Source organism: Nymphalis io, chromosome 12, assembly GCF_905147045.1.
Source record: "Nymphalis io chromosome 12, ilAglIoxx1.1, whole genome shotgun sequence".
Lineage (NCBI taxonomy): Eukaryota > Metazoa > Arthropoda > Insecta > Lepidoptera > Nymphalidae > Nymphalis > Nymphalis io.
The window spans coordinates 8,281,806-8,353,894 of NC_065899.1; the positions used below are offsets into that span (position 1 = coordinate 8,281,806).

The 72,089-nt window shown below is 30.5% G+C and overlaps 2 protein-coding genes across 2 annotated transcripts in view; both read left to right on the plus strand.

Annotated features, from left to right (window-relative positions):
* Positions 1-1,751: 1,751 nt before the first annotated feature.
* Positions 1,752-55,126, plus strand: LOC126772362 (spondin-2). Its single transcript, XM_050492706.1, has 8 exons — positions 1,752-1,951; positions 31,431-31,698; positions 47,506-47,705; positions 50,351-50,455; positions 51,492-51,671; positions 51,986-52,203; positions 52,389-52,573; positions 52,924-55,126. Exons 2-8 carry the CDS (start codon positions 31,512-31,514, stop codon positions 53,133-53,135), a joined length of 1,287 nt encoding a protein of 428 aa, XP_050348663.1. The 5' UTR covers positions 1,752-1,951; positions 31,431-31,511; the 3' UTR covers positions 53,136-55,126.
* A 13,986-nt stretch (positions 55,127-69,112) lies between these two features.
* The window catches only part of LOC126772379 (trans-1,2-dihydrobenzene-1,2-diol dehydrogenase-like), a 4,453-nt gene continuing 1,476 nt past the window's right edge, over positions 69,113-72,089 (plus strand). The window contains exons 1-4 of the mRNA XM_050492732.1: positions 69,113-69,265; positions 70,215-70,419; positions 70,753-71,044; positions 71,132-71,378. Of these exons, the coding sequence (XP_050348689.1) occupies positions 70,215-70,419; positions 70,753-71,044; positions 71,132-71,378 (744 nt within the window). The 5' untranslated portion in view covers positions 69,113-69,265. The remainder of the gene's footprint in view (positions 69,266-70,214; positions 70,420-70,752; positions 71,045-71,131; positions 71,379-72,089) is intronic.

The window sequence follows — 72,089 nt, forward strand, 5'->3', positions numbered from 1 at the left end:
AGATCAACAATTCCACTCGTATTAGCAATATGAATTTAAGAAATACAACTAAATTATATAAGCGTTTATTGAAAACTCTTTTATTATATCATGACCTCCTTTGTTATTTATTTACGAGGAGTTAATTGCACGTAAAGGGTAAAAAGGAGGCATTATCAAAGCAAGATACATAAAAATTCTTAATAATTGAGAAATATCGAATGCTTCTCGAAATATTGACGATTGGAAAACTCATCGATCATTACGTACGACTAATATGTAATAATATACCCGTATATTGTGTCCTCAAAATACGTCACTAAATATGCAAACCCTATCCTGGTCTATTTACTTTATGCATTCCACACGAATGATTTTCGCTCCAAGTTAATTTACTGTCCATTATATTAATGCTGGGCTCGGATGGATTCCAATGGTATCTTTTGTTTTAAAATTAAAATTATTTTATTGAATTTGTCAACTCTTACCCGAATAATCCGTAAATTACTTTTAAATTCGGAAGGCGCTTAGAAGTATTTCGTTCTTAATTTTTTTAAGATTATTTTTTTTAAGAGAATAAGAATTTCTGTACTTTTTTTAAAGTAAAAAAGTAAGTAAGAAAAAAACAAAGGTAAAGGTAAGTAAAGGATTCGAATCTAAGTTTACTTGGTGAAAGGGCTTTGTGCAAACTCGTCTGGGTAGGTACCAACTACTCATCAGATATTCTACCGCATAATAGCAGTACTTAGTATTATTGTGTTTCAGTTTGAAGACATTTGTAACTATAGGCATAAGGCACATAACATTGCTAATGTAAGCGATGGTTAATATTTCTTACAATGTCAGTGTCTAACAATAAGGAAACCAAATTAACATATACCGATTGATATCTATTAAAGTGATGGTTATTCTAAAACATAATCGTAATAGCCTTTAAATGTCCCACTGCTGGGCTTTCCTCTCATTTTTGAGATAAAGGTTAGGAGCTTATTCCACAATACTGCTCCAATGCGGGTTTGTGGAATACATATGTGGCAGGTTTGCATCCGACACATGCAAGTTTCCTCACGATGATTACCTTCACTGCCGAACAAGAGGTGAATTATAAACACAAATTAAGCACTAGAAAGTATTGCGATGTGTACCTGAATTTGAATCCACAATATCCGTACAAGATTTACCTTTTCTAGACACTGGGCAATCTCGGTTATTATATATACAGAAATCTATTGAGATAGAAATATCAAACCTATCTGGTTTTTCATTGGAAATTTGAATATTCTAGAAATGTTGAAATAAAGCTTTTTGTTTTCAAAAATATAATAATGATAAAGCATACATATTAAAATGATGACATACAAAGATTTTTACGACCAGCGAAATAAAATAGGCCGCAGATTTTTTTTTCAACAAAACGAGAAATAGAACTAAATGTGGCTTTCGTATCCATACATAATTAATTAATAACTGCTTAAACAGGACAGCGAGATAAACAAACAAAAGATAATATCTGTATGTAAACGAGCTATTGTACTAGGATAATATCAAGTGGAAGAGCTAACAAAAACAAGAGATTGACACTCGAAACTACTAAAAAGCTCTCACACACAGCTTCTGTTATCCTATTACACGTAGCCCACAATAAACATCTAATTCTTTTCTGCGCACCTCTGCACCCGTTTCCGTCCTTTTCTAACGTATATTTTCCTCCTTTTCTAATAGAGTTCGGATTCGGAGCACTGTGAGCTCCCTTCCCAGTTTTGCCCGTGAGCTCGTGACGAGCGGACGTGGGGCCTGCGCACGGTGTTACCGATAACACGTATCGGGCGTGTTTTTGCCGGGCAACCTAATGAAAAATTGATGAAAAAGCGGTCCTAACGATCCCTCCTCGGTCCTGGGGTGTATGTAGACTGTGTTCTAATTAAACATTGTGAGAAGGATATTGGTAATGTTATCGGCTGCGATATGAATGGTGAGTGTTACGTTACGGTGCCAATTACAGGTGTATGTAGTATTTTTATCCGGGATATCGTAAAATATACGCACTTTATGTTATAGTAGCCATGCAATATTTTATATTTAAATTTTATAACATGAAAAAATGGTTGAACTTTTTACCCGTAGTGGTATTGCTTTATATTTAAATATTGTTATATATTTTTAATAAATAACAACTTAAAAAACTTTTCTCGTAACGCATTTGTCAGTAATTTTTATTAATTATTAATTAAGCTTAATGCAATTTGCATTGATGTAATTTATCAGTATTAACACAGCAAAATTGTAACAATAAATTTATAGTTCATTAGTATTACAGTTCTTGTATCAAAGTAATTTTCAAAACTGTATAATATTTGCGACTTAATGGCAAGATATTTTAATATATAAAAAATGAACGAAGTTTTGACTGACTTTAGTAAATGAAACAAGCCAAAAATAACTTTGAATAATATGTTTTTGTTTCTTTAAAAAATAATTTATTGTGTAATAATAAAAATAAAAAACAATAATTTTATGTTATTCAAGAAGGAAATATGATAAACATTATAGAAGTAATTGATTCATATAAACGTACTGTATGATATTGCAATCATATTATATTTTTTATCAAATACCAATGTACGTTGAACTACATATATATTAACAACGCTTTCAGCATAATATGTGCACATGTTAATGTAATATTGAAGATATAAGTTTGACGAAACTGAACGTTAATATATTTATTTATTTCATTATTATTATATTATACACAGCACGATTTTAATAATTATTAATGGTTTTAAAAATCGAGATTGATAATTCTATACAGAAAAACTAATGCCAGTATGCGTTGTGATTCGATTTAGATTTTGTAAACAATACTCCGGTACAACTTATGTGCCACTTGTATATTATAGTTTTATAGTTGTGCAAAAAACACGTGTATAATATACACGATATCCGGATTTATTTTAATAAATAGTTGATGATTTTAAAAATGAAATTGTAGGATGTAAGGATATAAACGATTTTTAATGTAATGTCAAATAATTCTATCATAAAGTCATACTCACTAGAAAGCGTTCTGTTATGATATTTATAAAATAAGGAAACGCAAAGAACAATTTTCGATGATATATGTATACAAATAATTATCATATTTAAACCGAAACAGAAATATTAATATATACTCAGAAATCGTACACTCGTCCCTTAGTAACTCGTCCGCAGTAACCATTGCTCTAATCATATTAATAGTTTAAGAATATTTTATTTATTCGTAATTTGAAATTTAATTCATATTTAAAAAAATACATTTTTTATATTAAAGAGTATTTCACCATAAAGTGTATATTTTTCAAGTTCTTAATAATTATCTTAAAGTACATATGTAACAGTTTCGTTTGTATTATTGCTTTCTAAGGTGTGCGACAATTAGGTTAATTACTCACGATCTACAGTACGTCTTATATGTACATAACGATTACTCGTTAAAATAAAACATAGTAAAATGAATGACGATATCTTATCTTGAGATTGGGAATAAAAAAGGTATATTCCTCAATACAAGATTAAATAGAAGATAAAAACCATGAACTTAGTAATCTGTTGACTTTCAAGCTCTATATTTTTGTAAATATTTTTGTAAGTTAGTTAATTTTTTATTTATTTTTTTCTACGACATAAATTAACTTAAACTCTGTGCTACTTTTGTCATTTCTTTTTTATCTTCTTATTTTTACTCATGTGGTGTGATCCAAATAAAGACTTTATTTGGATCACACCACATCTATCTATCTATATGAATGTTTATATAACTAACTATCTATCTATATGAATGTTTTAAGCCTATTACAATAATAATATATTTAAAAAGGCCTTTAATATATACAAATAAAAAAAAGCTATACAAATCATGACCGCGTGGAATGGTGGCAAGAATGCTAGTAGCATTTTTCCTTTGAATCGCAATGCCGATCCTCTCTATGTTATTTTATTTAATTAACATACCTATTCGTATGTTATTTCATTATTGGCCCTACAAATTTAGTTGACTGCCTTATTAGTTTAGTGCCTAGCTGATTAGGCTGCAGACCTCGAGGTTCTAGGTTCAAAACTTGCTTCGAGTCAATAAAGAATTATTGGGTTTTTATGTCGAGAAATTCTTAGTATCTATCTGGAGTCTGGAAATAGCTAGTGTTTAAATCAGGTACCTTGGAAAGTATGTGTCTCGATATCACTGTCCCATCGAATTGAGAACGAGGAAATAGAGTGTAGTTGTGCTTGCGCACATACTTGTGTACTATAATATGTCCTGTGCAGGCTAGTTCCATTTAAAAATAACACCGTAACAGCCACGCCACCGTAACAGAAATCGGTCAGGTTAACTTCTTCATCCTTTCGTTTAATCGGTGGGAAAGAGTAAACTACAGCAACAATCTTTAAAAGTCCAGTCGCTGGGAAAAGCTTATTCCATCACTATGCAATGCAGATTGGTGGAACTTACTTGGGTTTGAATCAGAAATCTTCGGCTTATATTCACGTGTTCTAGTCTCTATGCCATTTTGCCTAACAACAGTATAACAATTTGCACTTTTTATAATTTTGCAATACTTAATATGTTTTATTCGTTTTGGCACCAATATTACGTAAAAATGACGTTATCTGTAAAATATCAATAAAAATGTAATTATTTACTGAGACAAAAATATTGATATATATCATCATAATTAGGCAGAGGAAGAAAATCGCAACTTAAGCCTTTTGTTTAAATAATACTAAGCTTAATGTATTTTCTATCTTTTAGGTGATATACAGAAACCTCAAGAAAAAAATATGTTTTGTCATATTTTGACAGATATTTTGGCGATATCTCCCTTAGTAACTAGGGTTAATTTCTTAATACGAATTTCTTTTTAACATCCGGTTTGGAGTACTTTGGCTGAAGTTATTTATTTCCATTTTGTATTTTTTTATCTCATATTATATTCCTAATATGAAATAAAAACTACACTAGACATTCATAAGTTAAAATAAATAATCGGATACAATTCTGATACATGTTTTCATCAAACCATTTCATTTACTGGTGGTAGGGCTTTGTGTACTGGTGGTAGGGCTTTGTGCAAGCTCGCCTGGGTAGGTACCACCCACTCATCAGATATTCTACCGCAAAACAGCAATACTTAGCAGAATTATAATAGTGCGTGTGTGATAAAATTATATATATTACTACTATAGAAGTTGAGAATTTAATCCAAACTTAACACTGCGCACAGCTGGCTAAATCGTTAAGGATTGTAGAATGTAATAATGATACGTTTATAATAATTATAAAAATGTAACCAAAAGAAGCCAATTGAAAAAAATTGGGTAATATTTTATATATTATTATGAACTAGTTTTCATCTGCGGCCTTGCATACGTGTGAGAGTGGAGGGAGGGGGGACAGGTATGTCATGATGATCATTATGATTGGTTAAGTAGTTAAACGTGAAGGCGTAAAAAATAAACTCACTTTTATAGTATTAGTTAGGATTCGGAACCAATGCTAGTTTCTTCTGTAATTAATAAAAAGAATAATTTATTTTTGGCGTTTGAAAAGACTTGTAAAGCCTATTTTAAATATATATTTTATTGCAATTTTGTATCTATTCTATAAACAAAATCTGATGATAAGAAAATGAATTTGTCATAATATTTATTATACGCTTGAAGTTCTGAAAATGTCTCGAAAAATAAATGAAACAAAACTATTCCATTTAATAATAAAATAGCTGAGTAAACCCAAGCAACTGGAGCATAAATTTCATCACCCCACCTGTCGTAGCCGCCGGTACCGTAGAATTTGTTCATTCTACGTCGCTACGTCATAGCTACGAGGTTAACGTTCGTTCACAGTGTGAAAAAAAGATGTCGTTTTCTCCGCAGCATTTATTAGACGTTTTATACGCTTTATACCTCCGCTTGTATTAATTGTGTAACAAACAATGCGAGAATGTAAACAATTTGGTACCAACAAGCTGACCTGATAGATGTTACTCACTCAAATAATTAATATTTAATTAATTTAGACTTTAATTGTTATATATATGTATATATAGTATATTGTAACAGTGGTATATATTGCGTTTGTAAGATTTATTTTGCAAATAAAACTTACAATTATATATACATCTATATTATAAAAGTATTACATAGTAAGGCCGCAGCGTTTTAATTGATTAGAACAGAGCCACTTTATCTCAACCTAACTAAGAATTTCCCTAAGTGCATTCATACCAGACGTAGAATGGAGGGGTACAAACAAAAGCATTCCTAAGGAGGATCAGCGTCAAGCCGGCTTCCGATCGTCAATAGCTGTCAAATCCTTTTTCAAACACCTTATAAATTACGCTAAATGATGATAATTATAGACTATATACTATATAGTAATCAATTATTATATATATTTAAAAGAAATATATATATATATATTTAAAAAAAAAAATTTTTTTATAGGATATGAACGCACCTTAATGCTTTCGTAGCATAACTAATTCTATTGAATTTCTTTGCGTGCAATGTATTTATTTCAGTATGAGTCATTTATACATTTTGTATATACATAGGTTTATAAAAAGGTATAATTTTCTTATAAAATTATAATAGACAACGGATATTAATAAACGGTAAAACATGACACCAATACAGTAGCGTATATTTATTATGCATGTTGTTTATTTCGTTTTCTCGTTATTCAATTTAATATGTACAGGTAACATCGTGAGTGTACTTATATACATATATCTTGTTAGTAATTTTGTTGCTTTTGTCGTTTATTTATTTGTTACTATACAAAATGTAATCGAATATAGAAAAATCATATTCATTTGGATTTATGAAGAAGAGTACTGCATCCTTATTCACAAAAATATCCTGACAATAATTATTAATAATTTTAATGGACATATGATGAAGCGATTACACAATCAAAAGACGATATCATTTAGAAGACTATTTAATCTTCTGGAATATTTGAATCACAATGAAACGTTTTAATATATTTTTTTTTAATTTTATATATTTATGTGTATATTTGAATTAATATTGTCATTTAATTGTATTTTTTTTTCTTTGATAAATTGTGGTTATAATTTTAATATCTAACTTTTAATGTTTTATGTTTGGGCTGTTGTTCTTTGACAAATAAAGCTATTATTATTATTTTACGTGCACGCGAGTTTAAGCTAAGACAACTTTCTGACTTCGGACTGCTACTGAGATGTCTTGACAGAAAAACCCGGTATGGGTTTTTATTGATTCTATATCTAGCAAATACATCAACGGGGCAGAAAAACAATACATATACAGTATTCATGTATTGGTTGCTGTTTATGTCTAGATAACGTAACAGCCTGTGAATGTCCCACTGCTGGACTAAAGGCCTCCTCTCCTATTTTTGAGGAGAAGGTTTGGATTTTATTCCACCACGCTGCTCCAATGCGGGTTGGTGGAATACACATGTGTCAGAATTTCAGTGAAATTAGACACATGCAGGTTTCCTCGCGATGTTTTCCTTCACCGTAAAGCACGAGATGAATTATAATTACAAACTAAGCACATGAAAATTCAGTGGTGCTTGCCCAGGTTTGAATCCACGATCATCGGTTAAGTTTCACGCGTTCTTACCACTGGGCCATCTTGGCTTTTCTATGTCTAGATAAAATGAACTTTAATTATTGCATTGGCCACATTTACGTAAGGACGAAGGGACGCCAGACTAAGCGACAGCCAAAGTTCTAAACTAGAGTACCCTAATTAGCAAGAACCCGGAGTTCGCACAACTGTTATACTAAAATAAAAAATGTAGGCATTTTAGTTATTCATCATTCATTATATAAGCCACATTAAATAAACTATTCTGCAATTAATGAGGTCAGCCTTTTATTACTATAACTGCTGTGCTTTCAATTATACACGCTTTAAATTTGATTTATATTATTTGATTTTTTTTATACAATATGCGAATAAAGCCACTTTATGGTAAATGGTCACTACCGCCAATAAACATCGACATCGTAAGAAATATTACCCATGCTTTACATCGCCAATGCACCACCAACCTTGGGAACTAAGGTTCAAAACAAAACACAACAATACTAAGATCTATACAAACTCTCCAGCTTTATTATATAAATTATAGATTAGTGTCGGACGAAAAATATATTTTTGATAATTCCAATTTTAAAACTTAAGTATCAAAAATCACAATGGGATAGCAATATTTTAGTGAAATACTACGAAAGAATTGCATACAATTCAATGCATGAAAATATCACATTAATCTCTAGGGGAACAAAGAGCGAACATTCCGCATCGCGTTTTTGTTCATAAAAATTTACGTCCTTTGAAATATTTTTTTCAATTGAGCGAAAAAATGTTTAAACGCGCCCACTTTCCATTAGCTTCTGCCATGTACAGTGATTTAAGGTTGCCAGCCGTTGAATAATTGTCATCATAATCTTTTTATTTCGCAACGCCATTCGAGAGGAACTTTATTGTTATTTTATTTCGTGAAAACCCGAATGTGAATACTCATAATATTATGTTAATGAATGTTTGGTTCGTTATTAAACAACAGTGACCGATCGTGTTTAGTAACGAGTAATGAACTGGTAAAGTTTAAAAAAACTATAGGTATATAATTTTCTAAGACAATGCTATCACAAATAATAATATTATTTAATATTTAATTAAATGTCTTACAAGGTACTGACCTAAAAAACTGCGTTTATGTTAAATGTCTTTGTGATTGAATTAAATATGAGTTTGAATATTACGATCATTGCCACTTCTCTGACATTGCAGCTTGCAGCCTTGTTATTTGAGACCTAGTTAAATCGGAACTCAGAGATTCGTATTTCAAATTTTTTTGCGTGTTTTTACCAACAAACCATAATTGGCCTGTCAAATTTTGGCTCTATCATCCGAGTTTCAAATTTATACCATCTAGTTCCATCTTACTCAGGACACGAAATGAGTAAAATAATAAACAGCTGTTTATTTTCAATTTTCACATGAAAGATTAATACTAACAGATGAGCGATCATCTCAGCAGAGAGTATAAACGTTTCTATATACAAAACCAATATCAACTCGCCATCAAGCCGTCAATCAATGTCACACTCTACAACCCTTCTGTTTGGCGTTCCACACTAACATCAGTAAATTATCTGTCAGTGATGAACTTCCATTGGCCTGTTTGTATATGGCGGTTATTTTTAACGGGCAAAAGCCACTGCGCAGACGATACTGTACTATACGAGTATCATTAAAAGAAGATGCGCGCTAATCCTCACACTATTTTACAGCAACTCATTACGAACGGAGAGTGAATAGGTACATGACCAACGGTTGACGTACTTTTCGATGTAAAGTAAATCTATAAATTAGAGGTCTGTAGATATATTAATGTACAATTTCTTATATATATATCTTAATATATATATATATATATATATTAAGATTTAAATATACACTTAGATTGAAGTGGAAACATTGTGCAGTTTTAGTTCATATTCAAACCGTTTTGTATCAGGATTACAAATGCAACTTCGCTGTAGACCTACGAAAAAAACCATGCAAGACTTGCAAAAAAAGTACAATAAAAATAACTTAAGTTATTTCACTAATAGGTCTATATTTATGAGAATATAAACAATCATATTTTTAGAAGTGTTAGGACGTGCAAATTCTATAACAGTAACAGCCTGTTAATGTCCCACTGCTGGGCTGGGGTGCTGGCTTTTGAGGAGAAGGTTTTATAGACACGTATATATAAATATGTATATTAGGGAACTGGTTCATGTCTAAAATCACGGATATTATGAAACAATTAATCTAATCAGACACTAAAGTAATCTTATTGTTACCTGTAATAGTCTAGTCATTACATGGGAAAAAAATCCCACAAGATTGAAGAGCGTAAAAATCAGCTAAATTACCTAAACAAATACAAGTTACCCCTTTTTCAATATGGAGAAAATACAGAGCCTTGAATTACACTGGCTCACTCATCGTTCAAACTGAAATACAGTTTTGCATTTCATGGCGGTAGAATAATTAGTAAATGGGTTGTACCCAAGTTCACATAGCCCTAATACCGGTGAAAATATAATTATTAAAAGAGTAATTCATACACAGATTGATATTTTTTCCTATAAAGTTATTATGTGTTTAAAACCCATTCACACTACATAACAGGTAGAGACAGGGAAAAATAAAAAAAAACGCTCATAACAGTTTTACAGTTTCAGTAATACTGAAGGTGGTATTTAACGTCGTGACCTGTAAGGTTGTTGACCTTTAAATATAAAAATTCAAATAACGAATGTAAAAGATGGGCTGAGAAAAAGTTTGCGTTTCGTTATAAATAAAGTACATTCGTATGTTTGTCACGCGCAAAACAAGCAATAAAGCGCTTTCAGCTGAAAATTGAAAGTGACTGGAGCTGTAAAACGTAGGCAAATAAAAAGGCTGCATGAATGCTCTAGACTTTGAAACTTGATAAGTAAATTAAATATTCCGTTGACGTTTCTTTTGAGGATCGATTTTCGTCTTAAATGGGATTTTTGTAATAAAAATACAAAATATATCGACTAATCAAATTCAGTACAAATAAAATTATCATTAAAAATAACTGCTTCATATTTTCATTTGAAGTCTGTACAAATTAAGCAGACATGTGACAGTTAAATCACGGTGCATAATTAAAGTAGAATAACAGTAACAGCCTGTAAATGTCCCACTGCTGGGCTAAGGCCTCTTCTCCATTTTTGATGAGAAGGTTTGGAGCTTATTCCACCACGCTGCTCCAGTGCGGGTTGGTGGAATACACCTCTGGCAGAATTTCGATAAAATTAGACACATGCAGGTTTCCTCACGATGTTTTCCTTCACCGAAAAGCACGAAATGAATTATAAATAGAAGCATAATTAAAGTACATACTTACATAAATATACTCGTATTATTGACTTATTTAAATTAGAAAAACATCAAAATATGAATTATTCGAGTAGGCTTTTAATGGCGCTTTTGAATCATTCATTCAATCATTTAACATTCAGTCATTTTACATGATTATTTTAATTGTAAGCTGATCTCCCTTAAATAAAAAAGTATTATTTTATATCAATCGTCATATATATCATCGTAACAATAATCTTATATTTTAGTCGTGTGAATCGATCGTAACAGATTGTGTCTATGATACACGTTTAAGCCCGCGGCTTCGGCCGCATACAATTGTTAATTTTTAGCTTACAACAGCTACTTTTCCATTTATTTTGTAGAGAGTGTATTTAAAATGCTCTGAACCTTAGCTAGGTTCAGAGCGTCATCACGTTTTACAGATACGGTGTTAAATATCTCAAAAAGGCTGGATATCCAAGAGCTGTTTCTTACCAAGCTCTTAAATGAATTTCGCTGTTTGCAAGATAATTTTTATCTTTAAAGCAAATTATTGGCTATAAAGGTAAAAATAATACTGTTGAAATTTATATATAATTCAATTTTTGACTGTACCCCGTTTTTATCACGAAAGAGTTAGAAAAAGTTATTATAAATTTATCGCTCAAACATCCAATTCCAACTCGGGTCAAAATTATACAATTAGCAGTTTTTATGGCTTGGCACAAGTGTACGATTAAATTGTTTCAGTACCTAATAACTTTGTTAATAAAAGCATATTCTAGTTTGTTTTTTTTTAGTACGTTCTTAACAAAAATATAGTAGCTTAGGTGTAAACTACATTTCGCCATAGTAGACAGCCGCTGAGCCAGGCGATGGATTTTAGCGTAACCATTTTCAAATCCTTAAATATAATAAATTTTGATTTCATACACTATTAATCCTATACTATATATAAACCATATATAAACTACTATATATAAACTTAAAGAAAAACCCTTCTCCTGTTAAAGAGAAACGTATAAAGATTGTTGTCATCATCCATCAAGCTACTCCACTACAACCGATATATGTCACTTGTTTAAAAACAATAGAAACATGTACTGTCAAGATGTTTTCCTTCAACGTCTAGAACAAGAATAAATATATACTTATTATGAACTTATTTATTATTATTTATTATATACTGTTGTTTGTTCGGATATAAACTTGCGACTTTTTATTAAAATCCACCAATTTCATCCACTTTATTTATATTCAAAACTTTTTAAATCATTACCACAATAACCAGAGCGACAAATATTATGATATAATTGGAATAACTTCGAGTCCTCAAAGCTAGAATCACGAAGTGTTCTGAAGTGCTCTGACGATTCTAGATTTTGCCTCTCGACGTTAGAATATTCGGGAAATGTCTAAGTGGGTGTTCTTTAAAACGAACCAAGTTGAATGCTCGCTTCGTTTCTTGCGAAATAAGGAAACTAGATTATAAAACAAAGTTTATTTAAGCAGTTTCTTACAAAGTTTAGTAATTTTAATTAACAATAAAATATGAATTTATTATTCAATCTTACTTTTGAAAGTATAGTTTTATTTTAATAGTGATGCCTTTTAACGTTACAAAACGTCAAAATTAAAGAAAAAACCTCTTATAGCACTATATTAATCACTTATACTAAAAGCGAATCTTTTGCTCTTATACACATAACACAAGCCTTCTTATTACATACATCTTACCCCATGGTTCGCTCTGTACTACTACTCCGCATATACATGCACTCTTACGCGTTTAGCCAAACCTATTTTAATATACTTTTAATCCTAACTCAAATGTTTAATCTATAATTATCATTCATTATTTAGTTATAAATAAATCCATTATATTATTTTAAAATTGCTGTAAATGTTTTATATAAGCGACAATATGATCTTATTATAAATCTCCGAATGTTGTTCCGTAGAAAATAAGGAGTGCGGTGAACAAATGATGTTTTATTTGAATTTTTCCTTTTTTTTCTTTTTAGAACTGATTAGTTACAAATACGATACTTCCGTATCTATAAATTTATCGATTTTCTAAAATTGTTACTTTATGAGCGTTTCGAAATTTACCAAAATATATAATGGAAGATGTGTAAAATAAATGCTGCTCATATTATAAACCTTAACACAATTAAAATACGACTCGAAATTGAAAGAAAATTTACCGTGTTAAATCGTTCATAACAACATATTGAAGCGATACTGACGTACGATGACCTACTTAATTCTATTTCTGAGCTTCACAAATATAGTGGAAAGGTTGCTTGTAATAAAGTTGAAGAGACACATTGGGCAAGATACGTAACTTTTAACGTAACAAACAAAAGTTTTGCGTACATATTCATAAAATATCCCATGTTATATAATAGATGCTTAAAGTTACGCTCAACGCTTGTTAGCATAAGTTACACTTCGATCCTATTCCAAAGCTACTAACATCGTTCTGTAAAAAATGTTTTCTTAAATTAAAAATTTTGCTCGTACACTATTTAATCCTACTAATATTATAAATAAGAAGTTTATACGTTTGTACGTTTGGATGTTCGGCTGACCGGATTTGGATAAAATTTGGCACACAGGTAGTGGATTAAATACACATAGAATGACAGATGGCTTAACTACTGATATCAATTTTCGTTTATTCTTAGTAACATGTGTTCTTAGTACATCTGTATGTTTGGATTTTTGTTACTCAATCACGCACAAACGAAAGGATTTAAATTTAGATAAATATTCATTTCTATTATAAATAATAATAACGAAACGTTAAAATGGCACGCACGATGACAGATTTCAAATGATTTTTATGTCAAACTGACGTTTACGAGGGCGAAGTCAAGACCGCTAATAAAAAAAATGAATAGGAATTGTATAGACTATAAACGCAATGCTTGTTCGAGTCATTATCTGTATTTTTTACCTCCAACTATACATCAAGTTCTCCGATAGGGTTTTGCGATAACGATCAAATATGATTGAAGGCAAACCCGTATATTTATAGACTTCAAAGCTTTTTAAAGTGTATGGGTTGATTCTCGCCGCAAATATATCCTTTGGACGTGTGGATTTATTTCAGCCTTCGATTGGAAAGTCACATATTTCTTCGGAGAATACTTGAAGCCATTATTCATCTCTATCGTCACAAACAAGAAAATATTTTAAATAAAGTTTACAAACCAGATCGATATTGAATTAATTTTGAATAATTTCAAGATAAATGTTAAGTAAAATTGTTGGATTTATTGTTTTTGCAGTAAAACAAACAGATAACAATAACTAACTAAGGGATTATTCCATTCACATAAAGTTATTATCTTTTAAGCGATTTTAAGTTGTACCAATAAAGTAGATTTTTATAGAATATTATAAGACTTAATTTGTTATTTTATAATTTTAATTAAAGTTATAATTGATCTCATGAAAGTAGTTAATTCTCTTTCAATAAAAGAAACGGTTAGTCTCTATAAGTATTATTATAGAAGTATTACGAAACATATTAATTTCAATTCTTCGTGGTGAGAAAAATATCGGAATTATTTTTGTACTTTTATACTTTCGGAAGCTCGAAGTTTAAAGTGCGCTACTGGGGCAGTAGAAAAATAGCGCTCGAGAAAGATTTCAATATAAAACTTTTCTGAATACATACGTCTTTTCTATGCAATGAAATAGACGAATATTTTTCTTAAAACAATTTTTACTCAAATTAACTACTGCAATACGACTTTTCAAGTGAACACATTCGATATTCATTTGTTTTGTAACTACAATACATATTTGGATTCTGTGTAATCATTGTATTTTTTAAGGGGAAGTTGATTACAGTGAGCTATTATTCAAATGAAATTAAAATTCTCTATAATATTATCACTGTTACAAGCTATCGACAAATTTCCGCGAATCGAGTAATTCAGAAATAGCAATTCTAAAAATATTTTTGTGTTAGTGTGTCATTACTGTATTGTAGATTTCTGACAAGGCTGTTTGTTTCTAAATGAATCATAACAAGAAAATAGAATGGTGAATAAGTAATTTAAAAAAAAAAAATTGAACTGAGTATCACAACTTTTATTTCAATAATCATTGTTGTTATACTTTTGTGTTTTATGGTCATTGGTAATTACTATTTAACTGGTAGTAGAGCTATGTGTAGGTCTGCCGGAGACTTCAATAGCCTACATCCCTGTATCGCACATCGAAGGATTTATGAAGTACTGGTGGTAGTAGGGCTTTGTGCACGCTCGTCTGGGTAGGTACCACCCATTCATCGGATATTCTACCGCAAAACATCAGTACTTGGTATTATTGTGTTCCGGTTGGAAAGGTGAATGAGGCAGTGTAATTACAAGCACAAGGGACAAACCATCTTAGTTCCCAAGAGTGGTGGCGCATTGGCGATGTAAGCGACGGTTAACATTCCTTAGAATGCGAATGTCTATGGGCGTTGGTGACCACTTACCATCAGGTGACCCATATGCTCGTCCACCCATCTAAAAAAACTCCTTGAATTTCAATGTAATAACAGGTACTAGGAATGTAATCTCATTTAGATTCTCATATAGGTCATAGAGTATACCATTGGTATGCTAATTTGCTTGAATGCTATTCTCAGACAAATAAAGAAAAAGGACACAGTATTTCACACACAGCTTTTCAAGCAAATATATATCAGTCTTTATATAAATTCGCAAGAGTAAAATAAAAAGAATTTTCATGTGCTTAATTTGTGATTATAATTCATCTCGTGCTTTACGGTGAAGGAAAACATCGTGAGGAAACCTGCATGTGTCTAATTTCACTGAAGTTCTGCCACATGTGAATTCTACCAACCCGCATTGGAGCAGCGTGGTGGAATAAGCTCCAAACCTTCTCCTCAAAAAGAGGAGAGGAGGCCTTTAGCCCAGCAGTGGGACATTCACAGGCTGTTACGGTAAAATAAAAAGGAAAATAAATACTTGATACTAGGAATATTTTAATTAACTACGGTTGAGTTTGACCTAGATAAGCCTTTTAATTGTTATCCTCTGTCTCTATTATTAAATAGTAACCCTTCATACCTTGAGCAGTATAAATTGTCCCTAACATTATCATAAATATTGACTAGTAATCGTAAACTAGATGTAATTGTGCCTTAAGCCTCATACCGTTAGCTACGGTTGAGCCGCTTAAAATAAGGCCCGTACCAAAATAAACCATAAAGGATATTATGGTTTATTTTGGTATCTTTTAAGAAAAATAAATTGTAGCTTTAGTCTTTTAAACAAAATATATATTAAATTAATATATAAATACGTAAATCTTGCTACTCCTGTCACGTAGTGAAGTGTTACTTTCTTCTCCCTCCCACTTGTAAACACGTATTTCTGTGTTTTTTGTTTGAAGGGTGGAATGCAATACAGTTTACCGTTGAATTATCGTTGATTATTTAATATTATATTAATATTTTTAATATGAACTATTCCTACAACACAATGAAAAAAAAATGTTAAATAAAAAAAAAATTAAAGCTCGTGCAATTTACTCATAATGAGAGTGATTTTTTTGTTGAAAAATATTCCAATTAACAATATCGTACTTAACACTCAAATTCGACCTTGAAATGTCAATATCAATGCCCTCAATCAATAGTTTGATTTAAAAAAAAATATTATCTTAATCAAAATTTCATGCACAGCTAATGTAATGGAACCTAGATTAGATTAATAATTTGCTGAAATTGGTAAAGCATCTATATAAAGAGACATTAGTCAGTTTAGAGAATTTCTAGATAGCTTATGTTTCGTCCAATACCAATACAATTTGATAGGATTACTCTGATAGAAATCGTATTCTAGATAAGATAAGCCATCTTCCAAACATAGTTCCCATTAATAAATGAAATTTGACCAGACAAATTGAATATTGATGAAGTCATGTTTTTGGTGTTATTATGCAACAAATTTAGAGTACAATGTTTATAAACAATACATAAAAATATTTATCAACTTAATCACCCAACATTATAGGATTCCTAAGCTATAATTTTTACATCAACAGCATACATTTGCATTATACCTTTAAAGTAAAAAGGATCTATACCTGAATTTTTAAAATTTTCAACATTACCGACACACTAGGAACATGTGATGCATCTATTGCCTGAAATGGAGCCATTTTCCAGCTTTTAGTAACAAGTGAAAATACTGTTGTTTCTGTTACTGTTTTATGATTGGTTTAAGGTTTTATTACTTAGAATTAATATACTTAACGTTATTTATATCTGTAGTACACTTTGAATACTGACTTACCTGATAAATGTCCTGCGCAGTTGGCTAATCTTTCTTGAGATTGGCCGCTGTGGCCGAAATCGGTCTGGAGGACCTTACATTATAAAGTTTATCTGCAACATTTCTTCACAATATTCATTTGAAAAGGGCCAAATATCGTTACTATTTATTTATACGGTATAATAATATATGTAGTCAACACATTTAAATGCTCGTTTATTATGAATTTTCACTTTGTATTCATATTTTGCGTTTGAATGATATACCAGGATCGGTTTCAGAGCCCCCAGCAAAGGTGGTCGTTAAGCTTCAATGACAATGGGACACTTTCTAATACAAGAATAACGTTTACATTACAGTATGAACGAAAACCGACTTTAAATACCATACAGTAAAGTCTGTTTTCCACGTGATAGTGAAAATCAACAGTTGTTTGTAGATGTGTAATTTATTCATAGGAAAACTCACAGTTGGATGAATTGCTCGACGCGTGGAGTATAGTGAAGCAAACCCTGAATTCTTTTCTTTTCAACTCATTTTGTACTCATTCTGTATAGTTTCTTGTTGTTTCATAATCGTTATGTGTTTTACTAAAACTTAAGGTTATGTTTTGTTTCTTTAACTGCAATTATTTTTATGTTAGCCTAAATTGAGCTGCCAATAATAATAATTAATGAAGGGAGGTATGGTTCTTTCAAAATTTAATTATTATATACACTATTATTTTGACCTGAATATATATAATACAACATAATCATTATATCAACACAAGAAATATATTTAGATCGATTGGTGCAAGCCTTTTTATAGATAGAGAGTTTTCAAAATAATGTGTCTATTGGTTTGGCGGTCTATGTTCAAATCACGAAAATTTATTCATTTCCATGAAATTTAGAAGTTGCTGAATTTTTGTCTACAAATCAGAAAGTTTTTGAGGTGTTATGTTTGATGTGCGAGCATATATTGAGGTACTACAAGAACATGAAATTGACGTCTGTCACGTCAAAAGTCTAAAATAAAAGCGGATGAAACTGCGAAGCGAAACTTATAATATTAAATACTAAAATCTCCTTCGAAACGCGCTGCAACTTTTAGTATAATTTGTAAGTATATTTCTTGGAGTGTTTAAGACGACATATATATATGTCGTCGTCGTATAGTAACGAATCCAATTTGATATGTGTTCTGAAAACAAATATTTTAGTAAAAGCCTCAGTGATATTTTATTTATTTTTAATATTCATTTATATACTAGTCCGTCGTGTCAAAGAAGTTGAGATATTTTAAGAAAAAGATAACTCAAATGAAAAACAATACGTAATAACTTTCTATCTATACTTATGTTTTTTATTAATGATTTTCAATTAATAAATTACAATAGCTCAAATTTCACTTATTATTAATATTTATGCGAACTATTCATAACCACAAAATGACACGCTGGGTTAGATACATCAAAATTTAATATATCAGTTAAATTTGCACCAGCCAATTAGTATGAACATTCAAAATTGTCATTCATAAATATTAATACCATATGATTAGAGGTAACATTTAGAAAATAGGCAAGTCAATCAATAACTCGAATCAAATTCTTGTCGGAACACGACAATGCTTTTACCGACAAATGATGGACGGGCCATAATGACCAGTAGTTTTATTAACGTTGGGTATTGTTTTTGTTACTTCCAAAAGATGAAATACCTTATGTGTTTATTATTAGTTTTTATAATAAAAAAACATATAGTTTGATCATTAATTTTATAGCAAAAATATATGTTTACAAATGATCATCGTTATCGGATGTCAACTTGACGTTTGGCAGTCAGTGTGTGATCGCCTTTCGATCTCTGTGTAATGATCTTGTAATATTATGTGAGCGATTCTCGTAAATACATATAAACATATTTATTTAGTGTATCTTGAAAACGGCTATAACGGTATAGCTCAAACTTTGTATGTAGATAAGGTTTCGCTTATTAAGTTTATGCTATAGTATATTTCCGCAACATGTAACTTTTTAAGACAAAGGACACGTTTTTTCTAACTAGTAGAGATTGCTTCGGTGGCTCAGATATAAGCCAGGTACAACAGATACAAATCAATAATACGGGATGGTCTAGTGGTTCGAGCACGTGAATCTTAACCAACGATTGCGGATTCAAACGCATCCAGTATAACGGAATTATCATGTGCATTTGTGATTATAATTCATCCCGCGCTCAGGGCTGAAGAAAAACATTGTTAATAAACCTGCAAGTGATAGATAATAATCTACCACATGTGCTTTCAACAACTCGAATTGGGGTTGCGTGGTGGAAAAATTTCTAAATATAAATCTCCTCATAACGGTGAAGGCCTAGGAGTAGGATATTTTTACCTTTTATAATTATTAATCTTTGATAGACAATAGTTTGAATAAAAAATTACTTCGCCCCCAATTTATATAGACGATCATGGAATAGCGATTTTGTCTTCTAAAATTATTTAAGATTTCTTTCCAATCTTCTATTTTTAAAAGCAATTACAGAAGGGATTTAGTTTTTCAAATTAAGAAGATATGGACATCTTGTAAAGTTATATTATTACAAATATATTTTGTATCACAAACTTGCTTAGCTGAACATGCTTAGAATTCAAAAGTTGCAAGAATAAGTAAATATAAATTAGAAACACAATTCTTATATTACATCATACAATTGTTTAAATTTATCTCAACCATCCCAAATTTAAAGGTTAAAGATCCTCGTTTTAGTAGTGATAAGAAATACAACTCGAGAAAATAATGCCTCAAATTCACGTCCATCTATTACCAGAGGGATCAAAATATTGTCTTAAGAGACCTTCTGTATAGCGATCCTAAATAAAGTTTTCTTATCAAACACAATACGAGCTAAATCGAAATGTTGAATAAATAGATTCTTTGTTTCCGACACTTCTTAATATCTAACCAGCTTATCGTCTTCTCTAATTAACATTTCAAAGATCAATGGAAATGTAAGGGGAATGTTCAAGATAAATGATATTGATACAGAGATTAAGTTATTCAACCTAGTTGTTCAATTTTATTATAAACATGAATAGCCATAGCTTGCATTGTGTAGATATTGCAAAATATAAATATAAAGTTATTTTTAATAAATGTCGCACACGACTTGTTTAAAAATTGAAACTAATTTAGATTCAATTAAATATTTAACATCAAGTACCTAAGTCCCACCAAATAACTTTTTAAAGTAATTAATTAGATTAAAATATAAACATTTTGATCCCAGATCCGTTATGTTTGTATAAATGAATATTTTTAGGAATGCATAAAATATTATCAAAAATTTTAACCCGACATTGAATATATTTTAAATAAAAAGTAAACTGTTAGAATTAGTGTCTTGAATTATTTAAACTTCATTACGTTCCGTGGATGAAATTCAGAAACTCCAAGTACCAACTTCAAGTAGCTGTATTTATGAATAGAATACCAAAGTTTCTCAGTGAGCAGTGACTTACGTATTTCCCTTGGTTCGTGGTTTTAATGAAATCGTTGAATAATACGAGCAGTTACTAGGAGATACAGGAAATTTAAATCTGAACTTCGCGGACAAGTTTTGAACTTATGGTTAATAAAATAAATAAATATATAAGTAACAAGAACATTTACATTAAACATCTTATAAAAACATTAGTGTATTTTTTACAGCTACAGTTTGGTCAGCTAATCAATATTGGTAGAGCAGTGTACAAATCGAGTACTGGACCAATAAGTCAATTGGAATAAAAAGACGATTCATTACTTGTAATAAATTTGTCCGAAGTTTCGATTATTGTGTAAGTTTGATATTTAAAATTGTAAGCTGTCTCATATTACAAATTTACATATATAAAATATGTAATAATGCTATGTGTATTCCATATATGATTTGAACAACCTTCATATTTATATTTGTATATATTTATCATTTTTATTGAAATACAAATTTTATAAAGTAATGTATTATAGGTACATTGAAAAACCACAAAGGTTTGACCTCAGATTATTAATAAATTGAATTACATAATATAATTAACAAATACAATAAAAATAATATGAAATACATGGAAATAAAAACATTTGAAATAATAATAAAATAATAATATATGTATAGCTTGGCCAGGAAATATTTTTTGAGCTTTTTCTTGATACTTGTGCGCGTTACCGTACCCGACTTATCAATCGACATATAAACTCCACAAGCTATTATTTACTTTATTCGTACGTAAAACTATTATTTAAATTAAACGACTACAAAATATGAATTGACAATGTTCGATGTCAAAGCGCTGTCAATGCATTGTACCCCAGGGCTTACCTACAAAACTCCATGCTCAATGCGTGGCTGAAAAACAATGGTCTAATCGAATAATCTGCCCGGAGGGGTTCAAATGCGGTTCAACAAAGCGAGTCATGCTTACAAGGGTTTGGGGGAAAAGGCTTTGTATGAAAAGTGATGGGTAAAAGTATATTATATGATAAATTAGAATTTTTAAAAACTATTTGAAATTTGTTTAATATTCATATACTACTATTATAAAATGTTTATTGTTTTAAAGTTTGAGCATGTATATAAGAAGTATTTTATAACATTCTAATATGATAAAGAGATAAGTTTGGCGGTTTATTTTTTGGAAATCACGCAAAAAGTACTAATTAAATTGATATGAAGCTTCTATAATTTTATAAACTGACATTCAATCACGGATAAAGTACATACTCAAACATTTGAGTATGTACAAATAGTCTTTGTCCGCGATTACGTTTTTTTAGTCTTTGTATAGTCTTTGTCCGCGATTCGTAATTGTCTCATTTGTTAAGGAGGTGGAGCCTTTTCAACCACTGCACCAGTAAACAATAAACTGAAAACCAAAATCTTCCCTCGATATGTAATCATTTCCTTATCAAAATGTCTACAACTTCGGAAATAAGTACCTGAGACACCGGCGAAAAATATTCATCGGGATAAATGAAATGTTAGTACTTAACAAGTATCTAGCACGTTTAACTTGTTGCCAAAACACGCAGGTTTTAAAACTAAAAAAGGAATATCGTGTAGCCTGTTAATATTCGGCCAATTCAACTCTAATTATTCCCATGCAAAATTAAAAGCCAAATTCAAATGTAGGGCGAGAAATTCACACAATATTAAACATTGAGACCATCGTAATTAATCCCATAATGCTTTGCTGACGTAAACAAATTCACCCGCCACGAATACAGTGGAAAGCTTTTAAAATATTTGTTATTCTTAACGTCAATCGAGTTTTAATTACCTTGGGAAGACAATAAAACGTTGCAACTAAATGTCTCTTCCACGCGAATTGTAAAGTTAAAAACATTTTGAATGCGAAGGATTTAATTGGTGTTTTTTTACAATTGCTATAAAATAATTCGTATTGCTTTCTCTTGTTAAAATGTATTGAAATTCGATTTTTAAATCAGTTTCACCTTTTTCAACATTTTTTTATTCACTATGAATTCAACGATATTCGAAAAGATTTTGAGATATATGCTCACATTCGCAATAAAAGAAATAAAATGTTAAAATAATAATAATTTTGTTAAAATGAATATTCGTAATGAATAGTCGTTTAGTATAAGTTTTGAAATTAAATTAATACTTTATAATCCACGAAATTAGCTTCAAAATAATATATTTTAAGTAAATATTCTTATTAAATAAATAAGAAGATAGAAAAAAAACAAAAAATAAAATAAAATAACAAAAAGCTTTATTTTCTTTCAATTATTCAATTGAATTTTAAGAATAATTTTACCTTTAAGAGCATTTCAGGACTTAGTACCACTTTTGAAATGTGTCTGAATTATTTGTGATAGGTTATAGTGACTATTCATGTTAATTTTTATTTCTTTTTTTTATTGAATGTAGTTAATATTTATTGCTAGGTCAGCATAATCCCTACTAGAAGTCATGAACGTCCCTTAGGTACAGAGAAATTTACTATGTCCATATATGACTGTAGTTTTACGACAAGCGTAAAAATATATTTCCTTTGACTTTCTTTAGAATCGATTTATAAATTTTCATTTCAGATCAAGGTCCAGAGTATTTTAATATAAAAAAAAACAACATTTTGTATCAAGTCATTGCTGTGACGGTTATATTAGAAATACGCACGTGTATTGATATACAAAAAAAACATATGATCATATGTTTCATGGAACAGATAAATAATTTAAGTAATTAGTATTGTAAATCTAAAAATAAATATAATTAACTCCTCTCAAAATATTTTAAAACAAAAAAATATATATTAGAAAGAAAATAACGAAGTATTGTTACTATATTTTCCACCACTGAATTTTCATGTGCTTAATTTGTGATTATAATTCATCTCGTGCTCTACGGTGAAGGAAAACATCGTGAGGAAACCTGCATGTGTCTAATTTCACTGAAATTCTGCCACATGTGAATTCTACCAACCCGCATTGGAGCAGCGTGGTGGAATAAGCTCCAAACCTTCTCATCAAAAAGAGGAGAGGAGGCCTTTAGCCCAGCAGTGGGACATTCACAGGCTGTTACGGTTACGGTTACGGTTACGGTTACGGTTACTATATTTACATACTAGAAAAACCCACGTGAAATTCAATTTTTGCTCCTTCAAAATTTGCCATTTTAACGTACATAAGGCCCATTGGAATAAAACACACGCATTGAAATTTCACATACAAATAAATAGCACGTAACTAAGATCCCCTTCTAAATTATATCTTATAGCAGAATACATAAATAAATGATATACAGCAAAATTGACCTGCGTCAGCTGTCATTTTTCCCATCGGGTATTGTAGAGACCGAACGTGACCAGCGTTAGAAATATTCGTAATAAAAACAATGGAATGATATCTGAAGGTGATTCCCAGCGACACTCATCTCATTAAAAATTATTATTTGTCGTTCTATGAAAAATATCTACAGTTAAGTATCGATTATAATTTGTATTCAAAAACGAGTATAGATATGATTTTATATTTTTGTTAATGTTAAAAAAATGTCGACTGAAGTCATTAAACAGTTAATGTTTTTTGTAGAACCTTGTACGTACCCGTGCGAAGCCGAGACGGGTTGCTAGTTTACAATGTAAGTCAGAATAGTTAGGAGCATTGTGTGAAATTAATTTTACTCTGTTATGTTTTATGGCCCTGCTGATGAACATAAAACTAAACTACATACGAGTACATGTCTCAAACTAGCTTACAAAATATATAATGTACAAAATTATTAACGTTTGCCGCCGCTATGAATATTATATTGTAAATTTCACCGCTTTTAAATTCTTTATTCCTTAATATCTTTTTGTAAGCACTTACCACGCTTATAACATATCTATTGTGTACTTTCAGTTTTTAACTGTACATATTTTTATTTGTGAAATATCAAATATCATTTGAATATGTCATTTTTATTTTGTAGTGTCAATTCTGTCACGATATAGATATACGTTTATGTTCGAAAGCGTTCACCGTGAACATCTTAAATAGGTACAAATAATAATAATATTAAAATAATTAAAAACCGGAATGTATAATACTTCATACTATTTTCAATCAATATATTACATTATAAAATTCACAATAAGGTTTTATTATAATTGATTCAGCAGTTTTTAAAATGAATATTGCTTCCTTAGTATCATAGCTGTCAACATCGAACAGAATTATCTCGCTTTTCTCAAAATAAATGACTTTAATATCGTAACAAGGATAATTTGATTAATAATGTTACGCGTGATAACTCTGTACGAGCATTCATGTCACGATCGCTCTCGTTCCTGGCTCTTGAGTAATTGAATTGTTCCCGCGTAAAACGTATTGAGTAGCGATTGCCTATATACGGGCATACTCAGGATTTAGGAAAAATTCAAATATTGAACGACATACGACACATTTTTTTCTCTACATTTAAAATAAGTTAAGCTGTTCTGTAAGGACAAATTCGAATTACGCAGACCATGATCGCGAAATATCAGAAAGTGATTTGCGACATTGATTAATTATAATAATTATATCATTTAATTGTTGTCATTATTTGACGAGTAAGACACGAAGCGAGTTCTAACAGAATAATTCTGCTGGAATGATTTTGACTTTAGGAATTTCATATTTTGACAAATTTCTAATTATTGGAGGTCCAGCTCTCTGTTCTCATTTTTTAGATCGATTGAGTCGCATGTGCATTTAGATTTAACTATATTTGTCAACGTTTTGTTTCACATAAATTGAGCATACTCTAAATATAATATTTAATCCAATATAATTTCATTGAACTCCATTTGAATAATATATTTCTGATCATGTATTAATGAAATACCATTAGTTTGTATTTTTTTAGTAATAAAATTGTGTTAAGAGTAGAAAAAATATTTTCTCTTAGTGTCTCAAATGGGAAGTTGTTAGTTTGAAAAATGAAACCATAATATTCAATCCAACTAATATTTGACAAGCGCCAAATACAAATCATTAAAAATACTGTAGCCATTAAATGGTGTAAATACGAGTATTTGCCTTTAATTCTAAATTGTATATTTATGCTGTCCCAGTCGTATACACCATTGTAGTAGTGCAAAATAAAATATAAAAGATGGAGCAATTCGTTTTATTGTCCCACTGTTAACGGAGGCTAGTCATATTACCAAGAAAATTGAGATTCGACAGAGAAATGGATGTTAGTATTCTTGTTACTATCTATTGTTAGTCATGATTTGTACAATAGGTATATATAAATATTTGGTATTAGTTCATAACAACATAATAACTGGAGTGGTCAAATTAAAATCTTAATGGAATATAGAAGCGTTACATTTACTTTTTTATTGTCAACAAACTACCACCAAACAAGACCACGTAACAAACTCAGTGAGCTCATGATGACAAAAAAATGTTTTCCATATTTTGTCTGTCATCTTTTATAAGTTATTGTTTACAGTAATACTACGAAAATTTTTCGCTACGTTTAAAAAAGTATTACAATATGTGTTGAAACAGAGCTACATACTACTTTTTAACAATAATATTACTTTATGATGCTCAAGCAAAATATGCTAAAATTCGTTATTCTGTGCAAAGATTCCTATTGCTACATTTTTATATCATATATTTTGCATGTTCATTTAAGAATATGTGATAATATTTACTTTATACAACAAATCTTATTCGTCACTCTAGTGGCAATAAAATAAAGCGATTCCCGAGGTTCGTATTACGGTCAATGAAATAACAGTTGTTTGTTTGGCAAAAAATTCTCAGTCCGGGCTTTGGATATTGGTAGCGCACACTACCGATACTCGCCGCGCGCGAGCGCCTCGTAAAACACTTAAAGCCTTTGATACTGTGCCTAAATTCACTCCAGTTGTATCCGCTAGCCATCCCTTCGGATTATGGGAGTAAGGTAATAGCGATTACATCTGTGTTTGTGCTTTAACACATACATTTGTACAATTATATCTTCAGCCTAGACTGTAATGAAATTAGCCACCGTGGTTGAAGTCGGTCAGCGATAATAATTATTATAACATAGTTTATTAACAAATTTTAAGCCATAATAACAAAAATATTTAAACTCTCACCCCACAGCTCAGATTATTAATTAATAATTAATTACTACATGTTTAAGCGACCGCATTATACACTAAATTAATGGTTAATTTACTAAAATTAACTGGCCTTATGAAATAAATTTTATTAACTGTATTTGTTTATTTTTAATAGGCTTATAAACAAAAAAGTTATACATTATAACACATAAGTAATACATTTTAACGAAGACGAATTGAGTAACTTTTTTGAAGTAAGTTAAATACACATAATTCTTGGTAAATTCCGGCCTTTGACCGCGAATTATAGTGTACTATTATTCGGGTTCAATATTTTATGATCTGTAATTTCTCATCAACATATCATCAACAAGCTGAGATGGCCTAGTGGTTAGAACGCGTGAATCTTAACCGATGATCGTGGGTTCAAACCCGGGCAAGAACCACTGAATTTTCATGTGCTTAGTTTGTGTTTATAATTCATCTCGTGCTTGACGGTGAAGGAAAACATCGTGAGGAAACCTGCATGTGTCTGATTTTATTGAAATTCCGCCACATGTGTATTCTACCAACTCGCATTGGAGTACTTAGTATTGTATTATACTTAGTATTATATTGAATACTTAGTATTGTTGCGTTCCAGTTTGAAGAATGAGTGAGCCAGTTAACTAAGCGATATATCATCTATAACATCATCATTGAAAACGCTGATTTTGATGAAAGATTAAAAATTAAAAAATATGCAGGTGAAAGCGTTGGTAAATGCTAGTATTACACAAAATTTTACAAATATCTCGACTACAAGACTTGGCGGTTATTTATAAGCTTATGAATTCGTTATAAAGTTGAACACGTGTTTAGGGGAAAATATTTTTCGAGAAATTGTTACTTAACACGATACTTAAAAGTAATGTAAAGGTATTGCAGGCTATTCACATTAAGTGTAACACGCCAGTTGGTACTTTAAAGTTTTGTGTGTTGCTTTGTGTACTATTATGGTTTCTGGGAGACGTAGACACAGATATATCGAATAATAAATGACTTAAAGTTAATCAAATCATATGTTCTCATTTAAAACTTATCATGTTCAATTTGATCTTTGACGTTTTCTGTGTTATATATTTTGTTGTTGTGTCAATGATGAAAGCTTAGCTAGCTAGCTAATTTTAATTCAATAATTATTGTATAACGTGCCTGTAAACATCCTTCTGTTGGAATGAGAAGACCTATCCTATCTTTTTTGAGAAGAATGTTAGATTAGCGTAAGTAGCTTACTTCTCAACGCTCCAATCCGGATTGGTTGATACACGTGGCAGATTTTCATCTGCAACATGCAGGTTTCGCCGCGATGTTTTATTTTACCACCGAGGACGAGATTAATTATTATAAAAGCAAAAAAAGCACATGAAAATTCAGCTATGCTTGTCCGGGTTTTAAATCATTGGTTACGATTCTCGTCTCTTAGCCATGGGGCCATCAAGACTGTTAATATTTGTTTATTAAGAAGGAAATAAATTTTCACAAATATATTCACCGCATGGGTGAAACCTTATATAAATCTTTACACTTACTTTTATATGGACTGTATATATATACATCATCTTTGACAGAATATGATTCTGTCATATATAATATAGCAATATAGATAGTCATTGATAGTACTGATTCAGGTTAAAATTAATCTTTAAAACAAAGTACTCTGATTATGAGAAGTTATCCAGAAATGGAGAAAAAAACACTTCGTGCGAATGAGTGGGTTGTCAATGACATGGCGCCTAGTTATCCATAGGTGGGTGACACTGCTTCGCATCAATATTTCAAACTTATAATAAAATCTATCAATACTCGAAATTATTGTAAAAAAGGATGCTAATGTATAATAACATTAGAAATATATATTTACTAAATTAAAATATGTTTACTTATATAATAGAAATATATAAAATATTATAATGGATTCGATTGATCAGTAGAAATAGTCCAAATTATCCAATAAAATATTTTGTAGTTCTTATGCAAATCTAGTGTTTCATTGTGTGGAATATTTGCATAAAAACGAAATCTGCCCGTCAGCCTTTCAGATACAGACACGAGGACCGGCTGGATAATTTATGACGCATTCGAGTTTCCAAGGGTCGCAGTTTATACTTATATAACAGTAAGAGTGCATCTGGCAAGCGATTATTTAGGGCAAGTTTGTGCTAGCGACTTCGTTCAGATCTTGAATATGTAGAGGACTACATTTGAGTATGTGAATGATTTGCAACAACACCTTTCAAGAGGTGACTTGAATTTGTATTCTATGCCCTGTAGCTTAAATATTAATATTAAAAACATTATTAAGTATTTATATAGATATTTATATGTCACACTATAGACTTTTTTGAACGAAAACACAAGTAGCTTATAATATATTAAACGGTTTCAATTTTTAGAACCGTATTGTAATTATAAAGAAGTTAGTAAAATGTTTTATCGAAACCAATTCTTATTATTTACATAATGTTAAAGTTCACGTTTATGTTTATTTAATGACGCTCGTTATATCCGATTTTGTTTAGATATTATTTGACAGACAGTATAAATTCTTATTAATATATTATAAGTGACATTACACTAAGGACCTTCAGTAATACGTATAAGTATAATGTAAAGGCGGGTACAATGAAGTAAAAGTCCATTTTAAATTGCTATAATAATACTGCACTTTCATTATATTAACGGTATAACTACGAGTACTTCGCCCCATTTACTACTCGCTTCTATGATTAAATGAACTCCTGTATTTAAAGTAATTTTGTATCGTCACAAGATTAAATTACTTTATTGTTAAGCTTCCACTTGCAAAGTAAAAAAAACTGGTAAGAAACTCACTAAAAATCTAAATTACCAAATATAATTAAAATTATATATCCTGTACGAAAATCTACATACATCACATACAATAAAAACTAAAACGTCGAGTGATTATCTACGGGTACTACCTCCAAACGTCGTAATTCTATTACATTTTAAAACAATCCTATATAATATAACTTATTTATAAATACTTTTTTTTTATTAAAAGCTTTAAACTTATTTATTTGTAAATTCGAATGTACTCGTAACGGTTCTTACAGCTTGCGGCTACACAATAGGGGTTTGTTTTGCAAACTTTTGAATTCCGATTATTTCCAGCTTTAACTTAATTAATAAAGAAGTTATATGTAAATATTTTTGTATTTTTTATTGCTTCTTTATAACAGTATAATAAAATAAGAGTAAAATAACAGTATAATATTAAAACAAGTGATGTTTTTTAGAGATAAAATACTATTTCTTTACAATTTCTAATACTTGAATTGTGAGGATACGGAATATTTATATCAACATTATTCTGTTTGAGATTTTTAAAATTAATTCAGTAAAATATTGTGCTGGTCTATATGTCTATGCGTATAATATTTGAGGATAGATTATGCTGTGTTTTATTACCAAAAATTTACTGGTGGTGAGCTTTGTGCAAGCTCGTCTGGGTAGGTACCACCCACTCATCAGATATTCTACCGCAAAACAGCAGTACTGGGTATTATTGTTTTCCGGTTTGAAGGGTGAGTAAGCCTGTGTAATTACAGGCACAAGGGACATAACATCTTAGTTCCCAAGGTTGGTGGCGCATTGGTGGTGTAAGCGATGGTTAACATTTCTTACAATGCCAATGTCCATGGGCGTTGGTGACCACTTACCGTCAGGTGGCCCATATGCTCGTCCGCCTTCCTATTATATAAAAAAATATTTTTTAAGTCATTTGTCCTACTACAAAGTATTTATAAAAAAATCGGATTGATCAATCATACTATTGCATATAATTTTTTACATAAGTGAGTACAATTAGTTTTTACTCAGTTACTGAATAAATGAAATCATTTCATTTAATACTCATTGTATTTTTTTATATAGTTTAATAATATATTTTTAATTTAATAGGACAAATGTCTAAAATAATAAATGAGTCCGTGTTTCCTCCTTTAGAAAATACTCCTGATATTTATTTTGATCTCGATGATGAATCAATGTCGATCGATATATTAGAATGTACATACATAAATATTATTCATTACTAGAGTTACAAGTAACAGTTTCTTATATATATACTTTGAAAGAGAAACATTATATGAATTTGTAACTATTTTATTTCGTAGAATTTTGAAGAGGTTCTCTTACATAAACAAATCGTCCCTTTAAGACCAATATCAATGTAGAACGATTCCCAATTAAAATGTCTTACTCTGATACCTTATTGAAATGTAAGACGTTTAATTTTAACTTCCGACAGAGAGACATACTTTACCGACTTGGATGAGCTTCAGCTGACACTGTTGATTCAAACGATTTTGCACCTCAAAGGGACGAAAATAGACAAGGATCGTTGACCCCACGGACGTCATATGATATTTGACTTACAGTCTCATTCATAGCTTTCAATACGATAATATTTTAATAATAAATAGTTACGCTATTTTTAGTTAAATTTAAATATCATTTCGTTTCGTTTGCCACTAAATTTTAATTCATAAATCATTCGAAGATTATCACTAGATTATTAAAATCATTTCTATAAATACTAAAAACAGTTTTTTATTGTTTCAGATTAAAAGCCGAGCGTGTAAAAGCACTATGACTGTGGATACCTAGTGTTGGACAGTGTTGTGTTTATCGATTATCGACATAATGGCTTGGTTGGTGTTGATGTTGCTTCCGCTTGTCGCGGCAGCTCTGCCGGCGACTGATACGGATGCATGCAACCCCGACAAAATGACCGTTTATCGGATGGTTCTACATACTTATTGGACGAGAGAAAAATTTCCGAAGCATTATCCGGACTGGAGGCCACCAGCCCAGTGGTCGAGGATATATGGTAAGAAACTATTTATTAAAAAAAATCATGACAGCACTGTTTTTTTTTTTAAATCAACAAAACAAATCAACATCAACCGTTATATATTTATTAAAAAATATAATGTAATTTTTTTTTCTTACGACATGACCCCAATAAATTTGAATAATCAATTATAGTTAACCGAAAAATACACATTCAAATTTCTTTTATTATTTTTTTTGAGCCGGTTGGCGTGGTTAGTAGAACACTTGCCTTTCACGCCGAAGGTTGTGGGTTCGATTCCCACCTAGGACAGACATTTTTGTGCATGAACATGTCAGTTTGTCCTGAGTCTGGGTGTAATTATCTATATAAGTATGTATTTACAAAAGAAAAGTAGTATATCAGTTGTCTGGTTTCCATAGCACAAGCTTTGTACAAGCTTAATTTGGGATCAGATTGCCGTGTGTGAAAAATGTCCCAGGATATTATTATTTTATTATTAAGCACATAAATATTTGAAATAAACAACATGTAAGTATAAGATATAGTGTTGATTGTATACATTTAGAAAAATTAAAGGAAACATAACCTATAAATATATCCGTGTTCGTTTGTACGTCTCGTCACACAGGAATGCTAAAAATAAAACGTTCAGTGACATTTTCGTCTTAAATAGATATTTAAGATGGTTGTATTTTAAATAAGGGGAAAACCTGATTGCTTTTTACTATATTTTGATACACACTTACTTTTTTACTTTACAATATATATTAGATTGTAAGTCAAAAACAAGAATAATAACATTTTTTTTTCAAATGTACAGCTTTATATTATTTAGCACACTATTATTATACGGACTCACACGTGAACATTTTTAAGCTTGTGATTAGTTACACAATGTCCTGTCGTCTTCTTTCGAATGTAAAATCGATATTGACAGAGAGAGAAATCAGTGTTTAATTAGTCGCTAAGCAACATTTATAAGTAAGGCCAATCATTTTTAATAGTATTTTCTTGATCATTTAAAATTGATGACTGTGTTCAATATCAATCAATTCACAAGTTATATTTGAATTTATTAAGCTACCTGCTCGGGTTTTAATCACTATCATACGTTCTGACGAAACGTGGTGATGGCAGATACAACTCTGCGAAACAAGTAAAGAATAGGCGCGCTTACGTCTGCATCAGCGTATTCCTATAAATAGTATGACGATATTTGTGATCGTTTTCCAAAATAAACTCATAGAGCGAATTACTGATACTTCATTGATAGGACTACAAAAAATACTAATAAAAGTCCAAATTATATAACAACTTCATTAGTCATTGAACACATAATGACAGTTAAGTAAAATTGTATATGTTTTCGTTCTGATAGTTAAAAGCAACGGGGATCTGATTGTTAAACTTCATAGTTGTATCGTAACTCCAAGGTCAGATGCATCTATTTCAAGTTAAATTACTAATATATATATAATAGCTACAATTATGTGACCGATATATTCAGCATACAATAAAATAATAGCAAAACAAAATCACATAGATGACCTACAGCTTGTCAAACGCTTTCTTATCTTGAGCAGAAAGTGTGTAGCTTGTTCCTGCCGATGTCACACTGATAAGCACGAGATATAAATGAATAATTATAAGCTCATGGAAACCCAGTGGTGCTTGCGCGAGTATGAACCTGCAATCTTCGGTTCAGATTCGCGTATTCGCCACTGAGTTAACTCGGCTTTAACACAAAACATTATTTTGATGGTTTCGTGGTGAATAACGGGCTAATCTTAAGCACTATCAGTCCGATTTGTAATATTGTTTTCAATACGAAGACGAAAACTTTTTAAGAATACTTTTAAGGCGTATAGATTAGACAAATTCCACTATAAACATACGTACGTAAGATCAGTAAGTATTAACGTCAACCAATGCGGCAATAACGTTTATGTGAGAAACAGACAATCATCATTCAAATTTCTCCAAGACAAATATCAAAGTTAGAATTTTGGATTCTATTTATAAGAACATATATTGAAAATTTTGTTGAATGATGTTATAAATACGGCAACTATCCAACATAATTTAATATTTCCTCACTTAGGACTTTTTACAAATATTAATTAAGGTAATTATATTTCCTCACTTAGGATTTTTTACAAATATTAATTAAGGTAAATATATCTCAAACTATCGGCGCACGTTTTTAATGATTCAATGTTCTCGACTATCATCTGATCTACATTTGCAACTCGACCTAAAAACTCAAATGTCTGCAAAGAAAACGATAAAAATACAGTCAGTAATAATATTTCTTGATAATAAAATTACAAGCGTTTGAGATCTGAAGAACTTTAAATACTAAAAATAGGTTTAAAGTATCCTTTTAACATAAATAAACGGTAATAAATGAAACGATATTTTCCATTAATTTTGAGTAATATTTCTAAAGAAATAACTCTTTTGTAAATAATAAATTATATAAAAAATTCGCTGAAAAACATCGCTAAAAAACTCATGCGATTTAATTTTATTCATTTTTATTTAACACTTTTTGCACAACATATACATAAAATGAGAGAAGTAGGAAACAATCAAAGAAAAAGAAAATAAAAAAAAATGGTGCGCAAAGGCGGTCTTATCGCTTATAGCGATCTCTAACAGACAACCTTTGGTGAGAGAATTTTGTAAGAGAACAGATAAGTGCATTTACATATAAAAAGGTGATACTAAATATTTAATAAACTACACATATCTACATCCCACTAACCACATATAATAATATATACATACATACACATACATACAAATATATATATATATATATATATATATATATATTTGTATAGTTTTTATTATAGTTTTTATTTTTAGTTATATATTCAATACAAACTGTATTCAATATTTATTTAAGTCGGAATTCAATATTTTCATCTCAACGTTACTAGATTAAGCCGAATAATAACTGGATAGTTTTCATATTAACTAAGTCTGGCACAGCGCCAGTATTGAGTGTGGAAATAGACAGTCATCGATAGAAACAGGAAACTTGACTGTCACAACACTATTGTTTGAGAAGTGTAACTTGGTAACATTTCTTTGATGTGTCGCTATATAAAAAATCATCTAGAATTTTCGTTATAATAAGATTTATGTAATAAAAATATTGCAAAGCAAGATTACGTATCGAGGTTTTTTTAACAAAGGAACAAATAGGTGCGTCAAAATATATTTATGACAGTATTATATATTCATAACATTTTTTTGTATGAACACGAGAAGTAACATAAGGTTTCCGACAATGTAAAGTCAATTTATCTTTCAGGAAAGGTATTCGTTTTTATAATAAAGAAATATTTAATTTAATATAAACAAATTTATATTAAATTAAACATCGTGCCATTCAATATTATTTTTGGCAATCGGGACAAAATAAAATGCTGTGTGGAAGAAAATATTCTTATACAAGTATGATTAAATAAGTTTTAAAAAGGAAATAATGTAAATATTTTATTAATAAAAAATAAATTAACTAAACAAATAAATGTAGTAAAATTTACTTTTATATTTGCTTTAAATATATATGTATCTAAACTGCGTATACATGAAATAGTAATATTTAATTTAAATGGCTCTTTCGTTCTTCAAATCTTCTCAAGCAGTTGCTGTTTAAACTTTAGACGATATTCGCTTCGCTTTGTTTTCTTTCCATTAGTATTAATTCAGGATTAGGATTACGAAGATGTGTGTTGATGCATCGCCAGATTAATACGTTTATAATAGATAATGCATAGGTTGATTTTAATATTATTACAAAATTATTACACTTTAATTATATTACATATTCACTTGTGGTGTAGTTTAAGTAGAATTAATAAAACGACAAAAATGTCCTTATTGTAATTTTTCATATATGAAAAATTATTCGTTTAGTTTTGTTTAATTTTCAAATTAGAATGAATTTTAAAGAGTTCTACAATAACGTCAAAAATGAACTTATATCGAATATTATAACGGTGTATGTCATTTTCCTAATCAAAACTTCTTTAATTATATTTAAATAAAAATGGTTATAAAATTTGTCAGAATAACTCATGTTGAAAAAATATATAAGTAATGAAAATTGTTTGTTTATTATTTTAAAACTCTCTAATAAAATTAGTATCAAAGATAAGAAAATATCTTCATTGAAAATCCCATGAACGGTTAAAAGCTTTGAAGGTCTACAAAATCTTTTTAATTACTGTCAGAAATTCGTCCAACATTACTTTTTGAAGTATCTTAATAATTTATTAAACCGCTTAACAATTTAGAAAGGAAAATTTAAGTTTATCTATTTAAAATAAATTATTAAATATTCACGTTTATTTTATTTTAGTTATATAATTATATAAATGGCAAAAATCTAATTAATATAAGAAACGTAACGAGATTAAAATCACGATAACAGTTATAAGTCGTATTATTAAGTCGTAATGGCACAGTGGTTAGAACACCTGAATTTTGTATGAAGATTGCGGGTTCGGACAAGGGCAAGCACCACTGAATTTACATGCTTATAATTAATTTCTTACTTAGTGATGAATGGAAATGTCGTAAGGAAACCTGCATGTATATGATATTGTGAAATTGGAGAAGTACGAAGGAGAGATGGCTGTTGATTTTTTTCGTTTGCTATGAAAGATTTTTGAAGAACCGGCCGCATATACAACTTGTTAGTTTTTTACTAAATCAACATATCCTATATTAATAAGATCGAATGTAGAAAATTAAATAACAAACTTAACTTTAAAATAGGTAGGCAGACTGGCAAATTGGCAGCCTAATGGTAAGACAGAACCGCCTTTGGCATTGTAAGAAATATTAACTATCACCTAATTACACTGGCTCACTCGAATCATATTTGTTTGACTTATATTTACTATTTATTTTATTACCAAACATACTACAGACAATACTGTGCATAGCTGTATGCAAGTTTGTAGCGTCATTAACCCAGTGTCATTATGGACGCAAGTCGTAAAATTTAGGAAGCCATGGTTGGCAGCGCATTCACAATATAAGAAATGGCTTATATTTCTTAGGCGTGTCCTACGAGGCGTGGCCCTAAATAAGTAAACAGGCGGGTCTTGCTTGCTTCGACCCTGAGGAGGCTTCGTTATCCATACATACCTTTTATCAATATTTATGGACAGAGGTAGCCACTTACAACAACGTGTAACGTATTCCTATTTAACTTCTTACTTTGAATGAAATTAAACGAGCAGCCGCAGCCTCACACCCATTTTGGTCTAATTCTCATTCAGCTTAACGTTCAGCTTAAAGTGCGATGCAAAACTTCGTTTAAAAATTAATATAAAATGTTTATCATCCTCATTGTAACTTCCGTCGTTGAGATTAATTTGAAAATGTTAAACAATCCTTATTACAGCTCCTATCCTTATACTTAAATATTTTATTAAAATTCCGTGAGGTTAAATTGCTTCCTTCGAGTTCTTTGTGAATCAAAGAACACCGGATGACGAGAACAGTCCAATTTTGTAGTAAATGTAAACAAACAATGGATTTATCTTAAAATATACAGATTATCTTAATTAAATTCTTGGATTATTTTGTCAAAACAATCTTATTTAATCAGTAACCTTCACTAGGTTATATTTGAAATTTTGAATTCATTGCCAAAACAATAAATTTATTATATATTCTGTTGATTTTTGATTAGTTAAAAACAGTATTCATTAAATACAGTATTCTGTTCAATTATTTTGTACTAAACGAAATAAAATAAACATAAATAACGACTTATAGAAATAAATGATAAAACATAATATTGCGTCCATAGATAAGACGTAAAATTTTAATTAGTAGGATTGGATACGATTAAATAGAAATAATGATTACTGGAAATAATAAATAGATTGACGTCTTAATATTATTGAATATCATCTTTATAACTATTATGTATGTAGCATAATTATGAATGGTGAGGAAGATAGACGTGAAAAGTTTTGAGTGATCACAATGTCACATTAAAATAAAAATAATGTCCTCCAGACCACTTTCGGCCACGGCGGCCAATCTCAAGAGCGATTAGCCAACTGCGCAGGAGATATTATAGTGCACAAAAGTGTGCGTAAACACAGGTGCACTCTCTTTTCCCTAACTCTCATAATCTGATGGGACGGCAATCCGACACGACCGGAAAGAGTTCAGGCGCAGGACCAACGGTTTTAAGTGCTTTCCGAGGAACACACTTCCAACTAAATTAAAATATTAATATAACAACAGCAAACAATTTTACCTGACTTCATAGCTATACGACTATAAGTTCGTTATTAACGAAGAATCTATATTTATTGTACACCTGCCTCGTTCATTTTTCGTCACAAGCGCCACTACGTTGGTATAAAATTAGCAAAATATTCTACTATGACTTAGTCATATCGCTCTCGATATATTATTCATATCAAAACTTGGCACGGCGTCAACTCTGACTAGTTGAATCTCGTATCCCATTTGTAATGATCTCCTAGCGACCACTAAAAATTACATTTTCCTGTAGTAAAAGTGTTTACCGTTTTGAATGCAGTTTCTTTCATTTAACAACTGGTTTATTTCGCTATTTTTAATGAAAATAAATTTATTAACTTAGTCCAGGCTACTGTTGTAGAATTTTTGAACAGGAAAACCCAACAAAATTTTTATTGGTCCTGGCTGGACCCATTGGATTTGAATCTAGGGCTTAGGGACATGCTACTTTATAAACTAGGAAACTACGCATGACTATCATATCATTATTCGATTTACATATTTCAATTTGTTTTTATGAGGCTGTCCAAACAAAAGCCTTTAGCTCTAGGTCTTAAATGTCTATAATTCTTTTTTTCATTTGTTTTAAGGTCTTCCTAATTTTCTCGTGCCATATTTGTTTTAAAATATTATCTATCTATATTTTTGAAATTAAATATTTAACGATCGATGTCTCCATATTTTTGCAACACAAAAAATCGCTATAAATACACATATGTAAATACTAATAAATATAAACAAAATTTGAGCAAATAAATAATCCCTATCTTTCTCCACCACACCGTCTGCCGTTAAAAGTTTTATCGCTTTGAACGATATCTTACAGACCTTTTGTTATGAGAATTTTTTATGACTAGAATTAAAGTATCTGAAATTAATTTATTATTTTCCTATCCATTGTAGAAGTTGCAGATAGTTAGTTAGACTATCTAGTTATAAAGTACAATTTTAATTAAATAAAAACAACTTGTTGAGAATAAAAAGAAATGGTTATTAAGAAACAGCATTTGCATATCAAAATATAAACGCACCAACCAACCGCACCAAGTACCCCTTCTCCTTTAGAGAAGGATTTAGGGTTTATTGCAAGTTTGTGGTTAAACATATGGCAGATTTTTTGTTTGTGTGAGTGGTTAAACACAGGCAAGTTTCCTCACGATATCTAACTTGTCCAAGCATGCAATGAGCATCACACGCTATACACGTGAAAATCGGTGATACTTTCACGAGTTCAAACCTGAAATCTTCGGTTAAGATTCACGGTTTGTAACCACTGAGCTATTCCGCGGTGATGAATGTATATATTAAGTTATATATTTCAAAAATCCTCATCTCATCTAAGTTTTGTAAGAAGCTACTGTGCAAAACTTAATGCTTCTAGGCTTAGCGACAAATATTGACAATTTATTAACAAACAATACTAGGATTTTCTTAGATAGAATTGATCAAGCCTAACTCTAATATTTTTATCACTTTATTTTTCATACATAATTTGTTTTCTATATATTAAAAACAATATATATTATTTATACAACAACGGTATGAGATTGCGTACATTTACAAATTATTGTTTTTTTTTATGTAATAACATTACTTTGCTTGCCTAAATAGCCTTCGTTCAATTATATAACTTATCTGACGAAAATAACAAAAGTATTTCAAACGAAACGTTTCAGTGTTCAGATAAGAGGAGGCGGAATTAATGTTCTTGTTAGATTGTGGTATTTTTCTTGGGAAAGAGGAAATTAAGGAGATGCCACTTTGAGAAAACAACACCATTATTTTAAGGTGTGCCTGTTGTTAATTGCTATCGTTAGCGCACGATACGGACGAATAGTGTCCTTAAGTGACTCGAAAGTACTTACTGGTAGTTTTCCAACTATATAAATGTATACACATTGTTAATAAAACAGCAGCTCTACTGTTCAATGCTCTACTGGGTGGAATATGAAACTCTGTATTCCAAACTAATAACAAGTACAATTGCTCTGAACAAGATACTACTTTTCTTATTTCATTTCACTCCATTAAAGTGAGATTGCTAAAGTGTAATACAAAATATTTTATACGTCGATAGTAATAATAATAATAATAATAATGTCCTCCAGACCGATTTCGGCCACGGCGGCCAATCTCAAGAGAGATTAGTCAACTACGCAGGAGATATTATAGTGCACAAGTGTGTGCTTGCGCACACACTTGTGCACTACAGGTGCACTCTCTATTCCCTAACTCTCATAATCCGATGGGACGGCAATCCGACACGACCGGAAAGAGTTCAGGCGCAGGACCAACGGCTTTATGTGCTTTCCGAGGCACGGGAGTGTACACACTTCCAACTTCCAGACTCCGGGCTGCTACTGAGAATTTTCTGACAGAAAAACCCAATAACTTTTTATTCGCCCGACCTGGGAATTGAACCCAGGACCTCCGGGTCTGCGGCCTTTTATCAAGCCACTAGACCAACGCGGCAGTCAACGTCAATAGTACACATAATAACTAATGCCTATGTTAGTAATAAAAAAAAAATCGTGAGGAAACCTGCATGTATCTAATTTCATTGAAATTCTGCCACATGTGTATTCTACCAAAACGCATTGGAGCATCGTGGTGAAATAAGCGTGTGGAATAATAAGTCCTTCTCCTCAAAAGGGAGAGGAGGCTTTAGCCCAGCAGTGGGACATTAACAGGCTGTTACTGTTACTGTTATAATAATATAACTAGAAATATTTGTGTAACGGTTTACGCTATTATAAATATGGATTGGATTTACTCTGTATTTTACACAGCATTAAGATCACTTTGTGCACTTAAAGCAAGCGAGCGTATTCACTACTTGAGATATTTCAGAATCACGTCTGGATTCGTGAAAACAATGGATATGCAGTTTAAAATTACTCAATCCTCTTCAACGAGTCGTAAACCTATAATAATACGAAACATTGTGGACAATTCAGTTTGCGTGAGTAAAACAATTATTTATCCGTGCATTTATTCTCGTTCTGTATCGCGGCCAATTGGCAGCGCGGGAGTTCAACAGTCTCGTATCGGATGAGTCACACTTATGTAAACACTGACGGCTCTTAGGTCAGATGAATTTACTTTAATTTTGTTTTTTACAACCTAAGTCCATGACTTTGAATAATAATAATAATAATAATAATAATATCCTGGGACATTTTTCACACACGGCCATCTGATCCCAAATTAAGCTTGTACAAAGCTTGTGCTATGGGAACCAGACAACTGCTATACTACATATACTACTTTTCTTTTGTAAATACATAATTATATAGAAAATTACACCCAGACTCAGGACAAACAGACATGTTCATGTACACAAATGTCTGTCCTGGGTGGGAATCGAACCCACAACCTTCGGCGTGAAAAGGCAAGTATCTACCAACCACGCCAACCGGCTCGTCAATTACAAGCATTTTTATATTATTCACTTCGCGTATTTAAAACTTTATGGTGACCAAGAGTTTGTGTATTTAAACGTTTGCGGGTAAAATATTTACAATATTTTTTGTTTTCTATACGAATAAATAATAATATAATAAATGGATCAAACGATTAGCTTTCTCATCATAATCTCAGGATGAAATCGTATCATATAACCTTGTTTAAGTATCGAGAACTTAAATACAGTACGGTAACAGTAACAGCCTGTGAATGTCCCACTGCTGGGCTAAGGCCTCCCCTCTCCCTTTTTCGAGGAGAAGGTTTTGGAGCTTATTCCACATGTGGTAGAATTTCAGTGAAATTAGACACATGCAGGCTTCCTCACGATGTTTTCCTTCACTGTATAACATGAGATGAATTATAATCACAAATTAAACACATGAAATTTCAGTGGTACTTTACCCGGGTTTCAAACCCACGATCATCGGTTAAGATTCACGCGTTCTTACCACTGGGCCATTTTGGTATCGAGGACTTAAATAAATATGTATAAGCTACAATTTATTATTGCTACTGTAGAAAACATTAACACATAGAATGGTGGAAAGAATGCTAGGAGTATCTTTGCTGAATTGTATTTCAGTTATTCCTTCTGAGACGTGTTACATTTAAAATAAGTATAAATATTTATTTTATGTATTTTTTTAACAAAAGCTGAATATATTTTATATTTTTATTTAAGGTATATTACTGTTATCTTTATTAAATTTAAAGTGTATTTATATCATAGTTTACAGTGAATACATGATTCTTCATGTTACATCTAAACAAACAAATTTTATAAATAATTTCTTCATAAGAATATTTATGAAAATATTTTCTTCAGAATGTGGTTCGGTTTTATTATTTCAATTGAAGCAATTTTTTTATAACATATTAATACGTATGTGTATTCCATAATATAAAAAAAATAAGATATTAATTTGGTGTAAATAATCTGACATTGATCCTGAAAGCTCAATCGTTATAAAAACGTATAAAAACCTATTAATGTTATAAATGAAGCTTAAATCAATATAATATTCTATTTACTTAATAACGATTTTCAAACATTTTAATTAATAAATTAGAAATTATTTTAACAAATATTACTCATTCAATAATTTAATATCATGTTATGTGCTACATAAAACGTTCCTGCGTTGAGCTCGATCTGAATTATCATGCTATATTTAATCCTAAAACTAAATAAAAAGGTTTATGTACATTGATATTCCAGATATACAATATGTTGGGCAGCGATTATAAAATCGATATGAAATCTTATTAAATTCATCTGTTTACTAAGCAGAATATTCAATATTCAATTAATTCAATGATTAGCCAAACTGTACATAAGTCCATTGATTAAATCACTAAGTGAATCTAGGCTTACCATTCGCTTGGGGTCGCCACAGTATGTTTTTTCTTCCATTCATCTTTATCTTCACCCATATCCTCAGTCCCTTCACATGTCATCCCTCACGGAGTCCATCTATCTTTTTTGGGTCTTCCTCTTGCCTATCAACTTCCTTACTAAACAATACCGCTGTAATATGAGATATATTGATGTTTCACTACAAGCAACTATAACATATAATATGTTAATAAATAATAAAAGACAAATAAGTTCAGTAGTTTTGGTTGTTTGTATGCTATCCATCTATTGATGGGATTTTATTTTATCGGTTACGCTTAAAATTTTAAATTCACAATGGATACATACCTAACACCTGACCCATCCCTCGTACGCGGACGAAGCTGGGGGCAGAAGCTAACGAAATTATAATTCATACGGTATTTGTCACGTGTTATGCAACACACGTCAGTATTCCATGAAGGAATTTACGCGTGAGTAACAATTTTTACGGGTGAGATTAAAAATAAATTTTACAAAATACATATTTCAAGCTATCGCGTTGTAAAAGTTCAATACTCTCGTAAATGTATGTAAACAAACGTTTCGGTAATTCCAAATTATGATACAAATAAATCATTTGGAATCTTTAAACAAATTACTTTACGACATTTGAGTAATTGCTTATTTATTTTATATTCCAAATCACTTGAAATACGCTCAAAACGTGTTGCGTAAATAACGTGACATCCAACTTATAAAATGACGTATCAGCGAGAAATATAAATGTTAACAAAAAATCGAATAATATTATTTTTGTCAACGGTTAGCGGATTAATGTAAAAACGTATACCACTTAAAAGTATCAAAATGTTTTAATCGACAAACTTCTGAAAAACTAATCAAGGTAAGTATTAAATTGTGATTACATAATATTTTGTTGTTAAATATAATTAAACAATAAAAAAAATTACTAATATCATTTTTGAAGTTTCACTTTTTACTAAATCGAGAAGATAAGATAAGATATATCAATAAAATTATCCATACAAATATCTGACTAATATGTCATTAAATAATATTATAATAAAAATAGTAAAAATCCGTTCTCATTTTAATTTCGAACGCTGAATAAAAACTTTTTAGTTTTAAGCTTTTTATTTTAGTATATTAGAACGTTTAGCTCTTATTAAATGATTTCTCGTTAATAAAAACATAAAAATAAATATTCTTATAAGCACAACAGAACTAAACAAAAACGTATGTACAGCCAAAATAATGTACACACTTAATCTCTTCGAAAACACCTGTTTATAAAAAATATCTGTCACAATTCGAAAACATGAGATTTAAAATAATATCATTTGTATTTCTGTATCGCGAATCAAAATACAAGAACAGTCATAGATTCATTAGTGTAACTAATTGTTTTATTTCGATGTCATTGGCTTGACTTTTCCCCTCGTTATGCGTCATTCGTTCTTGAATTATTATCGAAATGTGTTAATAATGCGTTAGGGAAAACGGACCAGTCTTACACAATAAGATGGTTGATGGTCTGTTTTATGCGCGTCAAAAAACAGTTGTTTCTTTGTTTCAATACATTAACCATTTTTATGTACCCACAGAATACAATTTCTGATGTTTTATTAATATATGCCTCGCCTGGTAATTAAATTAAAATATTTGCCTAAGAATATTAATTACTTAAATTTAACAAATTTAGTCAGCAACTTATTTTCTATTCATTAATATTTTTATATAATTATAATAATTGAATTTGAATATGGAAGATGAAGGGTTACCACCGTTGTTGAAAATTTCATAATACGCATTGTCGATAAGTACTTTATATGAATTAAATCATTTAAGCAATTGATTATTATTAAATTGATTGAGAAGAACTATCGATTAGCTGATAATTATTTATCTTAGAGTTCTATGCTTTCCAATAAAAATTAAGAATTAAATTATCTATTTCTACATGACATTTCTGACATAGCTTTACCTGGATAAAGTTTTATTTAAATGATTTAATGCATCAGCTTGACTATTGGCATCCCCACGATTGGGATAAAATACAAATATATAATTAAATTAATACAAATTCCAGTGTTTCGCCAATTTAATATGTGTTAAGTTAATCGTTCTAATAAATACGCCACACTTACAATTATATAGAGAAAGTTTGTAATAAAATTAAAAAACTGTTATACAATCAAATTCAGAATTAAAGAAATACTTACAAGCTAAAGTTTCTCGCGAAGCACCTTGTCTTGATAAATTGTGTAATTTTTTCTTGAATTTGTTTACAAAAGTAATTTGCTATCCTTTTTCTCGCCTCGCGGTTCATCTAAGATTTAATAAACCTTCATTAAAGAAACACCCGCAGAGGGTTTTCATTTTCCTCATATTATAAATCAAAAGTAAAATTCATTTGAAAATATTGCTTTATAAGATTATATTTATCATTTTAGTAATAGGCGGTGTCTGTTTTTCTATTTTTAAATTTATTAAGCAACAATGCTTAGTATAATTGTAATATGCTGGTTGGAAGGCTGAGTAAGCCAGTGGTTAACAGGCACATAGACATAACATCTTAGATCCCAAGGTTGGTGGTGCATTGGCGATGTAAGGGAGGGTTATTATTTCTTACAATGCCAATGTCTATGAGCGTTGGTGTCCACTTAACATCAGGTGGTCCACTTGCCAGTGCCTATCTAATGCAATAAAAAACAGTTACGCTAAACTAGAAAACTGATATCACGAAAAACCAGCATGGTTTTATGCCTGAACAAAGCACGACCGACGCCATTTTCTCACTTCACTAACTATAGGAAAAGTACTCACATATCCGCATATTGTGTTTATTAACCTCAAAAAGGCATATGTGCAGTGCACGCTGAGTGCAGTGAGATATTGTGTTGTGAGCTTTAAAAGTGAAAAAATGCAGGCTAATAATGTTGAGATGAATGAATAGGATAACGAGAATATGTAATGAGAAGATAAAAAAGGTATACAAAAATAGCTGTGAAAGAATGAATGACGTATTACAATTACAAGAAAAGTTAAGAACTACTAAGAACAAATACATTGAATGGAGAAAGATTGAAAAATAAATAAAATTTGTGAAATATGATGTTAGGATTTGACTAGAGAGAGAGAGATGGAATGTAAACACAAATAGTTTTTGATGATTCATAATATTATATGCGTTTATTTGTATATTATATAAATAGAGTAAAATCTTTGCTGTACTTAATTAAGATTAGTTAAGTTTAATCTATACTAATATTATAAATGTGAAAGTAACTTTGTATGTCTGTTACCCTTTCACGGCTAAGCCACTGAACCGAATTTAATGATATTTGGTATGAAGTAAGCTTGAACCCAAAGGAAGGACATAGATTACCTGTTGTTTATACCTAACACCTAACCCAATTCGCAGGCGAAGTCTGCTGCTAACTGGGTGCTAACTGGTAATAATGTAATATTTATTTACAGAATAATTATTTTTTTTTATCTATGTATCATATATTTATATCAAAATTTAGTTATTTAAGTTAAATACGTTATTTTTGTTTTATTTTTCGTCAATTATATATTTTTTGACTGTTAAGTCAGCCTATAAATGTTTTATATTTTTTTTTTCAAAGTATTTTTATAAATGCAATAACAATTTTTTTCTGAATATATAACGTTGGCTTCCTATTTGATAAAATAAAATAAAAATATAATGTCAATATAATATTGCAGGCAAAGGCAGAAGGCATTGGTTTGATCTGAAAATCCTTAAGGTTTTTATACTTAGATGAATATTTTTTACATTACCTTTTTGACTTTTCTTTGATGTTTATTTTGATTCTATTCGTGTTATACGATTAAGGAAAACGTTGAAAACACACATCAATTCGAATACGACATGTTGACGCCAACAAATGTTAAACGCAATGTTTTCATGTTGCGTTTTTGATCAAAACTTATAAATGTCGTTCTTTTTAGTAATTTATGTAATATTATATTATATTAAGGACATGTTTTTCTAGCTATATAAATATTATATGTAAAAATACGGTGAAAATGTACATAGTACATACATTACAATAGGCACGTACAACCATTACCTTCATATTTATTACTTCTGCTCGTTAGTCTAGTGGCTTGATGTAAGTAGCCGTAAGCCGTAGACCCGAAGGTCCTAGGTTCAATTCCCTGGTCCGGCCAAAAAAACTTATTGTGTTTTTCTGTAAGAAAATTCTTAGTAGCAGCCCAGAGTCTGGAAGTTGGAAGTGTGTTCTCTCCCGTGCCTCGGAAAGCACGTAGAGCCGTTGGTTCTGCGCCTGAACTCTTTCCGGTCGTGTCGGATTGTCGTCCCATCGGATTATGAGAGTTAGGGAATAGAGAGTGCACCTGTGTTTGCGCACACACTTGTGCACCATAGTATCTCATGCTTAGTTGCCTAATCTTTCTTGAGATTGGCTGCCGTGGCCGAAATCGGTCTGGAGGACATTATTATTTAGTACTTCTATCTACTTTTGGTCGAATGAGTATTAGGAGAGAAATACTTAATATATACTTTAAAGTAATTTATACATAATATTTTATAGATGCTATATTTTTAGATATATGTAAATATAATTACTTTATAATTATCGTCATTGAATATTCTGTATATGTAATTAATATTTAAAATAATTATTTAAATATTATATGTATTTCGTTTTTGTTCACAGGAGTATCCCATAGTCGGTCATACGTTTTATTCCGCTTGGGTCGACGAGTTTCGGCTTCCGTTCGACAATTCGCCGAATCGGGACGTTCTGATACCCTCGGTTCCAGTCCGGGAACCCTCGACGTGTTCGGTGCACCAGTGATCAGTCAGGGCGCTGGGAGAACTGAAGCGGAATTCTTTGTAGACGGAAATCACTCTAGAGTAAGTATTACTAAAATTATCGTATAATGACTTAGTAGATTTGTAAATTATACTTCAAATTTATTTAAATATTTCAAATATTATAGACAAAGCCATTAATAGTAGCTAAAATACCTTCTCACAAACACACACACACTCACACGTTTTCTTAACAATAATCCCACAGACATTTTAATGTATACCTATAAAGCTGTATTATATATTTGTTTCTATCTAAGTCTTTTGTGGTACAAATAGTTAAGAATAGAGAGTAGGACAAATTTTGAGAACAGATCTCTATTGGAACAACAAAACGTATAAACGTTTAAACGTTAACGTTTTAAATAAACGGATAATGTGTTATGGTAATTCGAATATAATTTTTACTTCAACCGAATGCATATTTTCTTGCCTTTCATTTAAGATTTTTACTATAAAAATGTTAGCAGAAACAATTGGATAAAAATCAATTTTGACTAGAGTATACGTATTTGTATGACAGTAGGAAGTAATGTTAAAGTAAATGTCCCACTGCTGGGCATAACTTGTGAATTTTCGCAAGAGGACTCACAACGTTTTTCTTTAAGACCGAGTACAAGATGAATAATTTTAAACACAAATTAAGCACATATAGCCTTAGTGTACTTACCTACGTAAGTAAAAAGCCGAGATGGCCCTGTGGTAAGAACGCGTGAATCTTAACCGATGATCGTGGGTTCAAACCCGGGCAAGCACCACTGAATTTTCATGTGCTTAATTTGTGATTATAATTCATGTCGTGCTTTACGGTGAAGGAAAACATCGTGAGGAAACCTGCATGTGTCTAATTTCACTGAAATTCTGCCACATGTGAATTCTACCAACCCGCATTGGAGCAGCGTGGTGGAATAAGCTCCAAACCTTCTCCTCAAAAAAAAAAGAGGAGAGGAGGCCTTTAGCCCAGCAGTGGGACATTCACAGGCTGTTACGGTACTTACCTACGTATGAATCAGCAATCTTTGCTTAAAATTCACGTTTTCTTGTTACTGGGCTTTTTTGGCTTTTTGATGATTTTATTATTCAAACGTTTCGTACAAAGACGGTTAATTAAGCAATCTTACTTAGCTATCCGAACTTTAGAAATCGAGTTTTACTTAGATAAAGTATCTTGTCAGTAAGTGCTATGTTAAAATGGATATAAACAATCGTAAAAAATTGTACAATAAACTTTAAACTGTGTATTTAATGATCTCAATATTCAAAGTGAAACGTCACGCCTCCAGATAATTAACACACAATTATAAAAAACACAAGTTCATACGATAGCAAATTTCTGCGAAACGATTGCAATAAACAGACAACAATGGGAGAGCACCGACAATTTCACAATCAAATTGGCGATACGTAAAGCAAGCGTTTCGGTCCCCTCGAAAATATCGTATTTCAACACTAATTAATGCCCGAGAGCAAACAACAATTACGATACGTCACGAACAAATAAAAAAACCGTAGACACTTCAAATCGAGCTGTAATAAAAGGGGAATTAATCGTAGCTACTACAGCGGCCATTTTATTGTCAGTTGAGACTCATTTCGGTTGTTTATCGCTTTACAGCAGAGTTTTTATGTGGGTTCATTTATCAGACGCACTATTAGGAGGTCAAGAGGTCGACGGAAGGTCAACATTTGAAGTATTTTGTAGAATATATCGTTTGCGGTATAAAATGCTAAATTGCTTAATCTGTCGATAAACGTTTCAATGTAATTTAAACTTTATGGCTTAATTAAAAATGTTTTTAATACGTTTTTGTTTAATGCTGAAATTAAAATGACCAATAAATTCCATCTATGTCATATTGTATATTAAATTTAAGTTATTCAATGGTACGGAGAATAATTACGAACAATATAATGAACAATATCCCTTGGGCATTATAAATAAGGTTTTATACAAACTATATTTACTCATTCATACTCAATATTTTTTTATTTAATAAAGTGACTTTTGATTTAACCTGTAATTAAATAAAAAGTATAAAACTGGCATTACAAATTATTTATAACTAATATGCTATGTAGGAATTAATATATTGTACGTAAATTTTGTTTAGGGACACATAATCATACGTTATTTTACTTTTAAACCTGAATATTTTGTAATATTGAGGTGAGTTAGCCATGATAATTACAAACTTTGTGCTTATATAACATATTAGTTCTCATGGGTGATGTAAAATTCACTGTATATGGTGTAATGCTGTTATATCTTTAGTCGAAAGTGACCAACTACCAGCTAAAAAAAATATATCTAAAAACAACAATGTTATGTAATCGCATTATAAAAATGTAATTAAATTACATAAAAAAATAACCTTTTTATATTGACAGCAATATACTTTATAATATTTTATATTAGATCGTGATAACTTTTAAATAATTTTCTGATATAATGTGTGTTTCTGATGTGTCTGTGTGTTCATATAATATAATAAATATATGTTATTATTATTATTAAAATTAGAACGTAGCTAACGTATTTTTGTGCATCCTCAAAACAAAATGTTGCCTAATCCGACTTTATAATAATGATTATCATGTGAATAAGATAATGTTATTAATAATATTTATTCCATTAAAATATTTTTATATTGTACAAAACTATATGAGCTTATTTTCCATGCCCATAGGTATCAGTAATGGCACGAATGGTTCCGTCTCCAGATTGGTTCATTGGAGTAGACAGCTTTGATCTCTGCGTCGACGGAAACTGGATAGACAGCATCACTATAGAGGTAATTGTATATAGTCAGTTGGATCATGGATGAAAGTTATATCTGCAGTATTTTCAGATATTCTACCATAAAACAGCAATACTTGGTATGTTTGAAAGGTGAGAGAGCCAGTGTAATTATAGGAACAAGCGACATAACATCTTAGTTCCCAAGGTTGGTGGCGCATTGGCGATGTAAGCGATGGTTAACATTAATTACAATGCCAATGCCTATGCCTATACGTTGGTGACCGCTACCCATCAGGTGGCCCATATGCTCGTCCGCCTACCTAAACAATAAAAAAATTCAGGATATTTTTGAATTAGGTTTATATTTATAGTTATCCACACGCTCTTATTCATGTTTAATGGAATAATGATAAATACCATTCCTAACAATATTAACGAAAGCGATCTTTTTATTCGATTATAGGTGAAATTTAAAATAATTTTAAAAATAATATTTAATGATTGCTTTATTCGAGAATATTCGAGATTAATTTAATTTATTATATCCTTTGATATATTCAAACGATTTAGATAAAATAAAGAGTAAACGTTACCTTAAAATAATTAAAATAACACCGTTGTAATTCTACTGTCTTGAAGATCTTTCCAGACCGATAGACAAACAAAATAAAAATACTGTTTTGGTTTTGGTAACTTGCAAATAGGCAGGCATTTTAATATCGTAGATATGCGGAATTTTTTATTTATTTTTATAAATTTATATTCATAATTATGTTAATATAATATTTCTAAAAGTATAAAGATGAAAGAAAATGAACCGGTAGCTTTATAATTTTGATAGATATCTGATACCCGACTATTCTGACTAGTTCTGAAGATACCGATTTAATTATTGAAATTTATATAAGTATTGAAAAGTGATAAAAATGCAGATAAATTTTATGGACAAACTTTTAATACTATATAAACATAAATACGAATAGAATATAAACGAATAGATGACTGTTTTTTGGATTGTACTAACCTACCAGTTCTTATCAGTATAACTAAGTTGATTAAGCTGTAAGTTAAAATAGTCAATTTTCTAGGTGGATCCCTTAGATGCTGGCACCGATAATGGATTTACATTTACGGCGCCCAATTGGCCGACCGCACCACAGGGGGTAGCGTATCGCATCACATCCAAATACCCTTCACATCCCGCTGGTTCATTCTTCTATCCACATCTGAGAAGACTACCACCGATCGCCACATTTCAATTCATAAAGGTATTATGTCATTTTCGCTTATAACTCAATGTGTTAATGTCATTTTCATTGAATTCATTTAAATAATACAAATTACATAACGACTGTTTTATACAATATAATCAGTAAAACATGTTGTCACATATTAATTATAATTAAGGTCTGCTAGTAATTATACGATACATGCGTTTTTATATTTTGTTATGTATTATAAATTTTAATATTATCTCCATTAATTTTATACATTAAATAGTAACTGTAATTAACATTTGTTCGTTAAGTTCATTTTGTATTCATTTTATTATATAATTTACAAATGTTAAACTCCTACGTAGCTCCGCGAATACGAACTCTCGGAAGTATTTCACCGAGATAGCGACGATCGACGATACGACGTACTCCAGCTCGACAAACTAAGCCACAACAGCATTGACGTACTCGACGGGAACAGGGCTCTCTCCATAGCCGAGGAAGTAGAACGAGCTGAGGCACCTAGGATTTATTCAGAAGGATCTCTCACTACACCCGATAACGCTTATTCTTATTATTCAATGTAAGTAACTAGAAAGCCTAGACTTGTTTTAATGAATTATTTGCCTACTTTTATTTTTAAAAATTATAATTATTATTAACCTTCTCCTCAAAAAGGGAGATTTTTATCGGTTTTTATTTCAACTCTCTATCATACTCCATCATATATCTAGTCACTATTTTAATAAATTCTGACCATTCAATCAGTACAAACAACACAGCGAGTACAACCGAAGAGCCACGATCAGCGAACGAGTTGCCAACGTCAGGGCCGACAGCCAGCGAGCGGTCCGCCCTAAGGAGTCTCGCGCGACGTTACCGCGCAAGGAGACGCCGCAAGCTGCGCGCAGATAACACGGATCCAGCCGAGCGTAGAAAACGGAAAAGGGCGAGTAAGTTATTTTATTCAATATTAGATTAAAAGATTCCATATTTTTTCATAGTAAAATGGTAAAGGGACTTTATCATCAGAATATGGTGGTAAGTTACCAGTTAACATCGACAGTGGTGTTGTAAAATGTAATCATCAATTTACTATTTCACCTTAATACACTAAGAAACAGACGATTCTGAAACAGTAAATTTATTTATTCTAAAAACAATTTATTTGTTAAATTTGATATAAAAATCAATTGATATATACAGACATAAATAAATATTTTAAAATTCGAACTTTTTGTGTAAAATTTCGTCAATAGTTTTCGCGAAACAGATAAAAATACGTTGTTTTTTTTTTTAATAGAACTTCTAGATTGCCGTGTATCGGATTGGGGTGAATGGAGTCCCTGCAGAAATGACGGCGGTTGTGTTGGATCGGCATTACGTACACGAAGGATCTTACGTCGCCAACGACCTGGTGGCAAACCCTGCCCTCCCACAGCACAATCTCGGTGGTGTGCCACAAACTGCACCACGCCAGTACCCCAAGATGACTGGCGAAATAATCTAACGTAATTCACATTAAATCCAAATTATTCCATTTTTTAATTATTTTCCTCTCAGTTTAATGATCAGTATTTTGACAACACTATTTACGTCTTTATTTTCCTTTCGTTGGCATCTGTCTGTCCGTCCAATAAAATTGATTTTGATTCCAATCGTATCTGACATTGATATTTTTAATGTAAATTCGTGGTGTGTAAAAATATTGGATAAAATTTCTGTATAAAATAATTTATTAAGAGACGACTGTTGATGTTCGGTGATGGTAGACTTTGATTGTTTGCCGCTGTACCTAATAAATGCTTTTTCTCTTTCTTTTTCTATTTGTTTGTCAATTATCATTAGGAATAAATTTAAATATTGAGATGTGACTTAGAATGATTCTCATCATAATTTTAGTTACCCGATGTATTTCAGATTTATTTCTTATTTATATTAATTAACATTATTTAAAAAAATGAAATGTTCATTTGATTACAACACTTTAATACATTTCTGAAATAAGACCAACCACGTACTAAGCTACTGACCGCACACGGCAATCGCTAGCGATTGTCTAGAATATACACATAACATGTTTTAAATAATTCTGTTAAATTATTACGTTTTTACTAGATACTAAGTACTTGAAAGCTACGTAGATATACGAAGACTTTAAAGCCACCTCATCTGCCTTCTCCGTGTAAATTGTCGCGTTTCCTCAGCGACTTGTCGTAGGAATGTCGTAACAGTATCAATAGTCCGCGTGTGGTTAGTCAATTAGTAGTGTACTCGTATCATCACTAAAATATACATATCGCTTAAGTATTCAAGTTTGTGACAGTAATTCAATAAATAATAGAACTTTTTTAGGAAATAAAAACTCCAAAGATGCAGCTTTTATTTTTAATACTTGTAAGTGTAAAAAATTAAATGAATAAGTCTGTATTTAGAAAATAAGATTGAATTAACGTTCGATATATTTTTTTTGTTACAATTATCCCTTTTTTATTTATTATAAAACAGTTTATTTTATTATTAAACACCCAAAAATATTATTTTCAGGATAAGTATGCACGGTTTCATTACGTATTAATTATATTTATATGTAGAATTATGATGTAATTGTTTAGACATTCTTTAACTTAATTAAAAAATGATAAGTGGTAAATGGTTTAATAGCTTTATAATATAACAAAAAGTATGTGTTTTGCTTCGTCATGCCAAAGAAAAACTAGGCTTAATTTCGATACCCGGACAAACGCAATTTCAATCATCAAATAAAAAATATATGTAGTAGTTAATTGTGTGCTTATAATTATTACGGCTCTGTATATAAATATTTATTTTTATTATTGTCGGTGGAAATTAATAGGAAGAAACAATAATCTTTAATAATTAATTATCAATTGGCTATCAAATAACGCAAGTATATATTGATTTACAATAATTACATACAATAAATTAATTTTTCATACATTGATAAGTTTGCTTAATACTAGAATAATTTGTCACCAATGGCATATAACCAGTTTCTAAAACATCGGTCAACGTCACATGAAATAATTTGGCTTTGTTCTGAATCTTCATTGGTCGATAGCAGCTGATGATGAGTTAGGCAACCAATGTTCATATTAAAGCCAGTCAACCTGACGTAGATCAACGTTGCAGAAACTGGAAGTAAGACTATAACAAAAGGAATGGAAATTTGAAATCTTGAGATTTTTACGTCTCGTATCAAGAGAATAATTCTTAAAATCATTTCCAAAAATCATGGCAAACTTTACTCACGTCACGTTTAAAAAAACAAAAACTTCAAGTTTGTAAACTTTAACATTTGAGAAAAATAGTATAATTTAAGTAGTAACAAGAGATCATATATAAATTTTATCTCAAAATAGTAATAAATAAAAAAAAAATAAAAAAACAAACATTGTAAAATAGATACCAAAATTGTTAACCTTAGCGTAATGATTACTGAGTATGTGTATTTTTTACAATGTAAATTATTCTGATTTCAATAATAAAACATAATAACGACCATGGCGTTTCATTTATCCAGATTATTTTAATTTAAGCACTGGAAGGAATTGGACCCACGAGTATTTCATTAATCATGACATTTACTTGGTACATTCGGGTAGGTACTACCCATTTATCACAGTCATATTTTAACGAAAACCCGCAATATTTAGTATAGTTCTTGTATTCTGGTTTGAAGGACGAGAGAGCCAGTGTAACTACAGGCACAAGGGACATAACAATTTAGTTACAAAGCTTGGTGGCATATTGGCGAAGTAAGGGATGGGTAATATTAATTACATAGCCAACATTGGATATGGGTGGTGGTGACCACTTTTAATTAGGTGGCTCACTGGCCAGTCTGCCAAATTATTTCAAAATAAAAAAAAACAACTTTGAAACTCAGAATCCAATAAAAATATTTTTATAAAAATTAGTTTTTTATTGAGTTTTCGCATATTCATCAAAGTGGCATTTATGTAGTATCTAATTTGACCATTAATTAAAAATGCTACGGTATAAGTAGATTAAATCTTTACATTTACGTTATAAACATAATACAATTTTAAAATATATACAATTCGTCGTCTTATACATATGGTAGCTCTATAAAAACACTCGGAATTACCCCGCTGTGTAACATAGCATCATTAACCACTTTCATTAGCAGCACGGGGTTCCACCGTGCCTCTAAAGCCCACTTCAAGTTCTTAACTCGCTATTCAAAACGTAACACAATTTTGACGCTGTGTTACAGTCGGAAAGTACCTCTAGAATCCTACATTTATTTAACATCGTGACCTATTACGAATTGGGTCGGGTTACGTTTAAGTGACACAGCTTTTTGTGTGAACTAAATTAGTGTGTAATATGATTGTAGAGGTGTTTTTAAATTGTAGAACTAGATTATTTATGTGTGTGGGTATGAACGGTGACATTATTTGTTTGACATCAATTATATCATCATATCAATTTTATTAAAGGTAAATCTTCTTTTTAGATTAACAAGGCACTTTTCAATAGTTTCATAGTCGCTTGCCTCTTGGTTTCGTGGCTATCTTATCTGCAGATCCTCAAGCACATGTTTCGAGGCTAGGTCAAGTCAATAAATTGTTCGTTTGTCAATGAATCGGCATTATTATACTGCCATGGATAGAGTATTAGCACACACATAAACAAACCAAGGGAATAAATATTTTTGAATCAGCGTCATCATCTAATCGATCCGTTAAAATCGGTCGTTTTTCTACCTTGGAATCAAACGTCTTCAGTATTAACAATTAACATTTTCGGATATGCTTGAAATTTTTAATTCGGCTCGATTATACTCGGTACCAAACTTTAAAAATCTGACATTACTCATTTTAATGCAGTAGCTGGAGTTTGAGATTGTAAACTTTGACGGATCGATCTGCTTATAATATAACTTTGTCTTGTTCGCCAAACAAATGAATATGACTATTTATTTTTTGAGATAAAACCAAACTAGGCATATACTTATAACGTAGACTTTTAACATAATTTCAATTTGAAGTAGTAACCGGTAAGCAGACGTAAAAAATCTATCATTTTCGATGTATGCCAATTGCCGAACTTAATATTATTTATAAGATAAAATTTTATTATTCTTATTATAACTTACGGTTTAAAATTATGTCTTAGTTTCTTGAACGATAAGTTTCAAAAGATATCAACGAGAGTATCTTAAAAATTAAAAAAAGGCTTAAAATATTAAAAGAATCTTACTTCACGTACAGTGGTAACGTTAGTGCCTTCAAAGTGAAATATTCGAGTAGCTTAGTCATTCTTGCTCCAGGTGGAAAAACTTCCGGTCTCGTATGCAATGTAGTAGTCGCCATATTGAACTTTATAAGATTGAAAGGTTTTATTAAACTTTAGTGATACGAGAGGTATCCATATATTTTATTTGAAAAATCTTATTTGGACAATTAATAAAGTCAAATTTGTGAAATTGTAATCTGATAAAATATGCAATATTTGAATCAGCTCATAACAGATGTTACATATACTCGTATTCTGCTTTAAAACTTTTAATTTTTACTTTGGAAAATTAAAATTATTGTAATTCTAGACTGTCAACTTCCTTATGATTACTTTCCCGTTAAAATCATTTTGTGTACTTTAACAGTTTTATTAATTAATTAAAAGATCATAGTAACGTTTAAAAGGATTTTTAAGGCACCAAACGCAATGATATAATAAAATATTAAATGCAGTTAGCTTCAACAAAGTTCTTATTACAAACATTGAAAGAAAAATAAAGGCATGCATTTCTTTATTTTATTATAAACCTTAATCAATACGAAATAAGTTGGAAATTTCAATAACAATGTATCCTCTATTTTTATAGTTCGATTGATAACAAAGTTGCGCAGATGTAATCCTCAATTTCTCACGTTTGACAAATACAAGACATTCTTATATATTGATATTTTGTAGGTACAGTTAAATGAACCTGAATAGTTAAGGCGCATTAAAATAGAGCATACAGATGAAGATAAAAATGCAGTGTACACATACATACAACTTGAATGAGCCAATATCTAAAAATGTTTAATATTTGTTATAAGTTTATTTATAAACTATGAAACTCACATTATTACTTGAAAATCTTTACAACACCATATTACCAGTTAACAATAATTTTAATGTTAAGTCACCAGCTAAATTATAATTTTAATGATGAGAGGTGCATGGAATTCATGACCTTAATCAATGATCACAGATCCAGTCGGGCAATCACTACTGATTATTTATAGTGCTTGGGTACCTGGCTTTCAGCATATGGCACATGTTTGATACAACTAAACTATTTTATACACGTTTAATTGATAACACAATTACTCCCGCTGAGCCAAACAAGCCGGGTCAGTCATCAATAGAATTCAGAAACGACAAAACGAGTTTGAAAATGACAGTGATGCAATTACTTCATGTACGTAAAATATGTTGTATATAACTATCTATATATACCAAGTGAGTACTCGGAAATAAGCGACGTGAGCTCCAAACAGCTTTTTTTTAACTTTTCTATGGATATATAAAATATTATGGTGCTTAGGAAAATGTAAATAATTCGATTTGACTACTTACATTCCAGAGAGTTAATTCATATCTTTCTAAAAAAATGTAATTCTTGCAACTGGGATATCGTAGTTTATAGATAGATTCAACCAATTATACGCCATTTGATTCAGTATATGTATATTTAGTGAATAGAAGTGCATGCATGAATGTGCAAGAGCATTTGATAGTATCGAAATGAACATACCCAATACACTCGTAACTCCAATTTACCTTGGACCGAACTCCAACTAATCGTCTCTTAGGAAATGATAGTTATTAATTATTATTGGAATTCCTTGTAGTTCTAGATTAGATTTTTTTAGATTTAATAGATTATAGACTAGATTAGATTTAATATTTATATGTATTTTATATTCTTTACGAAAATAAGGCTTAATATGTTTTTTTTTGTTGGCTTATCGTTACTAAAATGTTTTAATATTTTTATTTATTTATTTATTTATTTATTTATGATATTTATGATATTAACTAGTTGGGTTTTATAATAATATATAACACGAAAGCTAATCAGTAATTGCAAACTGAAAGTCAATATATTTAATTATACAGAAAGAACAAAGCGCTTTATATTAAGTTTAGTGTCAATAATCTCCCAACTTTTTATATATCTGGAATAGTAAGTGTTCATGACGTAACTCATCCATGCTGGTCATTCCCAAGGGAGCCCAAGCATGCGTGCACACACGTGTACACTTTATTTCTTATTATTACTTTCTTAAAATATTATTATATCTAATTAAATAAACGTATCAGAACGGAAAGTTTATTACAGATATAAACGAAAACTAAAATTAATTGTATGTAAGAGGGTCTTATCTTACGGCTAAAAAAGCGATCTCTTCCGTATAACCTTTAAGAAAAGACATGCGGAAAGAAGGTGTACAGTTCGAATTAGTTAATCATTTAACACTATTTATTGGTTTTTCGTTTATATATTTTTAATAGGTAATCCCAAAGCTACCTTAACATCTTAACGTCTTACGCGTCCAATGATTCAGTAGATATAATCATTACCGTATTACATTAAGTCTAAGTGTGAACATGCAAAAAATATTTTGAAATCAATTTATGTTATATAAAATTGACCACATTTGTACATAAACTTTATATTTTATCATCACGTTTCTCATTACGTTTGTTACTAATTAAGCAATTTTTCTCATTGGCCAATAATTTATCGTATTCCATAATGAAAACAATAATTGGGTCGCTTTGCGTTGTTCAATTAAAATTAATAAGAGTTAATTAATTTATGAAGTTGCTTTTGTTCGTTCATATCGATATATCGGACAATGGTGTTTTGTACCTTTTTGGACGTAATTAAACGTTTGAACATAATTATCAATATTAATAGCCTTGTACTAGTTAGTACCTTAGTATGGAAAACACAGTATGATAATTGGTCATTTATGCGATCCCAAATGTACCTCATATTTACACAGATGGCCTAAAATTCACAAATTGATAGATTTCAGGCCGACGGTGAGACAATTTACGTGGAAAACAGTGGAAAGTGGGTTTTATATAACAAATTTCAATTTGATTGACAAATAAATAAATAACTACGGTATACTAATACTTACATTGAATTACTATGAGAATAGTCATTGAGGAAATCGAAAGTGCAACTGTGTTTGTGTTGTGTGTGCTATAATATTTCCAGTCCCTGAATTTTCTTCGACATTGACCGCTGTGACTGATTGAGTGGTAAAGCGAAACGGTATAATAAACTCCACAACCTTAATACGAAAAGAGGCTATTTACAGCTAAGTAATGCATAATTTACTTCACTATAATATAAATTTTAAAATATAATTACAAAGTAGTAGTTATAAGATTTCATAGTTGAATATTATATTTTTCAAAATAATAAACGATTACGATAAATTTGACGGAACTCGCTCTTTCAAATAATCAAAACTTCCTGTACAAATGAGTGTTGCGTTTCTAAAAATTTGACAACACTGGCCTTATGATTAAATATACACATTTCATACGAAAAAAATAAAGAGATAAAATTAAATTTGTTTTATTTTACTATGTATATGTACTTATTTATAAATTAGAACATTAGTCGGTGAAAACAAGATAAAAAAAATGTAGGCTTAGTCAATTCAAAGTCAGAATAGAGATAGTGATGTAAATTACATGATGTGAATGTAAATTACATTAAAGCCTTAAATAATAGATAGATAGTAGTGATTGATTTTGTTTGATATATCTGAAATGTATGGTAATTATCATATGTATTCGATTTATAATGTGATCAACAATTGAAGTATTTTATTAAATATTTTAGATGACAGCGAAGCTCGAAATCTTCGCATCAAAAGAGCATAAGTTTTTTTTTCCACGCGGCCGTCTGATCCCAAACCTTGTACAAGACCTTGTACTATGGAAGCGTAACAACTGATATACTACATATACTACTTTTCTTATGTAAATACATATTTATATAGACAATTACACCCAGCCTCAGGAAAAATAGACATGTTCATGCACAAAAATGTCTGTCCTGGGTGGGAATCGAACCCACAACCTTCGGCGTGAAAGGCAAATATCTGCCAACCACGCCAACTGGCCTATCGAACGTTATTATTATCTTAGTCAATGTCGAATGTACTTATATATGTGAGGTAATTGCTTGAACTTTAAACACCACGACATTACTTAGAAAACGTTTCTATTTATATTTAGATGGTAATTAGTTAAACACGATGTGTCTTTTTCTTTCGAACATCAAATCAATAATGACAGAAAGAAGAAATTTTATGTTTAGCTAAACAACCGCAAGCTACGATATAAACGTTAGTAAGGCCGTAAATAATTCTAACAAGATGTTTAAGAAACATATTTATCTATTAAGCACTCGAAGGAGATAGTTGGGACGCAAATCCGCTTAACGTTAATAATGCAGGACCAAATTGACGATTTGTGCTTCTATATTATTAATGGATTATTCGTATAATAATCCACAAGTCTGCCTGCCTGACTGCCTTGTTGGCCTAGTGGTGAAATATAAGTTCGCAGGCCCCGAGGTCCTTGGTTCAATCCCAGGTCGGGCTGATAAAAAGTTTTTGCGTTTTTCTGTCAAAATTCTCAGTAGCAGCCCGGTGTCTGGAAGTTGGAAGTGTGTACACCCCCGTGCCTCGGAAAGCACATAAAGTCGTTGGTCCTGCACCTGAATTCTTTTCGGTCGTGTCGGATTGCCGTCCCATCGAATTATGAGACTAAGGGAATAGAGAGTTCACTTGTGTTTGCGCACGCACTTTTACACTATAATATGTCCTGCGGAGTTGGCTAATTTTTCTTGAGATTGGCCGCCGTGGCTTAAATCGATCCGGAGGACATTATTGTTATTATAAAAAAGAAAGTGATTTAGTTTTTCTTTTGTTTTTTAGGCTAACGTGTTAACTATTTAATCGACCATCATGAAATTATGCATACACGTTGTCACGGGTACAGGAAAGGACATAGTATATGCCAAACCCCAAACTCTCTCCCACACACAGCGTTCAGGTAAAGGGATAAAAAAATTAAACATAAAGTATAAATCTATTCTAAGCTAATGTACCAATTGCTAACAGCTATAATATCTTTATGTATCTGAAGTTATAAATTCCACATATCTAAAACCAAAATTTGGTGTATTTAGTTTTAAAGGTTCTTTTAGTAACAATTCATATAAATATCCCTTAGTACGAAAAAGACCCAATTAAGAAGATTTGAAACTCAATTTGCCACGCTATTCCTGTGTAGTTTCATTTTCAGTAGAACATTACATATAAATTTATTCAGGGACATGTAATCTTCATAATAATGTTATTTTAACTCCAAGCGTGCGGTTAATTACAATCACAATCAAAAAAGAGATGTATACTGGAATTCGATCCGAGTATTGTACGTATTGTATTGTATTGTGTAGCGATCTTTGGTTTACAACCGAGTTTTAAATAAAGGTGACATGATCTCAGATGTTTGGTTTTGTGTAGTATACTTTAAAAAAAAACTTTGATTATAATATCTGACATTGTATGACAATATTATTCAATTAATTATATAGTAGCTACATTATGAGATTGAAATTAAGTCATATGAGACATTAATTGGAGTTTGTAACAACTATATTCAAGATCCATCTAATTAACTATGAATAATTAATAACTTCCTATATCTTGTCATTAATATTAAGGGGAATAATTAGCTATTCTCACGATGATAGTTTTATTATTGACGTACTGTGGCGTTACGTTTTAAGATTAACGTTTTTACGACATTCTTTTTGTAAGAATTAAGAATTATATTAACATATTTTCAATTAATTTATTATTGATGGGTAATTAAAATAAATATACCTTGATTAGTTGATGTTCATGTGAAATTACGTAAACATGACAGAGGCAAGATATTTTTGCATCGCATAATTTAAAAAATGAGTTGTCTTATCTTAATATATATAAGCGAAATTCCCGACGAATCCTACCTAAAATATATTTTGTTTCTTATCTACCCGTACGAAGCCCGGACAATTAGTTAATTTATTTATAGTATGGAACTTGTCTTAGTGGTTACAAAATATAATATATATCTTTAGTATACAAACGAAATGAACGATGAAAAAATGGAAAACCTTAACGGCATATATAAGAAGCATGCAAAGGGTGGACTTACCACTAGGAAATATTGTATTAATTAAAAACGTGTGCTTAAATAAACTACTACTAATATCAGAAATTCACTTTTCAATTTTCAGATTACAATTCCTAAAAAATTACGACATATAATAGAGCACAATAGTTTCATTTGATATTTAACAATCACGCTACCAAATTTTAATGACTATGAGCGATCAAAACGGATTTCGATTAAAGGTAATTATTATCACCCAGGAGCTTAATTCCGGTAGATTTTCTATTACGCATAATTTTATTCAAATCGTACGATGGTGTTAAATAATAGTATGACGCTATTAATTAAGACGTCAAGTAAACTACTTGTAGCTGCAATTTGAATACACTAGGCTTCTTAACAGAATCTATTTAAATATTGTGTTCTGAGTTTTATTTTGTTTAGAGAATATCATCACTTAGTTTGAAAATACATGAAAGTGATTAATCGGTTACATAATATAATATAACTTCAACCGCGCGTTTTCGTCCGCAGTAAACGTTACTGTTCAACCCAAATGGGTCGGAGAGTGATGTTATGTAGTGTTAACCGTATTATGTTTATCAATAAATTTCTACCTCAAATTATTTTTTTCAAATCGAATTGATCTTCAAATAAACCTATAAAACGAACAAAATTTTCAGTTTTATATGATAGTATATATATGAATGCTGGTGAACTTTAGAAAAGCGTCATAGTGTTTTGTTTAGTTTTTATCTCATTTTATCCGTGTAACCAAAAGCCAGACAAACTACATCGCTAGCAAAGCCGGTATAATACGTGTACATACGTATAAATTACAAAAGGATTTATTCCGTAAACCCACAGAGAACAATTCGGCTTGTAGTACAATCCTACGCGCCACTAATTAGTTCCTCCATCTGTCGCTGGCCCTTATCACGATCGTTACTGTTAATGATTGTTTTAGTTAATTGTTCGCTACGATGTTTCAAGATTGGTAAGATCTTGAACACACCCGTGTTTTAAGATTATTTCATTTTGATTGTAGTCGGAAACTTACGTTTTGTTGAATAAAAAATATCACTTACGTATTTAAAACGATCAGAAATTAAACGTTGAGTTGGTGGTAGTTTTTTGTGCACATCTAGGAAGGTACCAACTTCTCATCGTAAAATTAACAGCTAAACAGTAATATTTAGTATCGTTTTGTTCCGGTTTCGTTAAGTGAAACAGTACAATTACAGGAGTATGTCACATAACTCAGTGTCAATATGCTTTAGCGGTGGTGGCCGCTTACCTACCTATTTTAAAACACCAAAAACGGATATATATATATATATCATCAACTATATATGATACTGTACAGTTGAGTAGCATTCATTAAATTTATTTTTCCCGCAAGTCCCGTTATGTGGACGTATATTATTCAAGCCCCAGCCTCAATGTTAAATTATTAAATTCATTACAATCGGTTTAGTGGTTTACTCTTGCTGGGTAACAAACACATAGTTATGCTCGCTTTTATAATTGGAGTCTTTATAGCTAATCAAAATTAAACTAGTGGTAAATAATGTTTCTTTCGATGGGAATTTAAAAATGGTAACTTAAATGTAATTTATTTATAATACAGAATTACTGAAGCCATTGTTTTATTATTTTGAAAATTATCACCCATTTTTATACGTAAATCAAAATACTACAAATATTGGTTTTTGTACTTAGTGTGATTTATTACAAGTAAATGACATATGAGAAAATGACAATAGTTCCGCAAAACAACAACAGATGTCCAAAATAATTAATAGAATTATTATTTATTTATAATAGAATTATTAAAATATATTTTTAATAATGATAAAATTATTTAATCATAAAAACAGCAACGCCATCATAACATTTGATATGGCAAATAACGATCATTAACTATATCAAATGTTAAGGTTTTGATTTCTGGCTTTATAAATACTCGTACATCGATATTAAATATATTATTCTATTTAAGGTTATCTCTTAGTTAGAAATAAGCAAACCATCTATAAATCGTTTTAACACACAATATTCGATTCTTGCTCTTTAACACTACGTAATGTTCTGTCATATGTTTGTTATTTGACAAACGATACTACAGTAAAAGCCTGTTAATGTCCCACTGCTGGGCTAAGGCCTCCTCTCCCTTTTGAGGAGAAGGTTTGGAGCTTTTTCCACCACGCTGCTCAGAAGCGGGTTGGTAAAATACACATGTGGCAGAATTTCAATGAAATTAGACACATGCAGGTTTCCTCACGATGTTTTCCTTCGCCGTCAAGCACGAGATGAATTATAATCACAAATTAAGCACATGAAAATTCAGTGGTGCTTGCCCAGATTTGAACCCACGATCATCGGTAAGATTCACGCGTTCTAACCACTAGGCCATCTCGATATATATAACAAAACAAAACTTTAATATGGATAAAATGTATTGTTACTTACTTACGTTACTTTATACAAATTATTATTACACGTAAACGATAAAAAAAAAAAATTCAAAAGAGCCTAATTTAAGCTTTTCTAAAAAAACGAAACGAAAAAAAAAAATACATTCATTTTTTCGCAACTTGAATCTCAATGTACACTCCTCTTCAGCCTTCGCTTGCAAAGTTTGCAGTTTTTCCTCTTATTTAAAAAAAAAAAGTATCACGAGTACACTACGATGGTCCGCGACCTATTTCTCTAGAGGCTAAAGAATCCTCTAATTAATGAGGTAACCGTGCCAGCCTTTTTGCTGCATTCATATTTTGTTCGAACTGTTCTTTACCGAGAAAATATTGTTTGATTATAATTAAATCGATACCTGTACGTATTTCTAAATATGTTTCTGTATTTATATTTATTTCAATAAATAGTATTTTAGTATACTATTCTGTACTCATGTTTGCACGTTACATAAGATAATTATATTCGTGTATATTTTTTGTATAAAATAAGATAATGTTATGATTTTTTCTTTCACTAATTAGATTTAAACATGTCGTATGTTCAGAATTATTGCTTATAATTTTATATTTATAATATAAAGTTATGATAACTTATATACTGAGTAAGTATATGATAACGTTTATATATAAAGATAGAATAGATGGTAGAGTTCACTGGTGGTAGGGCTTTGTGCAAGCTCGTCTGGGTAGGTACCACCCACTCATCAGATATTCTACCGCAAAACAGCAATACTTGATATTGTTGTGTTCCGGTTTGAAGGGTGAGTGAGCCAGTGTAATTACAGGCACAAGGGACATAAAATCTTAGTTCATTGGATATGTAAGCGATGGTTGACATTTCTTACAATGCCAATGTCTAAGAGCGTTGGTGACCACTTACCATCAGGTGGCCCATATGCTCGTCCGCCTTCCTATTCTATAAAAAAAAAGTTTTTCCAGGCGTTTCACAGTGGTACCCACTCACTTCTTATTCTACCTTCGAAAATAAATACTTTGTATGAAAATTTTTCAATTGTGAGTGAGATCATTTAATTAATAGCACATGACTAATTAATAGACATAACAACTAAACATTCTCTTTGAGGACGTAAAAATTTGGTTATACTTCTTATAGTGCCGTTCTATTTGTCTTTTTAAACGATTAAAAACATTCAAATAGTTGTAGGGCTTTTTGCAAACCATACTTTTACTATTGTTTTGAGTGTGTGGCTCAGTCAATTAGTCAAATACAAGGGATATAGCTTTTTAGTTCCAAAGTTCGGTGGGGCATTGGTGATGTAAAGAATGAAAGCAAGAATTATTATTTCTTAAGGCGTCAATGTGTATGAGTGGTGGTGACCAATTTACAAGTTCACTTATTATATATTTTTACAATGACCACAATCAATCATCGTGATCCGACTCATAACTACTTAATCTGTCATCTGAGTATCGATATTTTTAATGACCTTTAATAATAAAATTATAATTATTCTTTATTTATTTTATTTTATTAACGATACGATTCGTTTTATTTTCATAAAACGAATCGTATCGTTGTCGATGCATAAGATTTTAATTCCACCAATTAACCCAACATGTTAACGATTAAATGAAGCACTTATTTATTTATTACCAATGGATTTAGCGTTTAATTGGGATGGCAATTAAAGTAGCCAGTGATGTTAACTGCATTGAATTTAGACGGTTATTTTAACCGCAATTGTTAAGCCTTTTTTAAATAAGCCTTGACAAATATATATATATATATATATATATATATATATATATATATATTTGTCAAGGCTATAAGGCTATATATATATAAGTATATATAAAATATATAAGTTCTTTTAAGATACTTAAAACAATAGATAGTATATTATTTTAAGCTGTGATGAGAACACAATTATGACTTTTTGCACGAAAGAGAATTACAAAAACAACTGCGATAAAATAAAAAAGTTGATTCGTGAATGTTGCCCAAAGATTCTATTTTTAAGGAGACGATTTTACATAACTCTATTCAAGTAGACAAAGTTGTTTTGTAAGATAAAATATGAGAGAATTAAATTCGATACATGCTGGTTTCTTAACGATTATTTCTTTCATTGAAAAACACGAACATAATTACCAACACAAATTAGGCAGAGAATAGTCAATGCTGTTTCTGTCACGTCTTCTATCCAATAATAGTTAGTATCATAATTATAATCCAATTGCATTGTATAATTTTATTTATCTACTTTTAAAAGTAAATAAACGTAATATGTATTATGAGAATATATCATTAAGTTATCTCTACACTAATAACAAAGTGCAAAAGTATGTAAAAATTTACCATAAAATTTATTTATTTTATCTTTACTAACATATATTTATTTTATAAAGAAGATTAGATACTTGATTTTTGTATTTTTGTTTGTAATGGATGAAATCAAATACTACTTAACCAATTTACAAAGAAATCTTTCATCTACAGAAAGCTACTTTATCAGCAAGTAACATAGATTATATTTTATTTAGAAATCCCTACGAAAATTGCAATAATGTAACACAAGGTGTCGTTTTTTTTTCTATAAAAGTCATTATTTGGCGTGGGCTGCGAAATCGATTCGATGATTTGAAAAATAATGTAAATAATACTCATCATTATCCATATACATAAAATACATTGATATACTAATCTAGTTATGATAAATCCTTTCAATAATTTTATCAATGAAAAATAAATTATCAAAAAAAGTTATATATAATTAATGGATTATACATATTATTAAAATTAATTTAGTCTCCCATGTCCCCTGAACGTGTTTTCTTAAGCACATGAATATAATAATTGCCAACAATCTAACAGCAGGCTTCTACTAGGAATTTACTGACGAAAAACTCAATAACATTTTATTGGTGCGCAGATTTGAGCTCAAAAACTCGAGATTAGCGCCATGCTTGGCAGCGAGAAGATGCGATGCTGGAAGAAGATGGTGTCTTTCTGCGAGAGTGTCATGTCACAGAAGGAGGCCGCGGGGCGAGAGCGTGAGACAAATGCCTCCGGTGACCGGCTCCGCGAAAGAAAAAAAAGGCAGACAGTTACACGTTACAGTTATATATATTTTTTTATGTTATTGGTAGACGGGCGGGTAAATGGGCAATCTGATTGTAACTGGTCATCATCTCCCATAGACAGCAGCACTAGAGTAAGGAATATTAGCCATCCCTTACATCACCAATGAGACCATGGCAACTAAGATATTATGTACCTTGTGCTTGTTACACGAAACACAAGAATACTAAGTTTTGCTGTTTGGCGATAGAATAACTGATGTGTACGTAGTACATACCTAGACATACCTAGCAACAAGTAATTCATTTTACCAAAATAAACAAAATCTTAGTTATATTTAAGAACCCATACAATTAAGCTCTACAATATGAGTATAAGCTCAAAGTTACATATTTATTATTCAAAAGGTTATGTTTAATTATTTATTAAAGAGCTCCAATAAAGGATACACACTTACGAGTACGTTACATCGTCGAATAATATTTTAAAATATGTGTGCATTTTTAATTCATTATAGCAGACCAAAAGCACATTACATAATGATTAAACCGAAATAAATAAAGAAAAATAAATGTTACATAGTGGTACTCAATATATTAACATAGAAACTACAAAAAGATAAACAATGGTTGGACTATGTTGTGCAAATATTATCTTTGATCCAGTACCGTTTCGCCTGTTAACAATAATACTCATTTGAAGGTCGCTTAAGTGCGTTAAGTTAGTGTTAGTGCGTAAGTTACATTGCGATAGCTGTTAGCTATATTACAATTCATGATAAATAACACACATAACATAAGTGCACTCCAGCATGCAGATAAATAAATTAATTAGCTGATAATAATATTATATCATTTGTGATCTCGCAGACGAAGGAAGTAAACGTAAGAACTGTTTTAATATGAATTGCTCTTGATTTTGAAATATCATTTTTAAATAGCATATTTCTTTTTAAATTGTAATATTGGATTATATTAATTCATCATAGTCAGACTATGATAAGAATTGTCAAGCTAAGGCAGCTACTAATTTGCCACAAGCCGTGATATTTTTATTGCATAATTTATTTTATTTAGATATTTTATGTATATTTTCTTTATAATTAGTATCTGTAATAGTTTTCTTGACGACCTATATAAAAAGAATCATGATGTGATAGCGTTTTTATTAATTTTTCAAAGCCTAAATTTAATGTTATTAAATCTAAATTAATTATTAATAATAATTGTAATAATTAAAACTTATTACCAGGATTTTCAGAAACCACAACCGAAATTTTATATAGTTATATATAGCCACAGTAATTTAAAATGGCTGTTTCAATACGGGTATAAATATAAATTATATATAGAAAATGTTATTTTATGCTATAAAAAAGGTTAAATCAAAAAATGGTATTGATTTTGTTTTACGCAATCTCTGAACTGGCAGAGCCAAAACTATTTTTATCCATTTTAATCTTATCTATATTTAGTTATCTCAAATGAGCTTTTACTTAGAGATGTAGCTTTTTCCAAGCCCCCCTGGGTAGTTACCGCCTCACCATCTCAACATCAACTCATCAGATGACCTAGGGTAACTACAGGCATGAGAGACATAGCAACTTCCGAACGTTGTTGGCGCAGTGGCAATGTGAAAAATGGTTAATATTTCTTTTATAGCGCTAATGTCATTGGGCAGTGGCGATCACTTACCATCAGTTGGACCATTCGACAGTCCACTTATCTATTTCATAAGAAAAGATCTTAAATATTGTGTACAACAGATTTGGCCTTACTTTAAATAATAAGCTGCTATTTCTGTATTAAATAAATATATACCTTTTTTAAACAGATGACTATTCGTTGGGGAATTGTTACTTCTGGCAAAATTTCGCATGATTTTGTCAATGCTTTCAACAGTTATCCTAAGAAAGGTGACCAAATAATAGCTGCCGTTGCTGCGCGGAATAAATCTAGGGCAGATGAGTTCGCAAAATTGCACAATATTGCCAAAGTTTATGACTCTTACGAAGATATGGCAAAGGGAAATGAAATCGGTAATACCTTAACAATAACTTTAATAATTAATGTTATGTAAATTTTATTTACGGATAAAAGTTTTTTTTTTTAATTTAACAACATTACTAAGAAAATATAAGACTGTGGAAAAAATATCTGTTTATTCATATTACTGTAATTGAATATTTTTACCATATTTTAATTGCCTATTAAGGGCGAAACAAGAATTAGGATTTTTTATCTTTATTACAATTAGAGTAATAGTCAAAAAAATGTATCGAGCTAAGTCGGATGTCACGAATAGAATAAGTACGTAAAATAAGTACGTATTGATAAATTTTCAAAAATTAAATATTCATTGTCTTTTTCAGACGTCGTTTATATTGGGGCTTTAAACCCATATCACTATCGTCTTTCTAAAATGTTTCTCGAATGTGGTAAACACGTTCTCTGCGAAAAACCATTATGTTTGAACTACAAAGAAACAGAAAGCTTAATCAGTATTGCAAGAAAGAGAAAACTCTTTCTAATGGAAGCTATTTGGTCACGGCTTAATCCATTATACATGTCACTGGAGAAAGAAATTCAATCCAATAATCTGGGAGACGTGCAATTTGTTGAAGTAAACTTCGGAGTTTTAATTGCGGATGTAGACAGACTAAAGTATTTAATACATATTTGCAAATATATCAATAATAAAATTTCATATTATGTTCAACTTAACTAAATATCTTTGATTTTATTTTTTAGTAAAAAAGAACTCGGTGGTAGTGCTGTTCTTGATATTGGTATTTACGCATTGCAATTTGCACAATTTATATTCAAAGATGAACCAATTAAAACGACAGCAGTGGGGGAGTTGAATGATGATGGAGTGGATCTAGTAGATACGATTGTACTTGAATATAAAGGCGGAAGACGTGCTGTTATCAATTTACACACAAAAACAAAACTTTGGAATAAAGCAACTGTTGTTGGTAGCAAAGGAAGAGCCACGGTATGTTTATATTTAAATTGACTTAATATTACACGAAATAAGTAACAATCATTAAATGTCAAAAACCTCATCTCTTCTTGAGAAGAATTTTTTGTCTCCTCAACAGCGGATTGTTGAATTTACAAGTTTAGAGTAGGTTTCTTCTCGTTGTTTTTCTCATTTCCAGAGCACGAGATGATTTATAAAATATATTTATGTGAGTGTGAACCCGCGATAGTTATGTTAAATTCCAGGTACTTATATACTTGAGCATTTCGTCTGGTAATTCATAATAATATAAAACTGATTATAAATTATGTTATGATAATTATCTTGTTTAAAGTCAATAGGTACTTAGTATGTTGTTATTATTCATTCAAGATATAAATACCTATTTAATCATATAAGTAATAATATGATTATAAAACTAATTTGATATTATTTTCACCGTACAAATTAATCATAATTTGATAAGATCTTAAGTTTTACAAGTGCGTACTCTTGTAAATTATAAGTATATATTACTAGTTAGTATATAACTTTCAATAATTGTTAGTTTTTAATATGATCGATATCTATGACTATTGTTATTATTAGCACGGAGTTATGTCATCAAAACAATAATAGGCAGGCAGCAGTTTTAACTTTATTTTAATACCAGCTGGTGAGCGGCTTCGTTCACGTAAATGTCGGATTTATAACGATATAAAAAAAATAAAGGATTTTTCGTAT

What these genes read in the sequence shown, in the direction of transcription:
- LOC126772362 (XM_050492706.1), top strand. Translation starts at nt 31,512, where the DNA reads ATGGCTTGGTTGGTGTTGATGTTGCTTCCGCTTGTCGCGGCAGCTCTG. An exon ending in CCAGTGGTCGAGGATATATG is followed by an intron (nt 31,699 to 47,505) that starts GTAAGAAACTAT and finishes TTTTGTTCACAG; the next exon opens with GAGTATCCCATAGTCGGTCA. An exon ending in CCACATTTCAATTCATAAAG is followed by an intron (nt 51,672 to 51,985) that starts GTATTATGTCAT and finishes ACTCCTACGTAG; the next exon opens with CTCCGCGAATACGAACTCTC.